The sequence below is a fragment of the Perca flavescens genome, chromosome 15, assembly GCF_004354835.1.
Source record: "Perca flavescens isolate YP-PL-M2 chromosome 15, PFLA_1.0, whole genome shotgun sequence".
NCBI classification, from domain to species: Eukaryota; Metazoa; Chordata; class Actinopteri; order Perciformes; family Percidae; genus Perca; species Perca flavescens.
In genome coordinates, this window is record NC_041345.1 from 33,204,714 (window position 1) to 33,276,802 (window position 72,089).

The window sequence follows — 72,089 nt, forward strand, 5'->3', positions numbered from 1 at the left end:
AATCTAGACAACCCTCTGGACTTCCTTCTGCTCACGAAGCCTGGCAACAACCCAATGACTTCTTCTCCCTCAACCAAACATCCCCCCCTGGCTACATCTACATCTGCAAACCCGCCCCTCCTGCCGTGGAGGTGGCCTGCGCTGTTATTTTCAATCAGAACTTCCGGATCACAGAACTCACCCACCTCCCCTCAGTATCATTGTTTGAATTTCTTGCCTTCAAATCTCTTTCCTCCATGACAGTCATCCTCATTTTACCGCCCACCTAAACCAAATCCCTCCTTCCCTCTCTGATTTAACTGAACTCCTCACACTAGCCTCATCTCTCTCTCCGTCTGCTGCTACTCGGTGACTTAAACATCCACATGGACTCCCCAACCTGCAAGCTCTCATCAGAATTCACCATTTTACTGGATAACTTCTCTCTCACCCAACATGTCACATTCCCCACCATGAAAAAAGGACACATCCTCACAAACTGATATGTTTCATCATCCTTTCTCCAACCCCACGCCCCGCCTCCTCAGAGAAATCACCTTCCGCAACCTTAAATCAATCGATCCACACCATCTCTCCGACCTCTCTTCACCACTCTCCCCCTGGACTCAACCCTCACCTCACCTGATGACCTCACAAACCACCTCAACTCCACCTTGTCTACCTCCCTCAACACTCTGGCCCCCCTCAAAACAAAACTGTCACTTTCAACACCTCTTCACCCTGGTACACACCACTCAAAATAAAACAAACTGGCCGCCAACGAACGTCTGACAAAGAAATCATCCCTCACAGTCCATCCACGAAGCCTATAAACTCCACCTCACTGCCTACAAAAGGCGCCCTCATTGCTGCCAAATCACCTACCTCTCCCCACCATCCTCACCGACCCCTGCCAAAACCCCAGAACCCTCTTCTCCACAATGAACAACCTCATCAAGCCTCGGGAACAAAACCCTCCTTACCTCTACTCCGGATCTCTGCAACTCCATTTCCTCCACTTTTTCACTGACAAAATCAACAACATTTACAAATCTCTCTATCCCTGTATCTGACCTCCCAGGATCTACTCCAGCACCACCATGGCTCCTCCTCTCCCCATCTCTCCTGACCTCCCGGCCCCTTCTCCTGACTGCCTCCTCTCCCAGTTTGACCCGGTCACTCCTCCTGAAATCTCAAACTCATCAGCTCCTCCAAACCCACCACCTGCTCCCTTGACCCCCTCCCTACTCCCTCCTGAAGTCCTGCCTCCCCATCCCATGCCCCTTGAGTTGAAGTGGTTGGTGATGTCACTAACCACTTCAACTCCTCACTGTCCTTGGAACTGTCCCCTCTGCCTTCAAAACTGCAGAGGGACAATCATATCCCAAGCAATCATAACCCAAGAGGTCAGCCCTGAAACCAGTCCCCTCTGTTAGTTGGTTCTGAAGTTAACTAATACACCAACCCATCATCCCATACACTGTTAATTTCCTGTTTTTCCTGTTTTTATTTTTAAATGTTTAAAATTGAGTTTACTCAATGAATTGTATGCATGTTTTCTTCTCACATTATTATCCTTGATGCTTTGGCAATATTGTTATTTCTGACATTCATGCCAATAATAAGCAATTTCAATTGAAATTCAATTGACAGAGAGATGGAGGGAGAGGAGATGGAGATGGGCGGTCTCCGGCTTCACAGGATAGAACAGTGAAAATCCCCGGACGAGCAGCATCCAAAATCTGCTGCCGGGGACCCAGCTCCTCCTCAGGCCCATAGCCCTCCCAGTTGATAAGGTACTGCAGGCCCGGCAGTGAACTCCACCATGGGCTGGAATGACCAGGAAGTGGGGTTGGATGTCAAACAGCGCCGAGGGTGGTCTCCAGTTTCTGGTTTGCTCTCTCAGCTTGACCATTAGCTTGGGGATGGGACCCTGAGGTCAGGCTTACAGTGGCGCCCGATGGCGCGGCAGAATGACTTCCAAATGGCGAGGTGGTGTTGGACCCCTGTCGGAGACTATGTCCAAGGGCAGGCCGTGGACCATGAATATCACAGAAATCAGGTTCAGCTGTTTCCTTGGCCGTGGACAGTTTAGGCAAAGGCAGGTAATGGGCAAACTTGCTAAAACGGTCCACCACAGTGAGCACAACAGTCATGCCTTTAGATGGTGGCAGTCAGAGACAAAATCCAGAAAAAGGTGGGACCAAGGCGACACGGTGTGGGCAGAGGCTACAGGAAACCAGGAGGATGTCGGTTTGAGCTCTTATTCTGAGCGCATACAGGGACAGGCGAAACGAAGGTCTGAACATCTTTCCTCATGTCTGGCCACCAGAACCGCCTGCGCAGAGGCGGGCTACTCCAGGATGACACGAGAGTCTGGAGGAGTGGCCCGCTGTAAGACAGATGGTCGGACAGAGAGGGTACAAACAGATGGCCTGGGTCATTACCTGGGTCAGGCTGGTGCTGCAAAGCCGTCCTCACCTCATTCTCAATCTCCCCAGGTGGCTGCCCGATAATACAGGTTCTGGGTACAATGGTGTCAGGCTCCGCAGTGGTCTCCTCTCTCCCGAACAGCCCGAGATAGGCGTCTGGCTTCACATTCCTTGATCCGGGCCTGTAGGTCAGAGCAAAATTGAAATAACCGAAGGACAGAGCCCACCTGGCTTGAAGAGGTTAAGGCGCTTCGCTGAAGGATGTATTCAGGTTCTTATGGTCGGTCCAAACCATGAATGGCTGATCTAAGCCCTCCAGCCAGTGTCTCCACTCCTCAAGAGCCAGTTTGACCGCCAGCATTTCCGCGGTTCCCGACATCATAATTCCTCTCTGTGGGGATAAACAATGGGACAAAAGGCACAGGGGTGAAGTTTATTGTCCTTGGGGGACCGCTGGGACAGCTCAACACCCGTCCAAGGCGTCGACTTCAACCACAAACTGTCGGGATGAGTCTGAACTGCTGAGGTGAACCTTTTCTTAAGCTCGAAAAAAGCTCCTTCCATCTCAGAGGATGCCAGACAACTGACATGACAGGCAGGGCTCAGTTACTTATTTTAGCTGTTGTCCAGTCAATGTTAGGATTATGTTTAGTTAGCCAAGAGTGCCCCAAAACCAGAGGTATGAATGGTGAGTTAATGACAAAAAGGATAAGCTCAAAATGGTTATCTGACAGCTGGAGCTGGACTGGGCAGGTGCAGGTGGAGACTCGAACCAGCAGTCTCCCGTCGAGTGTGTGCTAGCCTCCAGCGGCTCTTCCAGTAGCTCCGTGAGGCAACCCCAGCTGTTTCACTAACGTGGTGTCCAAAAAACTCTCATCGGCTCCCCAAATCAATGGCGCTAGGAGCTCCAGAGTCTGGTCCCTTCAGCAGATGGTGGCATGTAACTGGTTACGGGTCGGGAAGACAGGGGTACAGTTGCTCGGCTTGCTAGGATGCTCCCCCTGGCTAGCGAGCCCTCCGCTTTAACGGTCGGCTAGGGCAGGTGGCAAGGTAGTGACCAGGTTTTTCCACAGCAGAGGCACATGTTGTTAGTTCTCACGTCGTTTCTGTTCCTCTGTGCTGAGCTGGTTCCGTCCCAGCTGCATAGGTTCACCCACGGTTCATCCTCTCTGGGGTCTAACGGGGCCAGGTTATGCTCCTTCCGACGGGCGTACGTCCCAGCCAACATTAAAACGCTTCTCCTTCCGCGCTCACGGCATCGATTGTCTATCACGGATAGTCAGAAAATTAAATCATCAAGTCTTTAGGCACAGGATGTGATACCAGTTCATCCTTCAGTAATTAAGCAAGCTATTGACAAACACTGCCTGTAGGGACGCCTCGTTCCACCCACTATCTGCTGCCAATGTCCGGAACTCAATGGCGTATTCAGCCACATTCCGAAGCCCTTGGCAGAGAGAGAACAGCCGCATGGCGGAGTCTTTACCTTGGACCGGGTGGTCAAAAACCTTAGTCATCTCGGTGGTAAAGGCAGCATAGGTGGTGGTGGCCTGATCTTACTTCCCCAGTGAACCGAAGCCCACTCCAACGCCGCTCCCGCAGTAACCCAATCAGGTAAGCGATTTTGGCTTTTCTGTAGCGTATGTAGGGCTGGAGATCAAAGACAAGACCACACTGCATGAGGAATGTTTTACACTGACCTAGATCTCCATTGTACCTCTCTGGTGGGAAGACCCACTGTTCCCTGGCAGGGTTGGCTGCAACAGGTTTTGCAGTGCGCTCTGGAGATCCGCCATTCAGGTCGATAGGTTTTGGAGTCCTCCCATTATCTCCTGAAGCCGGTGCTGTGCTGGTCCAGGATTGCTCCATGAGTAGAGACGGCATGATGGACAGGCTAAAAGTCTGCTGGATCCATTCTGGCCGGATCGTTCTGTCAGGTTACAAAAAAACAGGAACCCAAAAGCAGAATGAACAAGGTGTGTTTTTTATTTGTATGTGACAAACAGGTGAGTCCAGATAGTGGGGCAGTGGGTGTAAGTGAGCTGGCTGGAGGTTAGTGAAGATCCAATTATGCTGGTGAAGCAAACAGCCAGGTGGAAGTGCAGGGAATATTCCAGGTGGCAAAAACTGCAGACAGGAGAACAGGAGGCAGATTAGCAAAATGGCACAAAAGCACTGAACAGCTGAGCAAACTTTCCAAACTGACTGACATACTGGTAAGGCTAACGATCCGACGGGGACGGGAAGGTTGGCCGGATTTATAAAGGGAAGTTTGTTTGTGTTTGTTTAGTTTTCCTGTTTTGTAGTATGTATTCCTGTTCTTTGATCATTATTTCTGTTTCCTGTTTTATTTTGATAGTCTGGTTTTCTGTCTTATCTAGTTTTACTTCCTGTGTTTTCCGCCTGTCTGATTGTCTTGCCCGCCCTGACATGTTTGACCTGTTGTATCACCTGTTCCTTGTTTGCTCATTACCTCATGTATTTAGCCTCTGTGTTCCCTTTGTCTCTTGTCAGATGGTTTTGTGTGTGTTTGTGTGCTTTCCCCGTGTCAGTTCTGGTCAATTTCTATCCTTCCTATATTTCCCTCGTTTTTTTTCTCCCTTGGTTTTTTGGATCCTTTTACTAATTTTGGAATTGGTTTTTGCCTGCTGTTTCTCCCAGGACTCCCTTGGTTCATTTTTGTGTTTTCATTATTAAATCCTCGAGCTCAACCCTTCTCCTGCCTGCCTGCCTGTCCCTGCATTTGGGTCCTCTAATCCCCGGAATTGTGACAGGAAAAAGCACTAAAATATTGTACTCAAGTAAAAGTACCAATACTTTGATGACTAATTACTCAAGTACAAATAATTAGTAGTTCATTTAAAATGTACTTTATGTAAAATGTACTTAGTTACATAAAAAAAACCTGTAAAACGGGGTGGGGGCGGGGATCAAGTAGTGAAAATAGGACAAGGGGTATAAATCCCAAACTATTTTGTTTTTAATTAAATAAAAATCTATACAAATGTATACATATGTAATAACAACATAATACATGTCACACATGACATTTCATGTTAAAATCTTCTCCAAAAAAACTGAGCTCTCCCTTTACCATTCACACTGCTGAAACATTTGATGTGACTGTAAATTCAAAGGCTCGTTTACATTCAAACCGGTGACAATTTCGGTGGGGCAAAGCCTATTTGTTCAACCAAGACTAATGTTCACAGCCCAGACTACCAGCTAGTCGAGCACAGCTTTGTGCTTCCTGTCCCGCACTATCTGCCGTGTGCTGAATTGCTGTGGAGCTCTCCAGCGACTGGCAAAAATAGAAGCTCTGCGTATCTGCTCCGGAGGGCTGCAGACCGCCGGACGAGATCGCTTAGTCGAACACAACAGTTCTGCAGTCAGTGGAAATACACACACTGGCCCTCATCGATCAACCTAACATAGAAACCAGCGCCAGATATGACAGGCTTCAAGTGGGATTCATGAAATGTTCATATCACACCAATCAGAGCGTAAGAATGGTCGTACATTGATAAATGCAGCAGCTGGAAACAATGGTAATTTAAATATCACGCCCCTATATATTCCGGGTTTGAGGCCTCACCCTACAATTTACAACATTTTTTAGAGGTGGAGATTGAAACCCTGATATCTCAGGTTCGTTTGCACCAACGTGTGTACTATTTTGCATCCTGAAAACTGGTATTAAAGGCTGGAGAAAGAATGTGGGATGAAAAGAGATCACTGATGCAGTCAAAGTGTTGCCGTAGTAAATCGGACTCCAGCTGAAGTTTATTTAATTTATACATCTTTGACATATGTGTGCTATAGTCCTTATAGTAATATACAGGCTTATATTGCAATATCTTAGGCCTACATGTAGGTGTACTTATAAACACACGGTAGTGGAGTTTATGCAGTGTCTTTATTTTACTTGTGCTTTCTCATGAGTCAGCCATGCTGTTTATAGTAGGCTCTCCCCGCTGATGCAAGACAGAGCCATCTGCCCTTAATCAATGTGATGGAGTGCCTCACCGTGGTGCGTGCGGCGTGCGTGTGCACTGTTGTACCCGGCGCATAGAGGGTCTTCTAAAAGAGCCAGATCTGCCATTGCTGATAAGTGGCCAACTGATGACTTCTCCTTCTCCTGTTAAACTGATTATATGCTGCACCGCAAGTCCACACTGACTCGAAAACTTGCGTATACAATTTCAGACCAGACGTGAGATTTTATCGCTGCCTACACTGGCGTTCAAATTGATAAATGCTGAGCTTTGCGTAGGAACCTGCGTACTCCCATCCTACGCCTGTTTTAGGTCGTGCGGACGTTTCATAAATGAGGGCCATTGACTTTAATGGCAACCTAATGACTCTGCCGCCGTTACGCAGCTGTTACGCAGACGTTAGGCAGCTGTTACACAGCTGGTGGAAATTGGAGGTTAGGCAGCAGAATTCAATGTTTCAGCATTTCTACTGAACCGTCATCGCTCGCCTGATCCACCTCCATCTCATTCTCAATCTCCTACAGAAAGACTTGGAGCCTGGTAGGCAGCCTAGATACTGATCATTCTCCTACAGGAAGACTTGGAGCCTGGTAGGCAGCCTAGATACTGATCATTCTCCTACAGGAAGACTTGGCCCTGGTAGGCAGCCTAGATGCTGATCAATCTCCCACAGAAAGACTTGGAGCCTGGTAGGCAGCCTAGATACTGATCATTCTCCTACAGGAAGACTTGGAGCCTGGTAGGCAGCCTAGATACTGATCATTCTCCTACAGGAAGACTTGGCCCTGGTAGGCAGCCTAGATGCTGATCATTCTCCTACAGGAAGACTTGGCCCTGGTAGGCAGCCTAGATGCTGATCAATCTCCTACAGAAAGACTTGGAGCCTGGTAGGCAGCCTAGATACTGATCATTCTCCTACAGGAAGACTTGGAGCCTGGTAGGCAGCCTAGATACTGATCATTCTCCTACAGGAAGACTTGGAGCCTGGTAGGCAGCCTAGATACTGATCATTCTCCTACAGAAAGACTTGGAACCTGGTAGGCAGCCTAGATACTGATCATTCTCCTACAGAAAGACTTGGAGCCTGGTAGGCAGCCTAGATACTGATCATTCTCCTACAGAAAGACTTGGAGCCTGGTAGGCAGCCTAGATACTGATCATTCTCCTACAGAAAGACTTGGAGCCTGGTAGGCAGCCTAGATACTGATCATTCTCCTACAGAAAGACTTGGAGCCTGGTGGGCAGCCTAGATACTGATCATTCTCCTACAGAAAGACTTGGAGCCTGGTAGGCAGCCTAGATACTGATCATTCTCCTACAGAAAGACTTGGAGCCTGGTAGGCAGCCTAGATACTGATCATTCTCCTACAGGAAGACTTGGAGCCTGGTAGGCAGCCTAGATACTGATCATTCTCCTACAGGAAGACTTGGAGCCTGGTAGGCAGCCTAGATGCTGATCATTCTCCTACAGAAAGACCTGGAGCCTGGTAGGCAGCCTAGATGCTGATCAATCTCCTACAGAAAGACTTGGAGCCTGGTAAGCAGCCTAGATACTGATCATTCTCCTACAGGAAGACTTGGAGCCTGGTAGGCAGCCTAGATACTGATCATTCTCCCTACAGGAAGACTTGGAGCCTGGTAGGCAGCCTAGATACTGATCATTCTCCTACAGAAAGACTTGGAACCTGGTAGGCAGCCTAGATACTGATCATTCTCCACTACAGAAAGACTTGGAGCCTGGTAGGCAGCCTAGATACTGATCATTCTCCTACACAAAAGACTTGGAGCCTGGTAGGCAGCCTAGATACTGATCATTCTCCCACAGAAAGACTTGGAGCCTGGTAGGCAGCCTAGATACTGATCATTCTCCCACAGAAAGACTTGGAGCCTGGTAGGCAGCCTAGATACTGATCATTCTCCTACAGAAAGACTTGGAGCCTGGTAGGCAGCCTAGATACTGATCATTCTCCTACAGGAAGACTTGGAGCCTGGTAGGCAGCCTAGATACTGATCATTCTCCTACAGAAAGACTTGGAGCCTGGTAGGCAGCCTAGATACTGATCATTCTCCTACAGAAAGACTTGGAGCCTGGTAGGCAGCCTAGATACTGATCATTCTCCTACAGAAAGACTTGGAGCCTGGTAGGCAGCCTAGATACTGATCATTCTCCTACAGAAAGACTTGGAGCCTGGTAGGCAGCCTAGATACTGATCATTCTCCTACAGAAAGACTTGGAGCCTGGTAGGCAGCCTAGATACTGATCATTCTCCTACAGGAAGACTTGGAGCCTGGTAGGCAGCCTAGATACTGATCATTCTCCTACAGGAAGACTTGGAGCCTGGTAGGCAGCCTAGATACTGATCATTCCTCACTGTAGTGGTTCTCCTACTTAGTCAAAGTTTGTTTTTGTTTTTTACACAGTAACTGATTGGATTTGTAATATTATTGTTATTATATTGTATATTATATATTATTATATTGATAAAACTGAGTGGTGGACAAACTGTTGACGATAACACTACAACAATAAAAAAGTAGCCATGCTTTACTGTATGATTGCATTAGTAGCCTATATAAACGTTGCACATCATGCAAACTTTAACAAGAATTGATGCTTTTGTATCTGCATTGACAGACAAAAACTCATGATAGACCTCTTGAAATTATAGCATAGGGCCTCTTGAAATTATGTATATATATTAGGGCTGTCAATCGATTAAAAAAAAATTAACTAATTAATTGCACAATTTGCTGTAATTAATCGCGATTAATCGCTTTTTTAAATTGAGACTGAAGCTTATAATGATGGATATTTAAATGCTAAATCACTTAACTTTGCAAATATGAAGAAAAAAACAAACAAGGAAAGGTCCTGCTAAGTTCAGAATTTTTAATATCTTTCAGAACAACAGCAGCAACAATTTGGCTTATTTAGGCCTGCTGAAGGCTGCTGAAACGGCTAGAAACTGTCACCGTCCCCTCTGCTGTCGCCTGCTCTCGCCTACTTTACAGGCGAGGGAGCAGTTCATCTCCAACGAGCCGAGAGTTCGGTTCATCTCCAACGAGCCGAGAGTTCGGTTCATCTCCAACGAGCCGAGAGTTCGGTTCATCTCCAACGAGCCGAGAGTTCGGTTCATCTCCAACGAGCCGAGAGTTCAGTCGGCGGCAGGGCAGTCGGGACTTTCCGGAGAAAACAAACCCATGTGGCGCGTTCGTCCAATCAGCTGCCGGTTTTCATTACTTAATTTTTTTTACGAGTTAAATATTAAAAAATAACGCGTTAATTTTGACAGCCCTAATATATATAATAAAATCAGTAAGAAAAAAAAAGGTGTGGTGTGGCACTTTTGTCAGTTCATTTTGAATTGTTCTCCTTGGTTTCCTGTGTTCTTATGTCCCTTCATGCTTTCCATAGTGTCAAAAATGGTGAATGTGTCTACTTTTATTAGTATTAATACATTAATACATATTAATACATATATATATATATATATATATATATATATATATATATATATATATATAGCGTTAGTAGTTTTAGGAGTTGGTATACATATTCAGGGGAGCGCAAGGACGGGTATAGTTATATCAGTACTAGTTAAATAGTTGTACAGTTTTATTCCCAACTTGTATATATTTTAAATTATTTGTTCTTATATTCTATCCTATTATTATTTCATGTATATTGTATCCTATTATTTCATTTATATTCTGTGTGTGCCATTTTGCGGAGGGGGTGGGCTAATTGGGCTTAAGCCCCGAATGTTTTGTCAAAAGCCAGAATCTTTTAGATTTTTTAAAATAACTTCAACTTTGTTTCATTTCCCCCAAACTGGGCTCTGTGTCTGTCAGACGGTTCTGAACTACCCTATCAGCAGAGCAATCATGTAATGCACAGCAGATTATGGTGCAGGTAGATTATTTTCTGAAATATATTGACTATTATAACTTTATTTTTCTTAAAATATCACAACTCCTCCATAACTCAGATAACAGATATATTTTGAATGTGCACAAAGTTTTGGACATGAGCAGAAATCTTGCTCAAAGAAATCTGAAATATTACAGTCCAGGGGTTTATTAATTCATTCAAATTAATTCATTTATCATTGACGTGAATAATTGTCATATGCACATTTAAGGAGGTTACTTCCTCAACAAAAGATGCAAAAGAAAAGGGAAGAGTAAATGATGCCTCTAGGCTACATGTGTGCTGAGTCAGATATAATTAGAAAAGCTGATCTACAGGAGAATAAATAGATGAAAGCAATACAGAATGCCTGAGAGCATTACTTCCATATATTCCGTGATGTTTTTATATTTGGATTATAATCTATGTTTACCTTTTACATAAAGATTTCCAGCATCAATTTATTCAGAAAAAGGTATAAATAGGTGCATACAAATTCACCAGAATGCAGGAAATGAAGAGTTTAATGCTCAAAATTTTCTGGGGGAGGACCCCCATATCCCCCCACATCATAAGTCACCATGTGGAAATTGAATAAATACTTTGTATTTGGTTGAATTGTCAGTGCCATGTGTCAAATCTTTTGTTGTGTAAATCTGAGCAATTATTAATAATAACAAAAACACTAATAATAATATTAATGAAACACTCCTTTGCATCCTTATGCATTCTATTATCTCAAACAGCCTTAAAAATAGTGCATTTAGCTGACGTAATTGGGGAAAAAATCTCCACCGGGGGAGCATGCCCCCGGACCCCCCTAGGTTTGGGCTAAGCCCCGAATGTTTATATCATCTGGCTCCGCCCCTGGTGTGTGCTGTGTGTCTGATATTGTGCTCCTGCAACACTGGTATTTCCCATCTTTTTGGGATCAAGAAAAATCTATCTATCTATCTATCTATCTATCTATCTATCTATCTATCTATCTATCTATCTATCTATCTATCTATCTATCTATCTATTTATTTATTTGTGATGTTATGTGGTGGGCCGGTCTGGGCCAAAATGCCAGGGCTGATTTTTGGTCCCAGTCCGTCCCTGTCAGTCACTGTTGCTCCAGCAGAGAGGAGCTTCTCCAAACTAAAGTTGATCAAGTCATACCTGAGGTCACCATGTCCCAGGAACAGATCACTGGCCTCGCCGTCATCAATATCAATCACTCAATATGGCAGCAGATTTCATATGATGACATCATTGATGAGTTTGCATCAAGGAAGGCCAGAAAGGTCAGGTTTTAGTTGTAGTTTGGGTTTTCTGTTGTTACTGCTATAGTGTAATAATTACCTTCTCTTTAGTGTGTTTTCACATTTGTGTGATGAAGAATTTGTGCTATTTCGAATATTTATTCTATATTGTGTCTTTTGGCAATGTTGGAGGTAGAGATTGTGCACCTTAAAAAAAATCTCGCCCGGGGCGTCATTCAATGTAGAACCACCCCTGCCATTGGGGGTTAGTCCTCCTGCAGGGCCAGCAGGGCCATCATGCAGCATTACGCAAGGGGGTCACCACACTATTTATTTTACAACCTATTGTAATTGTTAACACCTTGCCAAAATCACAGCATCAACTAGTATCCCCCACTCCGAGATACAATCTGAAGATGAAAGTGTAATAGGCTAACACACTTTTCTTCATGCAGGTTTTGTTACAAACAGTATGCAGTCGGGCCATCTCCTCCTCCTGCGCTCTGTGGTGGACAATGTGACGGCAAGAGAGCACCAATTAAATATTAATACATTTTTTTTATTAAAGATTTGAGTTGGATTTTACTAGGTGGTAATGGAACAATTATCACTCAGTACAAGCACAAATAACACTGCTGGATTTAATCTTCATGGTAATGTGGATGATATGGAGTGAAGAAATGTGCGTGAGGCATCAATACTTGAAAATATTACGAGTAATCGTTATTCCCACATGTACTTTCTGAAGTCTGACTTCAGTTCACCACCTCACCATCTGCGTCACCGATTCCTATTTTGTCTCCATAATATGCGTACGCATGGGTCAGAGTTTGCGTGGAGGACCACACATTCTCCCGTCAAGATTGTTTTTTATAAATCACAACCTTTGTGTGGGAAGTGGTGTACACATTTTTCAGCACCGTTTTGTTTTTTATAAACGCCATCGTTTATAAATGAGACCCCAGATGTGGTGTCTAACCAACTACACACTGTTGGGCATAATGAGAAGCACTATCATCTTTATTATGCTTTGCCATAATACTAAAATAGTTCAAATTGTTGAAAATTCTTCAGATTTTTCAAATGCACAGAAATATTTGCAGATATACACACACACACAGAACCATGTTCAGTGCATTTAAGAAGTGCCATTTTGAATTCCAAAATGTGTGTAAAGCAGAAAATGTGTTTAGACTTTTGGAGACTTGAGAAGAGGTTTGCTCTCTGTGTGTCAGTTTGAATAATTTTATTTTCATTTTAGTGTGTTAGCAATTGAAAAAAAGCTGTAACCCAGTATGCCAGCATTAAGTTGACCAAAGGCATCTCTTCCATTTCCACTTGCATCGCTGAAACTGGAGTTTTAAAATACCCACTATATCCTCAGGGCCCGAGCTTGTAAGACATCAAGCTTCTTGAGATGAGATTCTGCTGCTGACATGAAAGCTATACAACCATAATTTAAAACAGGTCTCATGATATGTTTTGTAGAGATTATCTACTTGCTCCCCACTCCTGTCCTGCCAAACAACGAAATACATTAATAACCTTTTTTACATTTTTTTCTGATAGGGTCCAGTACGTTAACCCAGTACATCCCAAAAGCCTGCACCTCCTTTGGCCGCCACTCCTTCCATTTCTCAGCTATATATGATGGAACGTACTACAAAACCCCCGAAACTCAAAACTCTCATCCTACTAACTGCCTTCAAATCACATTCTGTGCTCGGGTCTGATCACTGTCACATCACACGTGCTAACTGTTATTATTTCATCCATCTTTCACCTACTGTTTTGCACACCCTTACCCCGTTATCGTTGTCATGTCCTATTGAATATTTGCACAGATGCACATCTTCATTGCTATCATATTCTGCTTTCACTCTTTTGCACCTTCATCTGCCCCGATATGCTCAACTGTTTTTCTTTTCTTCCCACCTTAGTATCACACAATTTTAGTACACTCTACCGATCTACATCTCTGTCTAGACCACAATTCTGCACTAACTGTATATTGACTCTTTACCACATTTCACCATTTTATATAGCATGTCATTTCATATTTACATAGACTTTTTCAACGTTCATTCATGCATATTGTGTTATTTCTGAACCACATTAGCACCTAGACCACTTTTTGCTCTAACTGTATATTGACTCTTCACTACATTCAGCATTTTATATAGACTGTATATTCATGTTTACTGTGTTATCACTGACCTACATCACTAATTAGAACACCACTTGCAATAACTGACTCCTCACTACATCTCAGCAGTGTTATAGACTGTCTATTCATGTATATTGTGTTGTTATTACCTTATTTACTCTCGCATATCCTCTGACTTACTTACCCCTCCCTTCGCGACAGCTTTGTATGGCCTACCTAATATTCACTTTATGTAGCCTATAGTATTCTGTTTTCTTGTATTTTATTATATGTGAAACTGTATGTTGCCTTGCACGCTTATGCTTTATTCTTGGCCAGGTCGTTGTTTTTTTAAAAGAAAACTAATTGTTTTTAATTCTTCAAGAGTGTGTTTTAACATCATGGGTGCCATTTTATGCCATCTTGAACAACAGATCAACAGCGTTTTAGCCACAGACAGTTTGAATCCCTCCACCTGAGCTACTGCAGCCTGCACTTTTCTAACGCCACATCGCGGCCTCTTATCCACAAAGCCCCTTCATCCGCATACAAAGACCTTTCCACACCTCGATCAACATGACAAAATATATTGTTTATCATAATGTTGAAAAGCAATGTGACTATATTTTGCATATCTGACTAGATATGTTTATGATCATCTTGCAACACCAGGGCCTGGAACTCAGAACCTTTGAGGCCATCGGCAGGGAACTATAGCCCAATACAACAATTAAATATGTGCATTGAACAGATTAATGATTGGATGTGCCAGAACTTTCTTAAATTAAATGAAGAAAAAACGGAGGTGGTTGTTTTTGGAGCAAAAGAGGAACGATTGAAAGTCAGCGCTCAGCTTCAAACGACAATGTTAAAAACAACAGACAAAGCAAGAAATCTTGGTGTAGTCATGGACTCAGACCTAAATTTTAAAAGCCACATTAACATAATTAAAAAATCAGCCTATTATCACCTTAAAAATATATCAAGGGTTAAAGGCCTTATGTCTCAGCAGGATCTGGAAAAACTTGTCCATGCTTTTATCTTCAGTAGACTTGACTACTGTAACGGTGTCTTTACAGGTCTCCCTAAAAAATCAATCAGACAGCTGCAGCTGATTCAAAACGCTGCTGCTCGAGTCCTCACTAAAACCAAGAAAGTGGATCACATCACTCCAGTACTGAAGTCTCTACACTGGCTTCCAGTGCCTCAAAGAATTGATTTCAAAATACTTTTACTGGTTTATAAATCACTAAACGGTTTAGGGCCAAAATACATTTCTGATCTGTTACTACATTATGACCCACCCAGACCTCTCAGGTGGTCTGGGACAGGTCTACTTGTTGTCCCCAGAGTCAGAACTAAACAGGGGGAAGCAGCGTTCAGTTTTTATGCTCCACATATCTGGAACAAACTCCCAGAAACCTGCAGGTCCGCTGCAACTCTCAGTTCTTTTAAATCTAAGCTAAAGACCTATCTTTTTGATGTTGCTTTTCTTTAAATAATCTATTTTATTAAGTTTAATTTCTTATACTGCACTGTAACTTTTATTCTTATACTGCACTATCAATTTTATTCTTGTCTTTTAATGTTTTTAATTTGTTTATTATTGTTTTTTAATTGTTTTCTAACTGCTCTTTAATGTTTTATGTAAAGCACTTTGAATTGCCCTGTTGCTGAAATGTGCTATATAAATAAAGCTGCCTTGCCTTGCCTTGCCTTACGTCCACTCTTATGTTCCGATAATAGGCAAAGGGATGTTTGGCATACAAATGCTACTAAATTGGGGCTAATTGGGGTTTTGTACCTCATGTGGTTCCTCATGACCACACAAACTCAACTGATAGATTATTGATAAAGAAAGTAAATTATTCCTAAACAGCAATATTGTTAATATTGAACAAAGTTAAGTATAATGTTTTTAATTTGTTTATTATTGTTTTTTAATTGTTTTCTAACTGCTCTTTAATGTTTTATGTAAAGCACTTTGAATTGCCCTGTTGCTGAAATGTGCTATATAAATAAAGCTGCCTTGCCTTGCCTTGCCTTCTGATCTCACGGAGAAGTTACCTGGGTGATGTCACAATTGGCATCACAACACCTAGCAGACAAGGAGCAGGACTGCATGAAAATGCAGAATTTAAAGCTGCTGTAAAAAAAATATTTATCATCTGAAAATTCTGATAATTTATGTACTTGGTTAAGACAACACAAAGAGGTCTGTAATTTATTTTCACAAATATCAATAAATGCCAAACTGATATTTAAAGATGCTATATTTTGCATTAACTGCAAGGCGTAGATGGGGACACAATTTAAATATGTTTTTAAATTCATTTTTTGAGATAAACTTCGGAAATGTTACACACCACTGTTACTCTACTGTATGAAGTAAAACGTTTAATGCACTGTGGGCTCAATATTTGATAAATAAATACATGTGAATGGTATATTTGTGGAGGGCAGTCTGAAGATGAAGTTCCCCAAATTTGGTGTCAATTGAAACAAAAATGTGGGAGGAGATTGTGATGGAAGTTTTCCTTGAAGCAGCAGTGTTTAGAAATATCAATGATCAAATGAAAACGAATAACGACTGTTTGAGAATTAAACCAAAGTTTGGTCTTTGAGTATTTATTTACATTTGCAAATGGAGAAAACACAGTTTCAAAGGTACACGCAGCACAACTGAAAATGTCTTTCCTAACTAGAAACCTAAAAATCAAAACATCTTATAGTGAAGAAACTCTCGTTAAGCCACCCCTCTTCAAATATCTTTAGCATGCTGCCACTTTTCTAAAAAATACCATAGACAGTCAGATGATTTTACAACCTTCCATTCTGCTCCTGTGTCTCCTACATTAGACTAAACACCTGCTTATCTCAGGAGACAGAAAGAGATACGGTTCACACAGTGTTATAGCCTTCTTCACTTTATCTGCGAGAAATAAACAAATGAGGAGCTGCAATTTCTTTAGCAAAAATAACTTCTGCTATTGCTCACAGTCTACAAGGCCAGCTCTCTCACTGGTGCCTTTAAGTCTACAGGAAGGAACAGGATTATGTGGAGGTTTAAAACAATCTTTAAACAAATGGTCAATATCATTAAACAAATGGTTAAAATAAAATTTGCCACCACAGTTCACCCTTTTGATTACAAAATAATCACAAAAATAAATTTTACTTTTAAAGATTCAACCCTATGGATATTCATGTCTATTTCTTACCTGTTAAATGGAAAGGTACCAAAAAAACCTCTTTTAAATAGTAGCAAGCATTCTCATCAAAGAATAAAACAAAATGAATCAATCTCCCACAGTATCAGAGACGGTGTCCAAACATTATTATCATATTCAGAAAGACGGAATACGTCAGAAGGCTCAATCATATTTACCAGAAGAATGAATTGAACTCTTTTTCTTGATTAGGGTAATAACATAGCAAACAAAACAAATCTGAAGACCAAACATAATCTGCTAAAAACCCTTGACATAAATGTCACTGGTTAATGTCACATCAGACTACTGCCTTCTAATTTGTGTAAAGAATGTGTTATGTCTTTAAACATTAAAATAACCTGGTGTGAAGTGTGAACATTTACTAATTTCATATCTACCCATACGGCGAAGTCAAATTTTCCATAAAGCTGATAATTAAATTATGCAATGCCATCAAATGCTTCCCCCCTTTGGTTATTTTAATATAAATCAATTGAAACACGCTCAGTGCAATTATCAAAGCTCTCACAGAGTGAAAGTTGAGAAGAATCAGAATAAGACTGACCCCTCCTTGTCTCTAACATCATTAAGTGCTGTCACAGCACAAATAAAATTCAGTTATTCTATGTGTGTGGTTTCACTGGAAACAGAAATCATAACCTACATCACGTGTACATTTCCTAACTAAACCCAAATCATTCCTTAGTAGAAAATGTATCTATTAGATAATCTTTCAAGAGTCTTAGTCAAATGTGGTGTTTATGTGTGTCATCAAAATGTGGAAGGTGAAATTACTTCAATGTAATAAAAGATCCACAAGGAACTTTTCCTAAGTTCTAAAGCACACAACAAAATGGCCTAGGTCTTTATACTTAACTTTGTTCAATATTAACAATATTGCTGTTTACGAATAATTTACTTTCTTTATCAATAATCTATCAGTTGAGTTTGTGTGGTCATGAGGAACCACATGACGTACAAAACCCCAATTAGCCCCAATTTAGTAGCATTTGTATGCCAAACATCCCTTTGCCTATTATCGGAACATAAGAGTGGACGTAAGGCAAGGCAAGGCAAGGCAGCTTTATTTATATAGCACATTTCAGCAACAGGGCAATTCAAAGTGCTTTACATAAAACATTAAAGAGCAGTTAGAAAACAATTAAAAAACAATAATAAACAAATTAAAAACATTAAAAGACAAGAATAAAATTGATAGTGCAGTATAAGAATAAAAGTTACAGTGCAGTATAAGAAATTAAACTTAATAAAATAGATTATTTAAAGAAAAGCAACATCAAAAAGATAGGTCTTTAGCTTAGATTTAAAAGAACTGAGAGTTGCAGCGGACCTACAGGTTTCTGGGAGTTTGTTCCAGATATGTGGAGCATAAAAACTGAACACTGCTTCCCCCTGTTTAGTTCTGACTCTGGGGACAACAAGCTGACCTGTCCCAGACCACCTGAGAGGTCTGGGTGGGTCATAGTGTAGTAGCAGATCAGAAAAGTATTTTGGCCCTAAACCGTTTAGTGATTTATAAACCAGTAAAAGTATTTTGAAATCAATTCTTTGAGGCACTGGAAGCCAGTGTAGAGACTTCAGTACTGGAGTGATGTGATCCACTTTCTTGGTTTTAGTGAGGACTCGAGCAGCAGCGTTCTGAATCAGCTGCAGCTGTCTGATTGATTTTTTAGGGAGACCTGTAAAGACACCGTTACAGTAGTCAAGTCTACTGAAGATAAAAGCATGGACAAGTTTTTCCAGATCCTGCTGAGACATAAGGCCTTTAACCCTTGATATATTTTTAAGGTGATAATAGGCTGATTTTTTAATTATGTTAATGTGGCTTTTAAAATTTAGGTCTGAGTCCATGACTACACCAAGATTTCTTGCTTTGTCTGTTGTTTTTAACATTGTCGTTTGAAGCTGAGCACTGACTTTCAATCGTTCCTCTTTTGCTCCAAAAACAACCACCTCTGTTTTTTCTTCATTTAATTTAAGAAAGTTCTGGCACATCCAATCATTACTCTGTTCAATGCACATATTTAATTGTTGTATTGGGCTATAGTTCCCTGGCGATAAGGTTATGTAAATTTGTGTGTCATCCGCATAACTATGGTAACTTATTTTGTTGTTTTCCATAATCTGAGCCAGTGGAAGCATGTAGATGTTGAACAGAAGAGGCCCCAGAACTGAGCCTTGGGGAACTCCGCACGTCATATTTGTATGCTCAGATGTATAATTACCTATAGACACAAAGTAGTCCCTATTCGTTAAATATGATTCAAACCACTTTAGTACTGAGCCTGAAAGACCAACCCAATTTTCCAATCGGTCAAGCAATATGTCATGGTCTACCGTATCAAATGCAGCACTGAGATCAAGTAATACTAAGACTGAAATTTTGCCACTATCTGTGTTTAAGTGGATGTCATTAAAGACTTTAACAAGAGCTGTCTCAGTGCTGTGGTGTGGTCGAAAACCTGACTGGAAGGCATCAAAACTGTTGTTTAGCGATAAGAAAAGGTTGAGTTGTTGAAAAACCACTTTTTCTATGATTTTACTTAAAAATGGAAGGTTTGATATTGGCCTGTAGTTGCTCATTAGTGTTGTGTCTAGATTATTCTTTTTTAGTAGTGGCTTGATGACTGCAGTTTTCAGGGCCTGTGGGAAGATACCTGAGAGCAGAGATGTATTTACAATATTTAGAAGATCAGAAGCCAAAAAATTCAAAACATTCTTGAAAACATCCGTTGGTAGAATATCAAGGCAACAGGAGGAGGTTTTCAGATGTTGTATAATGTCCTCCAGGTTTTTATGGTTGATCGTATGAAATTGTGTCATGTTGGAATTTGTTTTGCGTGCACACTGTGACAACACATATCCTGTACTTGATATGGAAGCACTGACTGTCTAATTTTCTGAATTTTGTCTTTGAAGAAGGAGGCAAAGTCATTGCAAGCCTTGGTAGACAACAGTTCAGATGCTATTGGTACTGGAGGGTTTGTTAATCTATCAACAGTAGCAAACAAAGCACGTGAATTATTATTGTTTCTGGCAATAATGTCAGAGAAAAGGACCGCCTTGCATTCCTTAGTTCCAGATTATAAATGCGAAGTCTCTCTTTATAAGTGTTATAGTGGACCTGGAGATTAGATTTTCGCCAACTGCGTTCAGCTTTTCGACACTCTCTTTTTTCTGTTCTCACAACTGTAAAATTTCTCCATGGAGATCTTTCCTTACCAGAGACAGCTTTGACCTTAGTGGGAGCAATAGCATCAATAACATTCGTAATTTTACAGTTGAAATTTTCTACAAGCTCAGTGACTGAGGCACCAGTGAGGGTGGGTGTAGAGGAGAAAAGCTGAATGAATGATTCACTGGTGTTTTCAGTGATATACCGTTTTCTGATTAACTTTGTTTGAACACTTTTGGGCAGAGAGATAGTGCCGTTAAAGAAAACACAGGAATGATCAGAGAGAGCAACATCAGTCACCACAACCTAAGACGTAAGTTAATCATTACAGTAATATTAGCTCTGTACTCGTACTTATTGTATTCCAATACATGTTTTTGTATGCAAATGTTGGGAGGAATGGTTACACCTGATTTATCATACTTTTCTCTCATCAAAAATAAAATGCAAAAACCATAAATGCAATAGAAAATCATAATAATCACACTACAAATGTGGAAACCCCCCCATGTTCTTCTTGAAGGGTACCTGTTGCAGTCCTTTCTGTCCATCTGCTCCATGTGTGTGTGTGTGTGTGTGTGTGTGTGTGTGTGTGTGTGTGTGTGTGTGTGTCAGAGCACACTGCTCTGAGTCACAGAGGAATGTCAGATGCTCCTCAAAAGAATGAGCAGTGAGTGTGTGTGTGTTCAGAGAGAGAGAGGTGGTGTGTCCTCTACAATCGTGAAGTGTATTCTGCTGTCACTGTCAGAGAATGTGCTGTGGTTGTCAGAGAAGAGATCAGTATCACTGCTGTCTTCTGAAAGGATTTTAAACAGCAGGCTACAATACTAATATGTAGCTTCTGGTTTTTCCTCCTTGGAAAAACTTCTTGTTTTTCTCCTCTCTCAATGTGTTGCAAACAGTGAGAAAACACTCCAGTTTTCCCCGATTGATTTCAGAGATAGCACAGAAACGCCGTCTGTCAGGCTGATCTCTGAATCGATTTCCCTCGTAGGTGACTCAGCAGAAGATCTGCTCGTCACTTGTTGCAGGTTGTAGAAAAACCTGTCCTCCTCTTCTCCTCCGGAACCTTTTGTAGTGATGCGTGTATCCAGGTGACTCTCCCTGGAACCTTTCACTGCCCTGTGTCACTGGAACCATCTCGATGGTCTCTTTCACCGTCTATCTGCCAATCCTTCCTCCTGAAGTTGTTATCACCATGGAATCCCCAGGCTTGACACCTGGATTCTCATGGCCAAAAGAGCAGAAAAAAATTCTCACGCAATAACCTAACCTGTCATTTCCCTTATACTGCCGTGGAAGAAATAGGTGTTTTTGTTTATGGGCCTCTCCCTACGTATGTGTAAATAAAGAAAATCTTTAGAGCAAAATTCTTTGGAGCAAATCGGAACCAATAAAACAAAAACAATTACTATTGCATCCCCTTACACTACTGTGTCAATCAGGGGGTAGATTATCCTTTTGTTTACAGTTGAACTATCAATTTTGTCAATTTTGTTCTCACTTTGGTTATTCAAGATCTTTTAAACTGGAGCTACAGTGATGTCACAACAAGTGTTTCAAACGTCTTTAGAAAAATTATTTAACACTATTTATTTCCCTTGCTACTTTTTTAAACCCCTTATTTATCATTGCTACTATATCCCTCCTTTTTGAAACATTACAAAGCTCATGACTCAAAAGCAATATAAATAATCTGTTTAATATTCTAATCCTTAACATTGTTCTAAGTTTTACAGCAAATCCTGTTTATCAGTAACCAAAGTTCAATGAATAATTTCTTAAGGAGAATTTTCACCTCAGTAAATTTTTCAACGTCAACATCAACTAATTTAGTTAAAACAATTTTTGATATAGCAACTCAAAAACTCATTAGAGTACGACATGAAACGTACTGCTTTTAGGATTAAATCTCATTTAAACCTTCATTTATTCAATATCACCATTAAACTAAGACGAATTACCCAAAATACATTGTTTTTCATTTTTTTATCTATAGTTTACAAACCAAAGTAACACTAATTACTATCTGCTAGTTCCAAGAATCATTACAAATTAAAGTTTTTAGCCTTCTAAAGCACACCTAATCACGTGTACTTTGAACCTCTATTTATCTAAATCGTTACCTGTTACGGGAAACATATCACATAAAATTTCACTTGTACTACTGTACTACTCATGTTTGGTTTTAGCTTGTGCCTTATCTGTGTGGTGTGTGTGTGTGTCTCCTCCTCTGGCTGTCCTCTGTCAAAGAAAGAAGGATCTCTCCAGGGTACATATAAACACACTGTTATTCTTTCTGTAATTTATGGCATCATTAATTAACAACTCAATGTATTCCTGAAAGGTGTGTCAAGGTGTACAGCTTACCATCACCCAGAACTACAAAACGATATTTACTGTCTTTTCTACTGGAACACTGAGGAAAGAAAAACGTTAGACGAAACAACAGAGATTCAAAACCTTTAACATTCCCTGCAGAATGTTATGTTTAGCTGTGGGAGACATTAGGTGCCCGAGCATAGACCCACTGAATTTACTGCTCGACGGTCCTGAATGAAACTAAACTTTAACATTCGTAATAAAAATGATTCTTCTTATTTATGTTACTTGAGAGAATAAGTGTACGTGCTAGAGAATCTAAACACGGAAATATAAACCCCATCCATCAATAAAGAGTTAAAAACACAGTTGGATTTTCTGTCGATTAGGTTACTTCCTGTTTTAGCGTGTACTGATGTTTCTGGGGCCTGTAGTCTGAACGCAGCTTGATGACTACAGGTTGACAATTTGTCTATCAATCCACATCACAGTTGTGTGTTTATCCCAGAGATAACGCTGTACCTGAGACAAAAAGTGGTGAAACATCAGTAGATAAAAATGTTGTTTTTACCGTGTGAATATGCATCTATTGTAGTCACAGGTTCACTGAATATGTAAAACACTGTGAATACACGGCCTACGCTGTCGTATAGGTTTTCTATAGTCTCCTGTCGATGGAGACAAATAAACACATTATCAATAGTGTCAGTCAAGTCAGTCAATTTTACAAATAGTCACAAGGTGTCATAGGTCTGTCTCCTCTTCTGTTGGAGACAAAGAAACATGAATGTGAGCTTTTGAGTTAGAATTTCTGAAAAACTTGTAGTTTATCAGTCAACGTAACAGCCACTGGACATGCGTATATGCCAGTAGACAAAGAAAACTCATTCTCGTCCTTTGATTTGTTAAAAAAAAAACTTTTCAACGTAGTCTTCATCAGGGTCAAAAGGTGACAAAAGGAATGCATGTAATATTTGTGATTCCTTAAACTTAACTACAGGTGTCCCAATTTGTTACCGTAATCAGGAGATTAACAGACTGACATGGTACGTGTTACATTAAAATTTGTAAACAAATACGTACTTTTAGGCAACAAAAATATGTCAGCCAAAGAGTGATTTTTATCGCACAGCACAATTTTAAAGCCAATGGCTTCAATTTCAAATAGACATTTTCAAATGTCTGCCTGCCAAATTTTCAGGACACTCAGATGAAAGGGAGAAAGAAACAATGAACATTTTCCTTTCTTATCTAGTTCAGGTTCCTAAGGATCTGAATACACTCAAATGATAAGAATGGTGAACTTTTCTGAGATAACCATTCTTCTAACCATTTCTCTAAGGGAAAAAAAAACCTAGTTTACCAGAGAGCTTCTGATTTGAAGAACAAAACTTCACTAAACCCAAATTGTTGCTCCCGAATCAACTAAAAATCCAATTTTCTTCCCTTGTATAATTAACACCATGGTAGGCAATTTGTATACACACCAGACAAACACATTGAATACTTGGACATATTTTACAAAAGTTATTTCTGTTTGTCGTGCTGTTTTTGCGTCTAATTTGATCTGTCTATCATGTGGGGAGTGTTTGTAGCGTGCAAAAAGCCTGTCTTCATTGCAAGCATGTGTATGTACGTGTATGTCTGTATGAAGTGTTTTTAGGGATCTGGCAGTCCCAGCATCGGGGGAGACTGCAGAGCTAGTTTCATATTCACGAACGCTTCAATAGCTTTGGCAGCAAAAGTCTTACAGTGACATCAGGAACGTGTACAGACTTTCTAGGTGACCGGCTCAAGTAAAAATCTAATCGTTAACACTAAACTGAACAAGCTGCTATTCTGTTCATTTTACATGAAAACAGCACTGCACCAAAAACTTTTCATGAGGGATAAAAAGCAGATGCAGCCTTGAGTGATGTATTGGTTGTCAGGTTTCATGCAGTCAGAGGCAGGGCTGATTACAGACGCCGCCTCAGTGAGGTCACTTTAGCCACACTGTAATCAACATGTGGTTATGTCAGTTGTATCATTACGATAAATTCTCAATCTGTCAGGTGTGGAGGTTAAACCAATGTTAAAAGTGCACATTAAATCACTACCTAAACCAAATAAGTGGAACCTTCATACACCAAGAATTGTTTTTCCCATGTACAGGAGAGAGGAACAGAGAATTGTTCTCTTACTGTTTGATCTGTAACCCCAATTGACCAAATAGAATGACCAAATAATCTTCAGTGTCAAATCTATAGCTCTAATAATCAAATTATGTGAGTGGAACCCCTTTAACTTTACACTCAGTAGTAGGCATCTTCTTCTAGGTTTCAGAAGATAAGTAAGGGTTAATGGTTTAACTGAATAGATTATTTTCAGAACTTTCTAACCTATCAATTGTCCCTAATAGAAAAAACAAAAACAGTGTATCAGTGCAAAGCATTTCTTCACTGTGTGAAGCGAGTGTGTGTGTGTTAACAGTACCTTCCTTATCAGCTTTTGGACTCAGTCAAACAGAGGGACAAGTGTTGTTCTCTGTCGGAGGTGTTTTTTGCTTTTTCTTCGGGCATTTACATACCCAATGTCCAAAGTCCTTGCAGTACAAACACTGGTCTCGGTTGTAGGGCTCACCATTTTGCCCACGGTACCCGCCTCGGCCTCTCTCTGGCTCGACCACGTCATTTGTGGGAGCAGCCTTTTTTTTCTTCGGGTCCGCGCTCCATATGTTGCCCACCAGCCTGTTGTAACATGCAGACAAACGCTTCAAACATGGTTTTCTCACGTACTCGTTGGTCTTTCCACCCGATGCAGGTGTGACTGATGCTGTTGGTCCTGTCCGATTGTTGAGTCCGTGTCCTCTTCGTCCCTCCGTTTCTCCAGCTTGTCTTCCTGATTTTTAGAGAAAGCTCAGAAATAGGCTTTGGTTAGAACTGATAAGGTTATTGGTGCATGTGTGTTTGCATTCTTTCCCTAGATCACTATTTCATCTATATTTTAAAACATTCTTTGTTTTTCTTATACCCAGTAGCTTTAAATCCTGTGTCTTAATTTTGTTTTGTTTTTTTTTCCCCATTAATTTTCTTTCTACTTCTTCTAAAATCTTGCTTTAACATTCTCAGTCTCTTTGTACACAAAGATCCGTTTCTCGGAAAGCCAAAACTTTATGACCAGTTATGACAGACATTGCAAACATTCCGGTCCATATTTATGAGTCATTTCACCCACTATGGGTCCAGTTGCATCACTGGAACGGGAAATTTCGTTTCCCATAATTGATTCTTGGACTTTATAGTATACTATGTCTTGGTCGATGTGATCGTCACCACACCGCGAGGTTATTTGTTCGGGAAACTTACATGAAAACCCGTGTACAGCCCTGCGGACAAAATCAACTTAATAGTCAAATAACTCAACCTATTTAGTATGTTTTGCCTTGTTGCAGTCTGTCTCTAAATAATCAAGAGGCTCTCTTAGAGTAACATTACAACCGAGACCGTCCTGCAGGTTGTCCTTAAAGGGTCCAGAACTTGTTTAGAGTGTCATTACAACCCAGACCGTCAGCAGGTTGTCCTTAAAGGGTCCAGAACTCGTTTAGAGTTTAGACTATTTGTTTTTTGCTCGGGAAACTTGTATGAAAAACCCGGTGCGACCCGGCAGTCAAAAATCTCTTAAATAGTTAACTATTTTTTGTTTTTTTTTACTCTGCAGTCCGCCTCTTTAATCAAGAAACGTGCTATCAGTTTCTTAGATTAATTCTTTAGGCCTTGCCTACTGTTCTGCCAGTTCTCTTACTGGTCTTGTCCGTCAATCAATTGTCTTATCACCATATGAAAATTCAATCATAAATATGTCCGTGTCTGCCAAAAGATGTCATTCATAACCTCAGTTATATCTTTGTTACCCAAAATGACCCCAAAAGAAATACCCAATACTCACTTCCCAAAAGTCAGAATTAGTTTCATTTATTCTCTTTAGTTAAGAGAATGATTTTGCCAATTATTCATTACTTAATTCGTTTAGCAACGGTTGCTTGTTTAGAAGGTTTGTTCAAAACCTTGAATTCACAATCCAATTGTAATTAATCAATTTGATCTTACCGTGCTGCTTGAAATCTCTTCCTGTTCGTTTTTGACGGAGTGGAAAACAGTCAAGAGCTCTCCATGGTCCTAACCCTCTTCTCTCTGAAAAACCTTTTTTAAGGTTAGAAGTATGAGGCAGGTGATTTTTGATCCCTGGATAGCCAGTCATCAGCGACCCAACGGAGCTCTTTTCTCTGTTAACTCAACCGTCCTGCTAGACAACGCCAAATTGTGATGGAAGTTTTCCTTGAAGCAGCAGCGTTTAGAAATATCAATGATCAAATGAAAACGAATAACGACTGTTTGAGAATTAAACCAAAGTTTGGTCTTTTAGTATTTATTTATATTTGCAAATGGAGAAAACACAGTTTCAAAGGTACACGCAGCACAACTGAAAATGTCTTTCCTAACTCGAAACCTAAAAATCAAAACATCTTATAGTGAAGAAACTCTCGTTAAGCCACCCCTCTTCAAATATCTTTAGCATGCTGCCACTTTTCTAAAAAATACCATAGACAGTCAGATGATTTTACAACCTTCCATTCTGCTCCTGTGTCTCCTACATTAGACTAAACACCTGCTTATCTCAGGAGACAGAAAGAGATACGGTTCACACAGTGTTATAGCCTTCTTCACTTTATCTGCGAGAAATAAACAAATGAGGAGCTGCAATTTCTTTAGCGAAAATAACTTCTGCTATTGCTCACAGTCTACAAGGCCAGCTTTCTCACTGGTGCCTTTAAGTCTACAGGAAGGAACAGGATTATGTGGAGGTTTAAAACAATCTTTATACAAATGGTCAATATCATTAAACAAATGGTTAAAATAAAATTTGCCACCACAAGATCCACATTGCCACTAGGTAACAGCAGAGCAGAGTTTCTGCTCTATTGGGGCTACAGTTTGGCGTAAGCTGCGACATTTTAGCATGAAGGGATGATTAGTTATGAATTTTTAAAGTGGCTGTTGTAGCGCCACCATCAGAACTTGTTGTTCATCCAGGTAAAAAGTGAATTAGAATTTTTTTCATTTTTTTTCAGCATTTGTGGCTCTTTTTTAAGCTTTTGTCACTTTTTTCAATGTTTTATTTTTAAATTCATGGACAGTAAACCTAATTTATATGACATTATACATAATCTTTTAGTTAAAAAAGCAGAAATTATGAATTATTTTGATCAATAGTTAAGATCAAAGGATGTTGAGTGAATCACAGATGTTTATGTCAAACGTTAGTCAGGATACTGTTTTAAAACTGTTTAAACATTAATAAAATTGAATAAAACACCCAAAATTAAATAAAAGTAATCATTAATTTTACATGCAAAGATTGTTGCCTGGGTTCCATACAACATACATCCATGCATAAATATCATAGTGGGGGGTCTGGGTGTCCCCCCCCCCCAGGGAAGTTTTAAGTATCAATGACAAACACTTCAATTCAAAATATATCAAAAATCGAATGGAAACTATGTCATTGGGCATTTTTAAGTGGGTATATGGAAATCCTGGAGCTTTCTTAGTGGGTATGCTGCGTATAAGTGCGTATTACCTAGACTACACCACTGATTCACACATTTAGTTACAAAAAACAAGGAGAGAGTCTTTAGTTAGTAATTCTTTTATTTGTTTCTTGTCATATTATCTGGTGGTCAGATCAAAAACAACAGAGTTACACTGAGTTGGAACAGACTGCAGCAACTTAACAGTTATAATGTTATTTTAATAACTTTAATTATTCATATTTAATTATTTTCAGGACCTTCAAGCTTTTAATGAATCAAAATAAACAGCTTAGTTGATGGTTTCAAACGGAAATAAACTTTGTAGTCAGAATAAAATGGGGCTTTAATATTCAGATTATTATATTTAAACCTGGTGTATTTCCTATATAGTGAATAGTATATAGTATATAGTACAGAGTATATGGTATAGTATAGTGACTGTTTGGGTCGTGCTAACAGTGCTGCAGCTGGAGAAATGAGGACAGAACAACAGATCAACACATCATCCTCCAGCTTTCTAAAGAAACAACTCATCTCTGGTCAAGACCACCTTTGTTGAGTCCAAGACAAGTCCAAGACCAGGACTAGTCAAGACTGAGTCCAAATTTGGCAGAATTGGTGGACAGCTTCGTTTGTTACAGTGTGTGTAGATCAATGAAAATCAATGGCAATTAGGCAGATGCAGGGCGTGCAAAGATAATCTAATGTGTGATTGGTTATATTGGCAAGACCAGTGGCAGAGACCGAGACAAGTCCAAGTCTGAATACCAACGAGTCCGAGACCATAGAAAAACCATCTTGAGTCCGGACTCGAGTACTACAGCCCTGTCTCTGACCCCGACATGCTTCACCGTTGGGATGTGCAGGTGGGAGCGGTGCCTGGTTCTCACACTGAGAGCTGAGGCCAAACAGTTCAATCTGGGTTTCATCAGACCGGAGAATGTTGATTCTCAGTCTGAGAGTCCTGTAGATGTTCTAAATGTGTCTTTAACTACGGAGACGTCTGGACACTCTGCCATGAAGCCCAGATCGGTGGACTGTTGCAGTGATGTTGTCCTTTTAGAAGTTTCTCCAAACAGGATCTCTGGAGCTCGGGGACTGCACATTGCGCCGACAGATCATAATTCAGAAGTCCCAATAGTGGTTTTATCCCTCCTGTTGTCCTCGGGTCAAATTTCACCCATTATCAAAAAGTTTCTATATCAGAAATGTTGGGTTTCTTTCAACCAAATTGTCAAAAAAAAATTAACGTGGATCATTCCATACAACGCTCCTCACAAGTTAACACACACACAATACTTTCATTGAATTTGCGTGTTTTATTCAATTTTATAGCATTCGAAAATAAATTCATAAAATAATGTTGAAAAAGATGACAAAAGTCGGAAAAAGCTTCAAAAATGTGGGGAAAAAACAACAAAAACATTTTAAAAAATGCAGAAAAAAATCGTCAAAAACATCGGGAAAGTCACAAAAACATTGGGAAAATAAGTTTTTAATTTTGATCCAGACAAAAAAAACATTGCATCGTCAACGGGAAGACAATACAAAGCTTAAATAAAACTACTAACTTCCCAATAGTCCGACAGCCAAGTATTCTGAAAGAAATGTGAATTGCTTTGAGGAGCAGTCTCTCCGAAAATATGCAAAGTACTCTCCCAAATATTAATGTCTTATTATTACACAGATTAAAGCCATCAGACCTTCCTACTTTGTCAAAGGCATGACCTGTCCTACTCTCCGTCTGATTGGCTAGCACTCATTGCCTTCGTTGGTTAGGTTGGTTAGGTTTAGGCATCAGGAGTGAGACTGTTTAGGGTTAGGTGAAGAATATCAGGGTGAGCCAATCAGAAGCAGAGTAGGAAGACACAGAGTAGTGTCAAGCCTTCGCCATAGTAGGATGGCCTGTTGTTGTCATTCTGCTTAATAATTAGCCATGTGCTTCTGTTTAGGAGAATGTGTAGCATATTTTTGGAGAAATTTCTTCTTTTTAATATATCAGAAAACATTTCTAAATTTCTGTTTTCTTTGTTATTATAGGGTATTATATGTAGATTAATGAGGGAGAAATTTATCGATTTTACAATAAACAAACAAAAATGTCACTGAAGTTCAATGAGCACTCAAACACAACAAACCAACAATTACCAAAAAACACACACAAAAACAGACTTTGCACGGGCACTGCACTAGTGGAAACAAATATTAGGCTGGTTTTAGCCTGTGAACCAAACAACTCTGCAGCTGGTGTTTTATAGTCACTGCCAGATACATCTGTATCTCCTTGAAATTCAGACCACGACGCATGTTGTCTAGTGTAAGTTGAATCTTCTCCAGTTTGTCCTCCATCAGTTTTAGTTTGTCTTCCATCAGTTGTTTCAGTTTGTCCTCCATCAGTTGTTTCAGTTTGTCCTCCATCAGTTTCAGTTTGTCCTCCATCAGTTTCAGTTTGTCCTCCATCAGTTGTTTCAGTTTGTCCTCCATCAGTTTCAGTTTGTCCTCCATCAGTTTCAGTTTGTCCTCCATCAGTTTCAGTTTGTCCTCCATCAGTTGTTTCAGTTTGTCCTCCATCAGTTTCAGTTTGTCCTCCATCAGTTTCAGTTTGTCCTCTATCAGTTTCAGTTTGTCCTCCATCAGTTTCAGTTTGTCCTCCATCAGTTTCAGTTTGTCCTCCATCAGTTTCAGTTTGTCCTCCATCAGTTTCAGTTTGTCCTCTATCAGTTTCAGTTTGGCGTTGATGGTTATGTCAGGCACATTGCGGCCTTTGTCAATAGCTTGGACGTTTTTGCTCTCAATCTTCTTTTCACATTTGTTTCCATGATAACGAGGAGGACACACACACAAATATTCGTTGGTGTCCCACAGAGGCTTGCACTCACCTCTGTTCTCACATGGGCTTTGGTGGCAGGCAGGCTTGTTTCGGGAGTAATAGATGGAAATATCGTAGTCAGATAAACCAACAGAACAAAACAATTCCGACAGGGCTTCTGGGACTTGAACCCAAGTTTTTTTGTCATCCCAAAATTCTCTATAACTGTAACTGCCGTGCATCACTTTAACAAACTTTCCAAGACTGCACTGCAATATTTGTGTTGCAATTTGATTACAAGGTGTATCTTCCATCCCCGAACAGCCAAAAGGTCTTTGTGTAGCACCGATCCAGTTTTTTTTTTACTTTGTCATAATCTATTTCCTCTGCTTTCTGAGTGTAGCCCACAGCGACAGTGATCTTACCCACAGGGATCTTTGTTATATTATATAACTCATGACTCTTATCTTGATCTGTGTTGTACACCAGCATCACCCAGTTGTACCAGAAGTACTTGTTATCCAGAAACTCTTTTAGCTGAACACAGTGGCTCTTTTGCCTTTAGCAATGAGTCCTTTGCTGATCTCCACCACGTCATCCTTCACATAGTCCATGTGGTTGGTCAAGCAGTAGTCCAGAGCTGATATCTGAGCCTCATAGACGTTCTTGAATATCTGAGTGTGTTCAGCTTCTATACCTGATGAATCCAAACTGATCAGTTTCCTGTAGAACTGGTTCAGCACCATCCCCTTCCACAGCAAACTGCTGAAATAGACGTTATATTTGCCGATCTTTTCAACATCACATTTAAACTTCTCCCTCAGCAGTTTGTTGAGGTTTCCACTGAGAGACGTGTCTTTGACCGTCAGGTAATGGTAGACGTTAGCCACACTGGATTCAGTTCCTGTGTTCTCATAGTAGTTGGTGAATATCTCTGCCAGTCGGAGTTTGTCCTCTTCACTTTGTGCCATCTGACTGTTCTGAAGAAGCTCATTGAACTTCTTCCAGGAGTTGAGGATGCGGAGCTCAACTTGAGAGTACACACTGGCGTAGTTAAACCATTCCACATTCGTTGCCAGGTTGGAGATTTGGATGGCGATAGAGTCCAACTTTCTGTTCACTTCAGCAAACCCTTTCTTCACCTCGTTCAGCACCGGGTCAGTCTGAGGGATGAAGATCAAGGCCACGTTGACAAAAGCCGCAACCAGACCTCCGACAAGGGAAACACAGCCGACAAAGTTGGCATAACACTTCGGCACAGCTGACAACTTTTTGGTATGAATGTTTTCAATCTCTTCTTTGATAACAGTGAGGATGTTGTTTGCCACCGCCAAAGATGCATCCACTCTCTCTCTGGTTTCGGAATCCAGGTCTCTCTTCACCCTGTAGGGGGTTGAGAGGATGGAGGATGTGGGGTCATGTGAGCGAGCTGAGGATGTCGTCCAGTAGAGAAGAAGGATCAATGAAGCCAACAGCATGGAGGCAGACAGCTGAGGGAACGCCATGACTGCAACGAAAACAAACAAAACATGGAAAAAATATTTCATCCTGGAATACAGGATACAGTTTAAAACTGGGACTTTGGGACTAAGAGCAGAAAGCCAGTCTTCAAACAAATCACCAACACAGATATCATCGTCCTACAAAAACAGGACCTTTTACATCTGGCTAGAAATACATAAGAACTTACCTCCACAGAAAAAAATTATCCTTGTGTGTGCTACCTATGTCCGCCCCAATTGACTCCCCATATTATAAAGAAGAAATGTTTTCCATGCTGGAAGATGAGATTACCTCTCTATTCCATTACCATTTCTAATCTCATGGCCACATTATAGTCTGTGGAGACTTTAATACTAGGACAGGACAAGAACCTGACCCCCTCAGCACACAGGGGGATAAACATTTACCAGGAGGAAAAACATCCCCTCCACATATGCCCCCCAAGCCCAAATTATGACAAACAAGCACGGGTCACAGCTGTTGCAGCCCTGTCGCTCACTGGGTCTGTACATTGTCAACGGTCAGCTTCGAGGCGACTCCTATAGAAAGTACACCTACAGCTCATCTCTAGGTAACAGCACAGTGGACTATTTCCTCACTGACCTAAGCCTAGAGTCTCTCAGGGCTTTCAATGGCAGTCCTCTAACCCCCTATCTGACCACAGCGAAACCACAATCTACCTAAACACATCCACACAGAATCAGCTCATATCAACACAAATCAAATTATATAATATTAATACAAGATACAAATGGAAGGAAGATAGTTTGGAACCCTACCAAAATGCTATTAAGCCAAACTTTAACCAAATCCAATCAAAAATATACAATTTTCTAGAAAAAAACTTTCCAATGCCATATTGAAGATGTAAACCTAAAGGCATCAAACGGAAATATTGTCAAATAATGACAAATGGTTTGATAATGAATGTAAAAACATCAGAAAACAATTAATAAACCTATCAAACCAGAAACACAGAGACCCAGATAACCAAGATTTACATCATCACTATGGAGAAACATTAAAACAATATAAAAACGCAATGAAGACAAAGAGAAACAGATAGATAGAAAGCAGCTACATGCTATAAAAGAATCTATAAAAGCAATTACATTCTGGGAAAATTGGAAGACTCTAAACAAAAAAAAGAGTATGAAGATCCAATTACCAAGGACTGATAACGCCACTCCAAGCAAGTCGTGATTCTCGCGAGATTTAGCGGGGCGCCACCTCTCAAACCTGCATTGTTGGTTTTCTCAGTGGCGTCCATCCCCTGCTTTGCTATCGGGATGATTCACCCTACTACAAGTTTGTTTACCATCAAAATGATTATGAAGCTGTTATATTACGGTACAAATCTTGCAGAGTGTGCCTTTGCGTTGTTAGATTGTACTAATTTAGTGGCCAGTCTGTGTAATGTTGACATACTGTAGGTCAACTAGAAGAAAAAAGCGTTGTTTGTTGGCAGAGCGCCACCTACTGTACTGGAGGTGGAGTTACTCCTGTCATTGTCCCCATTCTTCCCCGCTCATGTATACGGGGAGAACTGGCTTACCCCCGTTATACACATACCCTGGTTACTGCTGTGCATTTAAATGTACGGAGTGAGCATGACCTGGCTGTGGAGAGACGAGAGACTGAGCACACACTGACACCTGCAGGAGGTGGAGACCACGGGGCACTTTCTAACCTCTCTACCAACTCTACCAGGACATCAGGGACACTTTTTACCCTTTAGACTTTGACAGCCTGGATGGCAGGGGGAAATCCCAAAATTGCTGGAAGAGACATACACACACACACACACACACACACACACACAGAGACACACGCGCACACACACACACACACACAGACAGACACACACACACACAGACACACGCGGACACACACACACACAAACACACACACACACACACAGAGACACACGCACACACACACACACACAGACAGACACACACACACACACACACACACACACGGACACACACACACACAAACACACACACACACACACACACACACACATAGAACATACACACACACAGACACACGGACACACACACACACACAAACACACACACACACACAGAGAGACACACGCACACACACACACACACACACACACACACACACACAGAGACACACGCAGACACACACACACACACAGACAGACACACACACACACACAGAGACACACGCGGACACACACACACACTAACACACACACACACACACACACAGAACATACACACATACGACAGACACACACAAACACACACACAGACAGACAGACACACACACACACACACACACATACACACACAAATAGACACACACACACATACACACAAACACACAGACACACAGACACACACACACAAAACACAGATACAGATACACACAGAGAAAGAGAGAGGGAGAGAGGAGAAAAGACAAAGATGAACAATGTGGCTCAGTGTTCCCCAAAGCCCAAGATAACGTCCTCAAATGTTTCGTTTTGTCAGTTAACAGCTGACATCACACAAGGTGACCTGTTTTATTATAAAAAATGACTCAAGCTGATTATCCCAATAGATGGAGATTAATTTACAGTTTTTCTCAATTGCTAAAACACAATTTCTGAAACCTTGCTCCATTTTCTGAAAACATTAAACACAAAACCTCATCTTCAAGCACGAATTACAAAACCTCCGACTCCTCTCGCAAAATCAAACTTTCACCTCAAAACAGTTTGACCTGTGTTCAAAATCAAACACTGGTCTCATATCATAGACAAATTGAATAATATACATCAGGGGTGTCAAACTCAGTTTCCCAAAGGGCCACACTGGAAAATGAGAATTGCATTGAGGGCCAGACATTAGAGTTTATGGACATGCTTTTACAGTTTTTCACGATCGCTATGACAATTTTTTCAATACTTTTAACAACTTTCCTAAATTCTCAAAATCACACATTGTAAACTAAACTCCAACACTGATTTTCAAAATACAATAATTCACTAACACAATACACTATGTCTACCAAAACAATGCAAATATGTCTCAAAAACACATGTTCTCTCCCAACAGGAACATTTAGTCAATCATAGCCCAATGTCATACAAAACACTAACATCCCATGGAATTATAGAAACTGCATTATTTTATATGTGTCAGTCAGGTCTGCCCTTATATAACAGACAATAGTATATTGTATTGATCAGAGATTGTGTTTTGCACTGCAGTTTCTCTTCAAGCCTCTCTACATTTTTGTTTTGTTGGGTTTAGGAAATATTTTTTTGGTCTTTTCCGCCTGCCCTTCCGACAGGACAGCTAGATGAGAAAGGGGAGAGAGAGAGAGGGGCGGGGGGGAAGACATGCAGGAAATCATCACAAGTCGGATCTGAACCTTGGACCTCTGCGTTGAGGCATAAACCTAGAAGTATATGTGCGCCTGCTCTACCCAGTGATCCAACCCAGCCACCATTTTGTTCCTTTTGCTGCAGAGATTCAATACAAAAAACGATTGACCCATCTCAGAGTAGCTTTATAGAATGTATTGTTTATGAAAAAAAGGAGACAGAGACAGAATTGTCCTGGTTCTCCTCTTCCTCTCCCTCGTGAAGGCATTTTTCTTATTTTCTGTGTTCATCTACATTATATTGTTCAAATAGGTCCTCTTTTACTGTACTACCATATGATCATGGGATTGGAAGAACCTCAACACCTGAGTGTGTTTCCTAGAAGGGAATCAGCTGGGATCGATCTATTTGCATAACTTCAATCAGCTGTTTCTGTATATGTATAAAATGCAGGGGATATATTTGTGTTTCCATTTACAATATGATCAGCTGTTCACTTTGACTTTAGCCTATAAGTTAGGTTCAGAACATGATGTTATCTGTTCTGACATCAGTGTGAAAGCATTTGTAAATTTGGCAGTAAAGATCCATTGTTTTGGTTTTGATGGAGCTTGTGCCTCTCCGTGAACCATCACCTTATCGTGGTGGAGAGGTTTGTGTGTCTCTGTGAACCTGAGGGCTGTGTTGTCTGGAGCTTTGTGCTCCTGGTAGGGTCTCCCAAGGCAAAGTGGTCTCAGGTGAGGGGCCAGACAAAGAATGGTTCAAAAACCCCAATGAAAAAGCTAATCAGAGATGGAGTGACCCTGCCCGGAGGAAGCCCGGGGCCCCCGTCTGGAGCCAGGCCCAGATGGCGGGCTCGTCGGCGAGCGCCTGGTGGCCGGGTTTGCCACGGAGCCCGGCCGGGCACAGCCCGAACAAGCTATGTGGCAACTCCCTCTCCATCCCATGGGCCCACCACCTGTGGGAGGAACCGTTGGGGTCGGGTGCGATGCCACATGGGTGGCAGTGAAGGTCAGGGGCTCTCGGACCAGACCCGGGCGGCAGGCGCTGGCTCTGGGGACGTGGAATGTCACCTCTCTGTGGGGGAAGGAGCCGGAACTGGTGCGGGAGGTGGAGCGCTACCGGTTAGATCTGGTGGGGCTTACCTCTACGCACAGTCTTGGTTCTGGAACCATACTCCTGGATAGGGGTTGGACTCTTTTCTTCTCCGGAGTTGCCCAGGGTGTGAGGCGCCGGGCGGGTGTGGGGATACTCACAAGCCCCGGCTGAGCGCCGCTGTGTTGGAGTTTACCCCGTGGGCCCAGAGGGTCGTCTCCCTACGCCTGCGGGTTGTGGGGGGGAAAACTCTGACTGTTGTTTGTGCATATGCACCAAACAGGAGTTCGGAGTATTTGGCCTTCTTGGAGACCTTGACTGGAGTCCTGCATGGGGATCCAGTGGGGGACTCCATTGTTATGCTGGGGGACTTCAACGCACACGTGGGCAATGATGGAGACACCTGGAGAGGCGTGATTGGGAGGAACGGCCTCCCTGATCTAAACCAGAGTGGTTGTTTGTTGTTGGACTTCTGTGCTAGTCATGGATTGTCTATAACAAACACCATGTTCAAACATAGGGATGCTCATAAGTGTACCTGGTACCAGAGCACCCTAGGCCGAAGGTCAATGATCGATTTCATAATCGTTTCATCTGATCTGAGGCCATATGTTTTGGACACTCGGGTGAAGAGAGGGGCAGAGCTGTCAACCGATCACCATCTGGTGGTGAGTTGGGTCAGAGGGTGGGGGAAGACTCTGGACAGACCTGGTAAGCCCAAACGTGTAGTGGGGGTAAATTGGGAACGTCTGGAGGAGGCCCCGGTCCAACAGACTTTCAACTCACACCTCCGGCGGAGCTTTTCGTGCATCCCTGTGGAGGCAGGGGGCATTAAACGCGAGTGGACAATGTTCAAAGTTTCCATTGCTGAAGCTGCGGCGAGGAGCTGTGGTCTTAGGGTCTTAGGTGCCTCAAGGGGCGGTAACCCACGAACACCGTGGTGGACACCAGTGGTCAGGGAAGCCGTCCGACTGAAGAAGGAGTCTTTCAAGGATATGTTATCCCGGAGGACTGCGGAGGCAGTTGCAGGGTACCGAAGGGCCCGAAGGGCTGCAGCCTCTGCCGTGAAAGAGGCAAAGCAGCGGGTGTGGGAGAAGTTTGGAGAAGACATGGAGAAAGACTTTCGGTCAGCACCAAAGTGCTTCTGGAAAACTGTTCGCCACCTCAGGAGGGGGAAGCGGGGAACCATCCAAGCTGTGTACAGTAAGGATGGGACACTGTTGACCTCAACTGAGGAGGTAATAGGGCGGTGGAAGGAGCACTTTGAGGAACTCCTGAATCCGACTAATACGCCCTCTATGTTAGAGGCAGATCTGGAGGATAATGGGGGATTGTCGTCGATTTCCCAGGCGGAAGACACTGATGTAGTCAAACAACTACACAGTGGCAAAGCCCCGGGGATTGATGAGATCCGTCCAGAAATGCTCAAGGCTCTGGGTGTGGAGGGGCTGTCCTGGTTGACACGCCTTTTCAACATTGCGTGGAAGTCTGGGACGGTGCCAAAGGAGTGGCAGACTGGGGTGGTGGTTCCCCTTTTTAAAAAGGGGGACCAGAGGGTATGTGCCAATTATAGGGGTATCACACTTCTCAGCCTCCCTGGTAAAGTCTACTCCAAGGTGCTGGAAAGGAGGGTTCGGCCGATAGTCGAACCTCGGGTTGAGGAGGAACAATGCGGATTCCGTCCTGGTCGTGGAACAACGGACCAGCTCTTCACTCTCGCAAGGATCCTGGAGGGAGCCTGGGAGTATGCCCAACCGGTCTACATGTGTTTTGTGGATTTGGAGAAGGCGTATGACCGGGTCCCCGGGAGATACTGTGGGAGGTGCTGCGGGAGTATGGGGTGAGGGGGTCTCTACTCAGAGCCATCCAATCTCTGTATGACCAAAGTGAGAGCTGTGTCCGGGTTCTCGGTAGTAAGTCGGACTCGTTTCAGGTGAGGGTTGGCCTCCGCCAGGGCTGCGCTTTGTCACCAATCCTGTTTGTAATATTTATGGACAGGATATCGAGGCGTAGTCGGGGTGGGGAGGGGTTGCAGTTTGGTAGGCTGGGGATCTCATCGCTGCTCTTTGCAGATGATGTGTCCTGATGGCATCATCGGCCTGCGACCTTCAGCACTCACTGGATCGGTTCGCAACCGAGTGTGAAGCGGTTGGGATGAGGATCAGCACCTCTAAATCTGAGGCCATGGTTCTCAGCAGGAAACCGATGGAACGCCTTCTCCAGGTAGGGAATGAGTCCTTACCCCAAGTGAAGGAGTTCAAGTACCTTGGGGTTGTGTTCGCGAGTGAGGGGACAATGGAGCGGGAGATTGGTCGGAGAATCGGCGCAGCGGGTGCGGTATTGCATTCAATCTATCACACCGTTGTGACGAAAAGAGAGCTTAGCCAGAAGGCAAAGCTCTCGATCTACCGGTCAGTTTTCGTTCCTACCTCACCTATGGTCATGAAGGCTGGGTCATGACCGAAAGAACGAGATCCAGGGTACAAGCGGCTGAAATGGGTTTCCTCAGGAGGGTGGCTGGCGTCTCCCTTAGAGATAGGGTGAGAAGCTCAGTCATCCGTGAGGAGCTCGGAGTAGAGCCGCTGCTCGCTGCGTCGAAAGGAGCCAGTTGAGGTGGTTCGGGCATCTGGTAAGGATGCCCCTGGGCGCCTCCTAGGGAGGTGTTCCAGGCACGTCCAGCTGGGAGGAGGCCTCGGGAAGACCCAGGACTAGGTGGAGGGATTATATCTCCAACCTGGCCTGGGAACGCCTCGGGATCCCCCAGTCGGAGCTGGTTAATGTTGCTCGGGAAAGGGAAGTTTGGGGTCCCCTGCTGGAGCTGCTCCCCCCGCGACCCGACACCGGATAAGCGGACGAAGATGGATGGATGGATGGATGGATGGAGCTTGTGTGTAAAAGAAGTTCAGGCATTTTAAATTTGTGTTAACTGTATGCATTTTGTGTGAAAGCAACAAGAAATGTGTTAATTGTATAGCCTACACAGACAGATGTTGTGCTAACTGTGTTAAGAGTTTAGGAAAGTTGTTAAAGAGTAAAAAAAAGTCATATTTTGACTGTATTATAGCATTTCTCACTTCTCACTTACGTTGTGGGCCTCATAAAGCCCCCAAAAGGTTTGGCAAAAAAGTTCCTCAGCCAGCGACAAATTTAAAAAAAAAGCGTTGAAAAAAGCACTAAAAAAGTTGGAAAAAGGCTGAAATAAAAGCGTCAAAATTGTCTGAAAAAGTGAAAAAAACATCAGAAAGTGGCAAAAACATCATGAAAAGTGACAAAAACTTCCAAAAAAGTGGCAAAACATTGAGTAAAGTGTCAAAAACGTTCAAACAAAGTGCCTAAAGCATTGAAAAAAGCTCCTAAACCACCGAAAAAAGCATCAAAAATGTCAAAAAAAGCAAGAAAAAATGTAGAAAAAAATAAAATAAAAAAGTACGAAAAAGTTTGGAAAAACAGACATAAACTAGGTGGGCCTAAATTTATTGTGAACCTAAATTGAAATGCGGGCCAGATCAAAACCTGCGAGGGGCCGGATTTGGCCCCCGGGCCTTGAGTTTGACACGTACTTTAGATGAACGAGAACATGTTCTATCATAGTAGCTCAAAATTGATCAGAAATGACTACTCTGCTTTGCTCTTTGCATTTGTTTTGTTCTTCCTCCTCCTTGTTCCCTTATTTTTAATAGTACTACAGTGTCTATCCATTCTCAGACTTTCTCCTTCCCACCTTCAACAACCTGTTTGCTCTCTGAACTGGCTTACATTGGTTGTGTCACATCATTTGAAACAAATGAAATCAATTTGGAGTGGTTGTGTTCAACCAATGACATGTGTTCTCTATGTGTATTTGATTGTTGCCACTTGTGTTTACCAGTGTGGATGACATATGCATTAAAGTATGCAAATTGTGTTGTACCATGTGAAATGGTTTAAGGTATTGACTACAGACTGCACAATTAGCTCAATGAGTTCAGGCAACTGAGAACTTTGTTCAGCCAATGGCTTTTAGTGTTTTAGCAATAGAGAAAAACTGTAATAATTGATAACTAATCGTCAGTGTTAGGAGTTTTAACGCAACATTTAGTGGTGTTTTGTTATTTTAAGAATTCCCCAACACCGTGAAACATTTCTTCACAGGGAAAAAAAAAGTCTGCAAGTGTAATTTCCTGTTGCTGTATTTGATGGTTGAGGTGACTGTAGAGACAGATACATTTGTGAGATGGACATTATTTTCAGAGTTATTACGCTGCGTTGAAGCAAACTGTCATGTCACTGTTCCCGTGGTCCGACGCCAGAACCATCTGTGTCCCAACAGGTGACGGTACGTCAGCTCGGACAGCAGTGTGTCTGAGGTGCTGACAGATAGAAACATGTTGGGAATTAATGTTGAGGCTTGCTACACATAATATCATTGCTTATAATCAGCCATGGAAAGTAACTCTGCCTGTAGTGGAATGGCTTCAAATGACGACCAAAAACGCTTGTCTTTTACTGTGACCATTTAAGAAAGTGAACAACTTAATCTTGACGGACATGTTTTGCATCTAGCGTCTCACGTTCATCTCTACACAAGCTAGCAAGAGTACACCACAGACACCTTCCGTGTAGGCTACTTCAAAATAAAAGCACTTCCTGTGATGGTTACTCATCTATTTTATAGCTTTAGTTACTTTGCATATTTATATTAATTATACAAAATATGATGAATAATCTATGTTGTATTAAAGTGGATAAAGAGGAGACTTTATTGATCTGGTGATGAAATTCACAAGCTAGCTGCCAAGTCAAACATCCGCTGTTATTTTGGTGAAAGTAACTCAAAGTAATGCAAAAGTAGTGTAACGCATTACAATTCAGAGGACAGTAATATTGTAACATAACTAATTACTCTCAATTGACAGTATAGTTATCTGTAATGTATTACATTTTGGAAGTAACTTGCCCAACACTGGTAATCATTTTAACTTTGCAGGTCTAAAAACATCATCAAAAATGATTTGATCAAATTTATAAAATGCTAACTAACTGTTATTCCACTTAGAGTCCTTTTTCATGATCCACGTCCTGTCCCTCGGACAAATGTGCCGTACAGTATAGATTTGATGTTTATGATATATAAACTCCTCTGTGTCCAACACTGTCTGCCTGTTGTTAGATAAAGTTGTCTAGTTGGGACATCATGGCCAACCCAAAATACAATTTCTACCGCTGAAGCACACCCTTTCCTGTAATATTGCTTATTACAATTTTTTCCAACTGCTTACACACAAACTCTTTTCATGTCACACAATTTTATAAACCTCTCACTTAATGTGCAAAACTACACAGCAAAAAAACTCTTTCTCAGCCTTTCACTCAGTTTTCTAATACATAAAACACTTTTTTCAAAACACTACACACAATTCTCCACCTCAGACACACACATCTAACAGGAAGTGACTTGCTTTCCATCAAAATACTTCACTTATTTACCAGGGCACAAAAAAACGTTTTTCCGAGTGAAAACGTCACCATTCACGTAACGTCCTGTGGGAATCAGAGGTGAAAACTGGGGCTGGATTTAGATAACCGAGTTCCCCAGTTGGTGACGCATTGTTGACAACTGATGTTTGATGGAGGCGACTTTGGTTTACTGAACATATTTCAATGATAATAAACTGTTTATTATGGACAAATGTCTCTGCCAAGAAACATGCACAGACATAACATGTTTGAAATTATTCATAAATAGGCCCATGTATAAAAACACAACACATTATCCGTGTCTTTTCCCGTTGGTTGTCCTGCAGATAACACCTGGCGATGTGCTGTTTGGATGCTCGTATAAGAAAACAGCAGAGAATCTTCTGTTATTGTGGCCTCCATGTTTTCACCACCTGATGCTCTCGGCTACGGCCAACCGTTGGTGGCAGTCATGCAAAAAATTGTTATGCCAAACGGAAATATAACAGAAGAAGAAGAACACGCATCCCGACCATGTGAACGCTGGCAGTCGGAAAAACAACGTAACCACGGGGGCGGTGCCTGTTATTCCCAGGTAGCATGAACGCAGCAACACACACACACACACACAGTCCTCACATGTGCAAACACATTATGCTTAACTGAACACTAACCAATCACTGCTTTAGTATAGGCCTATACAGAGGTCAGGAGGAGGAGTTGGAGGACGGACAGACAGAAGACAACAACAACGAGGAGGAGGAGGAGGAGGAGGAGGAGGAGGAGGAGGAAAGAAGATAAAGGAGAGCCATCTCTGATGAGATCAGGGCCACACTTATTCATCATGTGATCAACCACGGATTGACCAATGAGAGAAGCCCATCTTGAGTAGCGTTACAGTGGCGTCCATACTTCAAACCTTTAGAAATGACAACAGGCAACTATCGAATGACTAGTTCAGCATTATAAATCAATCAGAAACACACAACACACACACACACACACACACACACACACGCATACAATACCCCCCCCCCGACACACAAGCACAAACAAACACACACAGACACACACACACACACACACACACACAAACTCACAGAGACACACACACTCATACAGACACACACACATACACACACATACAATACCCCCCCGCCACAACACACACACACACACACACACATACACACACACTCACAGACACACACACACACACACACACACACACACACACACACACACACACACATACACACACACTCACAGAGACACACACACACACATGCATACACACACACTCACAGAGACACACACACACACACGCATACACACACACTCACAGAGACACACACACACACACAAAACACACACACACTCACAGAGACACACACACACACAATTCAATTCAATTAAATTCATAACAAGAGTTATCTCAGGACACTTTACAGATAGAGTAGGTCTAGACCACACTCTATAATTTACAAAGACTCAACAATTACAGTAATTCCCTCAAGAGCAAACATTTGGTGTGACAGTGGTGAGGAAAAACTCCCTTTTAGGAAGAAACCTGGGACAGACCCAGGCTCTTGGTAGGAGGTGTCTGACGGTCCCGGTTGGGGGTGTGATGAACAGTGTTAATAATAGTCACATTAAAGATAATGGAACAGTGACTAGAAATAGTAGATGTAGTAGTTCATGTCATAGCAGGGCACTGAAGGGTGTCACAGGGCGTAGCAGAGAACTGCAGGTCATAGACACACACACATACACACTCACAGAGACACACACACACAGACACACACACACACACACACACACATACACGCACTTATTCTAAAAAGTATACCTTTGGTTTCCATATGTTTGTACTTTTGTTTTCTTGTTCATACCACTGTATACAACACTGTGCTACTCTTACACACATAATGTTTTGCCCATTAAATATAAATATGTATAATAATATATAAATATTTTAATATCTTAATCGTTGTTTACACTTCTCAACACCTCTCAGCAGATTACTGTCACTCTAAACCAGGGGTTTTCAAATTGGGTGAATGTAAGCCTCCCCTTAGAGTAGGTAAGGACAGCCGAGCCCCCCCCTTCCCTAAAATCCTGTCCACCTGCCCTAAACCACACACACCTCTGCAGTAAATGCCATCTTTTATGTGTTCCAGGCAATGATGACTTTCAATAACGGATACAATTTGAAGCCATTTTATTTCCACAACTTTTTTAAAAGTGCATTCATAAATGATTCTTTGCAACAGCAAATCATTTCCAACTTCATGCAGGCCTAATTGAGGCTACTTTTAAAATCATTCATCATAAAATCATGTTTATCATGTGTTATGGGGGGGGGGGACAGCTCAGTGTTATGATGGTCTCTCAGAAAATTTTGAGCATTAAACACTTGGTTGTATTCTGGTTAAATATTTCAGATGTTTGAGCTAGATTTCTGCTAATGTCCTCAACTTTGTGCACATTCAAAATATAACTCATCCCATCTGTGTTCTCTGTGATTTGGGGGAGTCGTGATATTTTGAGAAAAATAAAGTGATAATAGGCTATTACAAGAATACAGTCACTATATTTCAGGAAATAATCTACCTGCACCATAGCCTGCTGTGCAGTATGTGATTGGTCTGCTAATACGGTAGATCTCAGACCGTCTGATAGATTCACAGCCCTGTTTGGGTCTCTGGTCCCCGAATGAGACAAAGTTTAGGGAAGTGGCTGTACGCTGCTCTACATCGGAGGTGGAAATCCGAAACTAACGCATCACATCTGCCGCAGGCTATGGTGCAGGTAGATTATTTTCTGAAATATAGTGACTGTATTCTTGTAATAGCCTATTATCTGGGCCGGATTAACCATTAGGGCAACTGGTCACTTGCCCAGGGGCACAGGACATCTAATGGGCCCTGGGCTCCGTCAAATATTATGTAAGATCACATTATAAACGCAATCCTCACTTTCCTAATTATATGCATATTTTTGCAACCTGTTCAATCAAAATATTATGTTAAATCACGTCAAAAACAGAGTCTGTAGCTTCCTGCGCAGCAAGCGAGGATGAGCTGTCACAGACCGTGGTAAAGTTGGTTTTATATTTGAAGGTCAAGCTGAATAATAGATTTTTCGAATGTGTCGAATATCCAACATCCAATATAAAACCAATTTTACCACGGTCTGTCACAGGGAGCCTGCTGGTGGCCCTGCACCCCGGCAAAGACTGGAGCGACTGAGCTGCCCCCCCGAGCCTCTGAAAGTGAAGTCATTTTCCCCAGGTGAAGTTTAAACACGTTTAATTTAAAGTTAAATTTGTAATAAATGCAATGTATGGTTAAGGCGAGTCAGCATCAACAACAGCGCGTCTATTACGTTAGCCAAAAGTCAAATCGCTCCCTCGTAATTTGTAAGAGCATTCTGCCCTTTGATTCATTTTGATTTTAGTAAAGACAAGAAGAGCATAATACAAAATATTACAAACTGGCATGTTTGAATTCATAACATTTACAGAGGGTCGCCGTTTCGGTGGTGTTACGTTACAACACACCACACTGTGCTTGCTGAGACCGATTATTTGTATTCAAATTCTGAGATGTGCACAGGAGGAAGAGGAGGAGGGAAATGAAGAATGAGAAGGCAGGAAACTGGAGAGACCAGGCGGGTCAGAGCAGGAGAAGACCACAGAAGGAGATGCAGAAATGAGTGAAAGACAAGAGGGAAAGGAAGAATTGACTGAGAGGGATGAAGAGGAGGCTGCAGATTCAGAGAGGCAGAGTGATCAGGAGGCAGATATAGATGACAGGGAGGAAGAGGCCAGTTGTAAGGCCCATTTGTTAAAATAAAATAAGAATATATAGTAGAGCATCAACATAAAATGTTGATATAGCTGATTGTGAAACAATAAACCTGATCTTGACTTTGAACTAGAAGCAACAGTGTAGGTTTTATTACTCCATAAACACTACTACTGAATGCTTCATGGATGCTGAGTCTTGCCTTGAGTCTTGTTGCCCAGGGCACATGAAATAACTTTATTTTTTTCAAAATATCAGGACTCCAAATCTCAGAGAACACAGATGGGATGAGATTTTTTTGAATGTGCACAAAGTTTTGGACATGAGCAGAAATCTTGCTCAAACACATCTGAAATATTACAGTGCATGAGTTTATTAATTCATTAAAATGAATTAATGTATCATTGAGGTGAATAATAGTCATATGCATATTTAAGGAGGTTACTTCTCCAACAAAAAACCCATAAGAGGAGGGTAGAGTAAGAGTAAATGATGCCTAGGCTACATGTGTGCTGACTCAAATATAATTAGAAAAGCTGATTTAAAGGAGAATAAATAGATGAAAACAATACAGAAAGCCTGAGAGCCATAATGCAATATATTCCATTATGTTTTGCTATTTGGATTGTAATCTTTCCCTTTACATAAAGATATTTCAGGCATAATGATTCAGAAAAAGGTAGAAATAAATGCATGCAAATTCACCATAATGCAGGAAATTAAGTGTTTAATGCTCAAAAGTTTTTGAGCCCATCATCCATCCATCCATCCATCTTCGTCCGCTTATCCGGTGTCGGGTCGCGGGGGGAGCAGCTCCAGCAGGGGACCCCAAACTTCCCTTTCCAGAGCAACATTAACCAGCTCCGACTGGGGGATCCCGAGGCGTTCCCAGGCCAGGTTGGAGATATAATCCCTCCACCTAGTCCTGGGTCTTCCCCGAGGCCTCCTCCCAGCTGGACGTGCCTGGAACACCTCCCTAGGGAGGCGCCCAGGGGGCATCCTTACCAGATGCCCGAACCACCTCAACTGGCTCCTTTCGACGCAAAGGAGCAGCGGCTCTACTCCGAGCTCCTCACGGATGACTGAGCTTCTCACCTTATCTCTAAGGGAGACGCCAGCCACCCTCCTGAGGAAACCCATTTCAGCCGCTTGTACCCTGGATCTCGTTCTTTCGGTCATGACCCAGCCTTCATGACCATAGGTGAGGGTAGGAACAAAAACTGACCGGTAGATCGAGAGCTTTGCCTTCTGGCTCAGCTCTCTTTTCGTCACAACGGTGCGATAGATTGAACGTAATACCGCACCCGCTGCGCCGATTCTCCGACCAATCTCCCGCTCCATTGTCCCTTCACTCGCGAACAAAACCCCAAGGTACTTGAACTCCTTCACTTGGGGTAAGGACTCATTCCCTACCTGGAGAAGGCATTCCATCGGTTTCCTGCTGAGAACCATGGCCTCAGATTTTGAGGTGCTGATCCTCATCCCAACCGCTTCACACTCGGCTGCGAACCGATCCAGTGAGTGCTGAAGGTCGCAGGCCGATGATGCCATCAGGACCACATCATCATTGTGAGCGTCACTTCCGTTTCCGCCTGACTTCCTGTTTCTTGTTGCAGACGACAACGGCAGACGCTTAACGTCTTGCGATTTAAAGTCCTCCACAACGAAATACAGTCACTAATTACACCGTTTCGCTGTATTTTAACCGGACCTGTCTGGCCGCAGTTTCTCCGTTGTTTGCAAAACTTTCCTCCGCTCCGTTAGCTAACGTCTAGGTATTTGTTGTGCTAACGGCTAGTTAGCCTGCCCGCTAGCGGGAGTTAAAACGAACCACTCAGGATTTTGCCTCCTGGGAAATCTATTGTATATTTTGGTAGCAGTAACGGGCTATCCACAGCTTGCTAAACACAAGCAGGAGCACTTGCATTGTATTTCGACTTGTGAAGGTTTTTAGGTTTTAGGAGAAGGCCTCCATCAACGTTGCTACTAGCTAAACTAGCAAGCTACACGATGCCCCCCCTCAGCTGTTCACCTGGCTTTGACTCGTGCCTCCTGTTCAGCCAGAAGATAGTGGAACTTGAAGCCAGAATATCGACTCTCCTCCAGATCAAGGCAAGTGAAGAGTTCCTCGACTCCATTATCATTGGAAGTTCCCCCCACACACAGACTGATGGATGTTTTGATTCCACTGTGCCCTGCAATACTCTCACCCCACCACACACTAATACAACCTCTGTCCTGATGTCTCTCCTCGGCTTCTGCCGAGGACCCAGCCAGCTCTGCTGACCAGCTCCACTCCACACCAGCCTGAGCCATGGCGTGTAAGCAAGCACCAGAGCAGGCGGTCAGGACAACGCTCAGCCCCAGCCTAACCCCTACGACTAGAAAACCGCTACAGCATTCTGATGAACGACGAGGAGTTCCCTTCTCTGCCACGTCCCCACGCAGCTCATCCTGGTCCATCCACACAGTCGACGCGCCCATTGAGGGCGGACTCTCCCCCCTCGGACTCATCAATCTCCACGCTGGTCATCGGAAGCTCCATGGTAAGGGACCTCCACATTCCCCCTTTACCCAGCGGTCCCTCCAAGGTCTACTGCTTCCCCGGTGCCAAGGTCCGTGACATCCAGCACAAACTTCCCGGCATCCTCGCCCGCCACGCCAAGGTCGACAACATCATCGTGCATGTGGGCACAAACGACATCAGAGAGAGACGGTCGATAGCACTCCAGGAAGACTTCACCACTCTCATCACCATCCTGATGGGCACAGGTAAGCGGATTGTCATCTCTGGACCTCTACCTACCTACAGGAAGGGTGCGGAGAGATGGTCCAGACTGTTCTGGCTCCACACCTGGCTGGAACCACTCTGCACTTCCCTGAGCATTCCCTATGTCGACAACTTCAACTTGTTCTGGGAGATGCCCAACCTGCTGAAGCGTGATGGTCTCCACCCAAACCGACACGGAGCCAGGCTGCTATCTGACAACATAACGACCACACTGACAGAAGGCAAGTATTGACATTATGTTGAAAATATCACAGATTCATGTCCCCCAGGTATTGATCCTGATAGCACTATACAAGTGGATGGATCTGAAAATGTTTTCTGTAGGATAACATGTAGTACTAGTATTACTCCAGTAACATGTGGTACTAGTGCTATTCCAGTAATTATCAACAACAGACCACACAAAGTGGTGAATAGAGGGGCAACACTTAACAACCTAATTGGAATTAAAACTACCACAGCAATGATAGAAAAGGATAGGAAAATTAGATGTGGATTACTAAATATCAGATCTTTGTCTTCTAAAGCAGTACTCGTAAATGAATTGATATCTGATAATCAAATTGATCTATTCTGTCTTACTGAAACCTGGCTGGGCCATGAAGAATATGTTAGTCTAAATGAAGCCACCCCTCCCAGTCATATTAATACTCAAATTCCTAGAGGCTCAGGCCGAGGAGGGGGAGTTGCAGCCATATTTGATTCAAGCCTGTTAATTAACCCTAAACCCAAACTAAATTATAACTCTTTTGAAAGCCTTGCTCTTAATCTTCAACATCCAACACGGAAATCAGTACAGCCAATTATATTTGTTGTTGTCTACCGAGCTCCAGGTCCATACTCTGAATTTGTATCTGAATTCTCAGAGTTTTTATCATGTGTAGTCCTTAAATCAGACAAAGTACTTATTGTTGGTGATTTTAATATCCATGTGGACGTTGACAGCAATAGCCTTACTACTGCTTTCAACTCATTACTGGATTCTATCGGTTTCAGTCAGAGTGTGCACAAGGCGACGCACTGTTTTAACCACACCCTCGACCTTGTGCTGGCATATGGTATTGAAATTGAGGATTTAATAATATTTCCGCAGAATCTGGTATTATCAGATCATTTTTAATTACTTTTGAATTCTTGCTACCTGACCATACTAAACCAGATAGCAGCTTCTACACTAGATGCCTATCTGACAGTGCTATAGCTAAATTTAAGGAAAATATTCCTACAGCATTCCAGTCTATGTCGTGCCTTAACATAACAGAGGACCTCTATGTTAACCTCAGTCCCTCTCAAATTGATACATTTGTAGACGGTGCTACGACTTGCCCTACGGACGACCTTAGACTCTGTCGCTCCTCTCACAAAGAAGACGATAAAGCAAAGGAAATTAGCTCCTTGGTATAACTCCCAAACTCGCAAATTAAAACAAATCTCACGAAACATCGAAAGTAAGTGGCGCTCCACCAAAGTGGAGGAATCCCGTTTGGAATGGCAAGACAGTCTGAAAACCTATAGGAAGGCCCTAAGAAAGGCCAGATCAGACTATTACTCATCATTAATAGAAGAAAACAAGAACAACCCAAGGTTTCTTTTTCAGCACTGTAGCCAGGCTGACAGATAGTCACAGCTCTACTGAGCCATCTATTCCTCTAGCTCTGAGTAGTGATGACTTCATGAGCTTCTTTAATGATAAAATTATAACAATTAGAGATAAAATTCATCACCTTTTGCCCTTAACTTCTAACAGTTCATCTTTAAATGCAGGACCGCTAGAAAGAACGACGAGTCCCGACATATACTTGGACTGCTTTTATCCTATAGACCTTCAACAATTAATGTTAAAGATATCCTCAGCTAAGCCGTCTACCTGTCTCTTAGACCCCATCCCAACGAGGCTACTCAAAGAAGCGTTACCCGTGGTAAACACTTCATTATTAGATATGATCAACATGTCCTTACTAACAGGTTATGTACCGCAGTCATTTAAAATTGCTGTGATAAGACCTCTTCTGAAAAAACCCACCCTAGATCCTGAGGTCTTAGCAAACTATAGACCTATATCTAACCTTCCCTTTCTATCCAAGATCCTTGAGAAGGTGGTTGCTAATCAGTTATGTGATTTTCTACATAGCAACAGTCTATTTGATGATTTTCAATCAGGATTTAGAAAGAATCATAGCACAGAGACAGCACTGGTGAAAATTACTAACGACCTTCTAACTGCTGCAGACAAAGGACTTGTCTCCATTCTTGTTCTACTAGATCTTAGTGCTGCATTTGACACTATTGACCATACTATCCTGTTACAGAGACTGGAACACTTAGTTGGCATTAAAGGAATCGCACTAAGCTGGTTTAAGTCCTATTTCTCTGAACGATCCCAGTTTGTTAATGTTAATGATAAACCCTCCAAGCACGCTAAAGTTAGCCATGGCGTTCCTCAAGGCTCAGTGCTTGGACCAATTCTATTTTCCTTATATATGCTTCCTCTAGGTAATATTATTAGGAAACACTCGATTAACTATCACTGTTACGCAGACGATACCCAATTATATCTGTCAATTAAGCCAGATGAAAGTGGTCAGTTAGCAAGACTTCAAACGTGTATTGAGGATATAAAATCCTGGATGACCCACAATTTCCTGATGTTAAACTCAGACAAAACTGAAGTTATTGTGATAGGACCAACGCACCGCCGAACTTCGTTTTCGAAAGATATAGTTACTCTGGATGGTATTACCCTGGCCTCCAGCACTGCTGTCAGAAATCTAGGAGTTATTTTTGATCAGGATATATCCTTCAACGCCCACTTAAAACAAACCTCAAGAATAGCCTTTTTCCATCTTCGTAACATTGCCAAAATTAGGAATATCCTGTCTCAAAACGATGCTGAAAAACTAGTCCATGCATTCGTTACTTCTAGACTAGATTACTGCAATTCCTTATTATCAGGTTGCCCAAATAAGTCCATTAAGACTCTCCAACTGATCCAGAATGCTGCAGCACGTGTTCTGACGAGAACTAAGAGAAGAGATCATATTTCTCCTGTATTAGCTTCTCTGCATTGGCTTCCAGTGAAATATAGGATTGAATTTAAAATCCTCCTCCTGACTTACAAAGCTCTAAATGGTCAAGCACCATCATACTTAGAAGAGCTCATAGTACCTTATTGTCCCACTAGAGCACTGCGCTCCCAGAATGCGGGGCTACTTATGGTTCCTAGAGTCTCTGGAAGTAGACTGGGGGCCAGGGCCTTCAGCTATCAGGCTCCAGTATTATGGAACCAGCTCCCAGTCGGGGTTCGAGAGGCAGACACCGTCACCACATTTAAGAGTAAACTGAAAACCCTCCTCTTTGATAAAGCTTATAGTTAGGGACGAGGAGTTGAAGCGTCCACCTAACCCGGCCCACTGCTTCTCCTCGTAGTCATCAGTTTTATATACTGTATAATTAATAATCTAGCGAGAGTAGAGGGAGGCAGGCCAGTACAGCCCGATCCGGTTGGGGGGAGTTCTAGCCCGACCAGGCACCTCTCTTTAACCTGCCTCTCTTAAGTTATGCTATTACAATTCTAGACTGCCGGGGAGGCTGTTCCTCCCTAAGACACACTGAGCTGCTCTCTCATCTCTACTTGTTACTTTTGTATGCATCCTGTCCCAGAAATGCTTGTTACTAATCTAGCTCTGGGGAGTTTACTGTGTGTGCTGTGGTCTTAGCGTCTTCGGTGCCTCAAGTGGCGGTAACCCACGAACACCATGGTGGACACCGGTGGTCAGGGAAGCCGTCCGACTGAAGAAGGAGTCTTTCCGGGATATGTTATCCCGGAGGACTCCGGAGGCAGTTGCAGGGTACCGAAGGGCCCGAAGGGCTGCAGCCTCTACCGTGAAAGAGGCAAAGCAGCGGGTGTGGGAGAAGTTTGGAGAAGACATGGAGAAGGACTTTCGGTCGGCACCAAAGTGCTTCTGGAAAACTGTTCGCCACCTCAGGAGGGGGAACCATCCAAGCTGTGTACAGTAAGGATGGGACACTGTTGACCTCAACTGAGGAGGTAATAGGGGCGGTGGAAGGAGCACTTTGAGGAACTCCTGAATCCGACTAATACCCTCTATGTTAGAGGCAGAGCTGGAGGATAACGGGGATTGTCGTCGATTTCCCAGGCGGAAGTCACTGATGTAGTCAAACAACTCCACAGTGGCAAAGCCCGGGGATTGATGAGATCCGTCCAGAAATGCTCAAGGCTCTGGGTGTGGAGGGGCTGTCCTGGTTGACACGCCTCTTCAACATTGCGTGGAAGTCTGGGACGGTGCCAAAGGAGTGGCAGACTGGGGTGGTGGTTCCCCTTTTTAAAAGGTGGACCAGAGGGTGTGTGCCAATTACAGGGTATCACACTTCTCAGCCTCCCTGGTAAAGTCTACTCCAAGGTGCTGGAAAGGAGGGTTCGGCCAATAGTCGAACCTCGGATTGAGGAGGAACAATGCGGATTCCGTCCTGGTCGTGGAACAACGGACCAGCTCTTCACTCTCGCAAGGATCCTGGAGGGAGCCTGGGAGTATGCCCAACCGGTCTACATGTGTTTTGTGGATTTGGAGAAGGCGTATGACCGGGTCCCCCGGGAGATACTGTGGGAGGTGCTGCGGGAGTATGGGGTGAGGGGGTCTCTACTCAGGGCCATCCAATCTCTGTACGACCAAAGTGAGATCTGTGTCCGGGTTCTCGGCAGTAAGTCGGACTCGTTTCAGGTGAGGGTTGGCCTCCGCCAGGGCTGCGCTTTGTCACCAATCCTGTTTGTAATATTTATGGACAGGATATCGAGGCGTAGTCGAGGTGGGGAGGGGTTGCAGTTCGGTGGGCTGGGGATCTCATCACTGCTCTTTGCAGATTCAATTCAATTCAATTTTATTTATAGTATCAAATCATAACAAAAGTTATCTCGAGACACTTTACAGATAGAGTAGGTCTAGACCACACTCTATAAATTCCAAAACCCCAACAATTACAGTAATTCCCTCAAGAGCAAGCATTAGCAGTGGCTATTGCGACAGTGGCAAGAAAAAACTCCCTTTTAGGAAGAAACCTCAGCAGACCCAGACTCTTGGTAGGCGGTGTCTGACGGGCCGGTTGGGGGCGTGATGAACAGTGGTGATAACAGTCACATTAGAAGTCACATTGACTTCGAAGGTTATCGTGGAAGTTCATGTCATAGCAGGGCACATCGTGTCATACTGAGTAGTGCAGTCTCCTATACCGGATCCTGACTACTCTGTGCGTATGAACATCACAGCAGGGCGTAGCGGGATGTAACGTGGCGCTGCAGAGCACGGGTGGAGGCAGGACGCAGCAGGATGCGGCCGGGAAATGCAGAGAATCGCAGAGCATAGCTCTGCGAAGAAGAAACATAAGGACTCCGGGGAGTAAACTCCCCAGAGCTAGATTAGTAACAAGCATTTCTGGGACAGGATGCATACAAAAGTAACAAGTAGAGATGAGAGACCAGCTCAGTGTGTCTTAGGGAGGAACAGCCTTCCCGGCAGTCTAGAATTGTAATAGCATAACTTAAGAGAGGCAGGTTAAAGAGAGGTGCCTGGTCGGGCTAGAACTCCCCCCAACCGGATCGGGCTGTACTGGCCTGCCTCCCTCTACTCTCGCTCGATTATTAATTATACAGTATAACAAAAAAACTGATGACTACGAGGAGAAGCAGTGGGCCGGGTTAGGTGGACGCTTCAACTCCTCGTCCCTAACTATAAGCTTTATCAAAGAGGAGGGTTTTCAGTTTACTCTTAAATGTGGTGACGGTGTCTGCCTCTCGAACCCCGGCTGGGAGCTGTTTTCCATAATACTGGAGCCTGATAGCTGAAGGCCCTGGCCCCCAGTCTACTTCCAGAGACTCTAGGAACCATAAGTAGCCCCGCATTCTGGGAGCGCAGTGCTCTAGTGGGACAATAAGGTACTATGAGCTCTTCTAAGTATGATGGTGCTTGACCATTTAGAGCTTTGTAAGTCAGGAGGAGGATTTTAAATTCAATCCTATATTTCACTGGAAGCCAATGCAGAGAAGCTAATACAGGAGAAATATGATCTCTTCTCTTAGTTCTCGTCAGAACACGTGCTGCAGCATTCTGGATCAGTTGGAGAGTCTTAATGGACTTATTTGGGCAACCTGATAATAAGGAATTGCAGTAATCTAGTCTAGAAGTAACGAATGCATGGACTAGTTTTTCAGCATCGTTTTGAGACAGGATATTCCTAATTTTGGCAATGTTACGAAGATGGAAAAAGGCTATTCTTGAGGTTTGTTTTAAGTGGGCGTTGAAGGATATATCCTGATCAAAAATAACTCCTAGATTTCTGACAGCAGTGCTGGAGGCCAGGGTAATACCATCCAGAGTAACTATATCTTTCGAAAACGAAGTTCGGCGGTGCGTTGGTCCTATCACAATAACTTCAGTTTTGTCTGAGTTTAACATCAGGAAATTGTGGGTCATCCAGGATTTTATATCCTCAATACACGTTTGAAGTCTTGCTAACTGACCACTTTCATCTGGCTTAATTGACAGATATAATTGGGTATCGCTCTGCGTAACAGTGATAGTTAATCGAGTGTTTCCTAATAATATTACCTAGAGGAAGCATATAAGGAAAATAGATTTGGTCCAAGCACTGAGCCTTGAAAATAGATTTGGAGGGTTTATCATTAACATTAACAAACTGGGATCGTTCAGAGAAATAGGACTTAAACCAGCTTAATGCGATTCCTTTAATGCCAACTAAATGTTCCAGTCTCTGTAACAGGATAGTATGGTCAATAGTGTCAAATGCAGCACTAAGATCTAGTAGAACAAGAATGGAGACAAGTCCTTTGTCTGCAGCAGTTAGAAGGTCGTTAGTAATTTTCACCAGTGCCGTCTCTGTGCTATGATTCTTTCTAAATCCTGATTGAAAATCATCAAATAGACTGTTGCTATGTAGGAAATCACATAACTGATTAGCAACCACCTTCTCAAGGATCTTGGATAGAAAGGGAAGGTTAGATATAGGTCTATAGTTTGCTAAGACCTCAGGATCTAGGGTGGGTTTTTTCAGAAGAGGTTTTATCACAGCAATTTTAAATGACTGCGGTACATAACCTGTTAGTAAGGACATATTGATCATATCTAATAATGAAGTGTTTACCACGGGTAACGCTTCTTTGAGTAGCCTCGTTGGGATGGGGTCTAAGAGACAGGTAGACGGCTTAGCTGAGGATATCTTTAACATTAATTGTTGAAGGTCTATAGGATAAAAGCAGTCCAAGTATATGTCGGGAGTCGCCGTTCTTTCTAGCGGTCCTGCATTTAAAGATGAACTGTTAGAAGTTAAGGGCAAAAGGTGATGAATTTTATCTCTAATTGTTATAATTTTATCATTAAAGAAGCTCATGAAGTCATCACTACTCAGAGCTAGAGGAATAGATGGCTCAGTAGAGCTGTGACTATCTGTCAGCCTGGCTACAGTGCTGAAAAGAAACCTTGGGTTGTTCTTGTTTTCTTCTATTAATGATGAGTAATAGTCTGATCTGGCCTTTCTTAGGGCCTTCCTATAGGTTTTCAGACTGTCTTGCCATTCCAAACGGGATTCCTCCACTTTGGTGGAGCGCCACTTACCTTCGATGTTTCGTGAGATTTGTTTTAATTTGCGAGTTTGGGAGTTATACCAAGGAGCTAATTTCCTTTGCTTTATCGTCTTCTTTTTGAGAGGAGCGACAGAGTCTAAGGTCGTCCGTAGGCAAGTCGTAGCACCGTCTACAAATGTATCAATTTGAGAAGGACTGAGGTTAACATAGAGGTCCTCTGTTATGTTAAGGCACGACATAGACTGGAATGCTGTAGGAATATTTTCCTTAAATTTAGCTATAGCACTGTCAGATAGGCATCTAGTGTAGAAGCTGCTATCTGGTTTAGTATGGTCAGGTAGCAAGAATTCAAAAATTTAAAAAAAATGATCTGATAATACCAGATTCTGCGGAAATATTATTAAATCCTCAATTTCAATACCATATGCCAGCACAAGGTCGAGGGTGTGGTTAAAACAGTGCGTCGCCTTGTGCACACTCTGACTGAAACCGATTGAATCCAGTAATGAGTTGAAAGCAGTAGTAAGGCTATTGCTGTCAACGTCCACATGGATATTAAAATCACCAACAATAAGTACTTTGTCTGATTTAAGGACTACACATGATAAAAACTCTGAGAATTCAGATAAAAATTCAGAGTATGGACCTGGAGCTCGGTAGACAACAACAAATATAATTGGCTGTACTGATTTCCGTGTTGGATGTTGAAGATTAAGAACAAGGCTTTCAAAAGAGTTATAATTTAGTTTGGGTTTAGGGTTAATTAACAGGCTAAAAATCAAATATGGCTGCAACTCCCCCTCCTCGGCCTGAGCCTCTAGGAATTTGAGTATTAATATGACTGGGAGGGGTGGCTTCATTTAGACTAACATATTCTTCATGGCCCAGCCAGGTTTCAGTAAGACAGAATAGATCAATTTGATTATCAGATATCAATTAATTTACGAGTACTGCTTTAGAAGACAAAGATCTGATATTTAGTAATCCACATCTAATTTTCCTATCCTTTTCTATCATTGCTGTGGTAGTTTTAATTCCAATTAGGTTGTTAAGTGTTGCCCCTCTATTCACCACTTTGTGTGGTCTGTTGTTGATAATTACTGGAATAGTACTAGTACTACATGTTACTGGAATAATACTAGTACTACATGTTATCCAACAGAAAACATTTTCAGATTCATCCACTTGTATAGTGCTATCAGGATCAATACCTGGGGGACATGAATCTGTGATATTTTCAACATAATGTCAATACTTGCCTTCTGTCAGTGTGGTCGTTATGTTGTCAGATAGCAGCCTGGCTCCGTGTCGGTTTGGGTGGAGACCATCACGCTTCAGCAGGTTGGGCATCTCCCAGAACAAGTTGAAGTTGTCGACATAGGGAATGCTCAGGGAAGTGCAGAGTGGTTCCAGCCAGGTGTGGAGCCAGAACAGTCTGGACCATCTCTTTGCACCCTTCCTGTAGGTAGGTAGAGGCCCAGAGATGACAATCTGCTTACCTGTGCCCATCAGGATGGTGATGAGAGTGGTGAAGTCTTCCTGGAGTGCTATCGACCGTCTCTCTCTGATGTTGTTTGTGCCCACATGCACGATGATGTCAACCTTGGAGTGGGGGGCGAGGATGCCGGGAAGTTTGTGCTGGATGTCACGGACCTTGGCACCGGGGAAGCAGTAGACCTTGGAGGGACCGCTGGGTAAAGGGGGAATGTGGAGGTCCCTTACCATGGAGCTTCCGATGACCAGCGTGGAGATTGATGAGTCCGAGGGGGGAGAGTCCGCCCTCAATGGGCGCGTCGACTGTGTGGATGGACCAGGATGAACTGCGTGGGGACGTGGCAGAGAAGGGAACTCCTCGTCGTTCGTCAGAATGCTGTAGCGGTTATCTAGTTGTAGGGGTTGGGCTGGGGCTGAGCGCTGTCCTGACCGCCTGCTCTGGTGCTTGCTTACACGCCATGGCTCAGGCTGGTGTGGAGTGGAGCTGGTCAGCAGAGCTGGCTGGGTCCTCGGCAGAAGCCGAGGAGAGACATCAGGACAGAGGTTGTATTAGTGTGTGGTGGGGTGAGAGTATTGCAGGGCACAGTGGAATCAAAACATCCATCAGTGTGTGTGTGTGGGGGGAACTTCCAATGATAATGGAGTCGAGGAACTCTTCACTTGCCTTGATCTGGTGGAGAGACAATATTCTGGCTTCAAGTTCCACTATCTTCTGGCTGAACAGGAGGCACGAGTCACAGCCAGGTGAACAGCTGAGGGGGGGGCATCGTGTAGGTTGCTAGTTTAGCTAGTAGCAACGTTGATGGAGGCCTTCTCCTAAAACCTAAAAACCTTCACAAGTCGAAATACAATGCAAGTGCTCCTGCTTGTGTTTAGCAAGCTGTGGATAGCCCGTTACTGCTACCAAAATATACAATAGATTTCCCAGGAGGCAAAATCCTGAGTGGTTCGTTTTAACTCCCGCTAGCAGGTAGGCTAACTAGCCGTTAGCACAACAAATACCTAGACGTTAGCTAACGGAGCGGAGGAAAGTTTTGCAAACAACGGAGAAACTGCGGCCAGACAGGTCCGGTTAAAATACAGCGAAACGGTGTAATTAGTCGCAATTAGCATTGTGTACCAGAGTGATAAGCAGAAACAGGAAAGGTAGTTCAAGTTTCAGAACAGATGAGGAAGTTTTCGCCACAGGTTCACGACCTGTGTTCGCGTGTGTTTGTGAAGATAACAGCAGTTTCTGTCTAGAAACTAGAGGTCACCCCCCCTGAGATGTTAGGATAAAAGTTTGAGGGAGAGAAGAGAGGGTGGTGCCATATAGGATATTAAAGTTAAGGTTTACCATAATGATTGTATGTTTCTGTGTAAGAGGTTTTCTGCAACACTAATGGCAGGAAATAGGATAAGGGGTTTCTGTCTAACCCCCCTCTGGTTTTACCAGACATTCTGTCAGACTGGTGAGCATGAAGACAGCTTCCCCCACATGCTGACGACAAGAGGAAGGACAGCCCAGAGAGAATAAAGGAGTTGGACTTCTGTGAAACAGTGCACATAACTGGGAGGGACAAGGAGGTGTCAGTTGTGGTCAGCATGTAGTCCTGCATGTGTTTGTAAATACTTAAAATACTGTTCAGGAAAACTGTTAACGTTATTATATCATTTCAGTAAATTATTTCAGTCCCCCGGTTAAGTGATCATCAGAACGAATATGCTAAAGAGGGATAGTTAAGAGTGTAGGCAATTGGAATCTGAATCTGAGGCCTGAGGTTTTCAGATCTTAATTTGTCCTTCTTCAATTGTCAGGTGAAAATGTCTTGTTGATATATAACAGTAAAAGACTATAGAGGCAAACAAATGTCACCATAAGGGGCAGAGACTCAGTCATTCATTCAAGGTCCAATCAACTGTCACTAAGCTGTCACTCAGGTAACAAAGATTTCTTTTTGTTTCTCCTACAAGGATTATTCAACCTACATTAATATAGCATACCTGGTGATCAATTACAATTTATTGGGAACATCTGGATGTGTGTTGAGCTGTGGTACAACTATTATTGGTGAAACAATGTCAAGTTTAGGATTATTGTTGCATGCACATGATCTACATGCAGCAGAAGTGAAAGGGGGCGTGGACTGAGTAAGTGGGCGTGGCCATATTATAGGGGGCGGCTCAGTATCACACGTAGACCACACATTCTGAGTTTCATGCAAATCAGATGATGTTTGTCATATAAGGCACATTTCCTGTTGCCAGCGGGGGGCGCTATGACCAAAAGTCAATTTTGGCCTGTACGTGTCCTCAGGCCTGGACCCTTGTCAATCATGAGAAATTTTGGGCAGATACGACAATGTACACTCAAGTTACAACAACTTCTTTGTTCATCGCTAAACACTCAAAATGGCCCCCACACCACGCCCACACCGTCTGACGAAAAGTTTTTCTTTTAATAACTTTTCATCGTTAAGGTGTTGGGATGGTACAGACCAAGTTTGAAGTCCATCGGATGAAATCTCTAGGAGGAGTTTGTTAAAGTACGACATGTGGAAATGGCCAAAATCACACTAATGAACATTTAATTCAAAATGGTGGACTTCCTGTTGGGTTTAGGGTATGGCTCTAATGAAGTTTTTTGTACATCATGTTACATATGTGTACCAAGTTTCGTGAGTCTACGTTAAACGCACTGCAGGGGCTCAATTTTCTTAACTTTCTAGGGGGCGCTAGCAAGCCATTTTTGTGCGCCTATTCCCGAAACCCTTAAAGTACGTACATTTTCACCAGACTTGATGCGACCGCCAAATTTGGTGAGTTTTTTAATATATTAAGCCCCTCAAAAAGCCAATTCATTTGACGGGAAAATAATAATAGAAGAAAGAAACAATAATTCCTTCAGTTTCAATAGGGCCTTCGCCGCTGTCGGCGCTCGGGCCCTAAATACTGGTTTAAAGTACTTCTTCCTGCCTCTATGTATTAATGCTCATGGGTAGCCTAAATGGGTTCCATTCAGACCTTAACATTAAGTATTTTACTGTTATATGTCAACAAGACATTTTCACCTGGCTATACCCAATGTTTAGATCGGTTGTGGTATTTATGCAAATTAGCACATACGTAATTAGATTATGCACCGTTTTTCCATGTTAGCAAACAATTTCAAAACACTTGTAATATATTTTTTGTTTGTCTTGATGTAAATAATCAACTCAGTAATTTTCATGGTGATATCGAAAGGTTTAAATTTTACCCTATTTGCGTGAGAAAAAGAATAACTAGGTGTATGAATAGGCTATATTTGGGTCTTTTTCAAAACTTTCCCCCAATGGGATTCTTCTGGGCTTTTTTTCCTTACTCAGGACATATTGAGGATACAAAATCAAATGAGTTTGCTTCTGTTGCAATTTGTTCAAAATTTTTTTTAGTAGGTCTTCTCTGGGTGTTGTAGTCCTTGTAATGTATTAGAATGTGTTAAACAGTTTCTGGCTGGTGACAGTATGAATGTTTTCCGGTAGAATGTTTGCCTATAATTAAGATCTGTATGACCAACTCTAAGACGAGTAATGATATTTTCCTCCCTCCATTTAAAACCCACCTTCTTCCCATCACCAACACGTCTTTCTATATTGTTAAGATGCCTTCCTGTTTCACTAATGTTCCAATACTCCTGCCATGCTGTTTTTCATATGTCCTGATGAAGGATTTAACTTCTGGGACCTGTAGGTCTACAGATATAATCTTAAGTGCTCGTTAGGCCAGAATATCCACTTTCTCATTTCCCTCCACACCAGCATGGGCAGGAACCCAAATGAAACTTGTAAACATACCCTTAATCTGCATTCTGTACAATATAATACATATTCCATTGATTATATCTGTTCTAGGTGATGATCTGCCTGTTCTAATGCTAGAAAGTGCTGAAAAACAGATGCAATGCAGTTTCAATCCCTCCACCTGAGCTACTGCAGCCTGCACTTTTCTAACGCCACATTGCGGCCTCTTATCCATATAGCCCCTTCATCCGCACACAAAGACCTTCCCACACCTCGGTCAACATGACAAAATATATCGTTTATCATAATGTTGAAACCAAAATAATGATTTTTATATTAACTTTTGTTTTGATAAATTGGGCATAAATGCAGCGATATTTACAGTGAACCAGACTCATTGTAAACTGACAACTTGTGTTAATTGATCTTGATGCGTAGCATATCGTCACAATCATTTGACAATCAGCTGATTGAGGCAGTAATTGCATCAGCTGGTTTATAAAAGCCTAGCTGTCATTCAGTTTGGAGCCTTTGGTTTGTAGCCGGATGGTTTTTTGACCACTGCTTCAAGAACAGTTACATGATTGTGAGTTGAAGTTGTTTTTTGTTATTATCTTTTATTTTTGCTCTGCTGTCAATGCTTGTACACCATCTGGTAAGGACAGTTCATTATTTTGTGTAAAAGACGAAAACATATCAAATTGAAGTTTGAGTGATAAAGAAAAATAAACGTGAAAACAAAAGGAGAACAGTGGAGTGATTCTGAGTCTTGTTTAAGCGCGTCGACCAAGGTGCATTCCAAAAGACTAAAGGGATCAAAAATGTAGTCAGAAAGTTGCTCCCATTTTGCATTGAAGACAACATAGAGATGACTGTCATTTATTTTCACAAAGATCAATAAATGTCAAACTGATGTTTAAAGATGCTATATTTTGCACTGACTGCAAGGCGTAGATGGGGACACAATTTAAATATGTTTTTTAATAAAAAAATGTAGATAAAATTATGAAATTTTACACACACCAAATCCGCAATGATCTTCAAATGTTGTGAATTTTTTTGAAATTGCAGTATTTATTTACACTACCGTATGCAGTAAAATCAAAAAATTGAATGGTACATTTGTGGAGGACAGTCTGAAGATAAAGTCCCCCATATTTGGTGTCAACTGAAACCATCCAAATTACACTAGGTAACAGCCAGTGATGCCAGTAATCTGACCACTTTTTTCAGTAACGACTAATCTAACGCGTTACTATTTCCAAACCACTAATCATATTAAAGACACAAACGTAAACAACAACGGAGGGAGGAGAGAGATGGAAATCCAGTCACCATTTAGAGTTTGTGTCAGCTAAAGACGACAATATTAAGGTTGGTTGTACACTCTGTGCTGGTGGTGACTAAGTGCTATCTAGCTAGAAAAACACTACGTCAAATTTGAAGAACCATTTGGAGTTGCAGCGCTGCAGTCAAACTTACAGAGCAAGTCCCAGCAGGTGGAGTGAAGCAGAGAGGAGGAGGTCCCCCCACCACCCAAACAACTAAAGCTGGACTTCGGTGCAAAACCAGTAAGTGGAGGAGAGTTGAAGAAGTTGGTCGGGCTGTAGGCCTATGTTGTAGAAGAAATGCTGCCCTTAAACACGGCTGACTGGCTCTCTTTCGTGCCGTAATAAACCAGATCCTACTACTGGCCACGCTGAGCTACCTCACAGTAAACCGGTTGTCATGTTTATGTTGAGGCTGTGGGGGGGGTTGTCGGAAGCTGCTGCATGTAACTAATAAAGTAACTTGTAATCTAACTTCGTTACTTTTAAAATCAAGTAATCTGTAAAGTAACTAAATTACTTTTTCAAAGTAACTGTGGCAACACTGGTAACAGCAGAGCAGAGTTTCTGCTCTATTGGAGCTACAGTTTGGCGTAAGCTGAGATGTTGTAGCGTGTATGGCTGATTTGTTATGAATTTTTAAAGTTTAGAATTTTAAAAGGCTGTTGTAGGGCCACCATCAGAACAATTAGCACACAAATCACACTGATTAAGTTCAGCATAGGACTGGAAGTTTAGTGAGTTTTCATTTATGGGAACATGGATTTCTTTGGAAGAAGAATATTACCGGTCCCTCACTGCTTAGCCCCTGATAAAAATAATAAGTCACATGAGCTGTGATTGGTCCAGCTGCAGTGTGTCATAGTGATGAATATTAAACCCTCCTGTTGTCCTCGGGTCAAATTTGACGCATTTTCAAAACGTTTCTATATCAGAACATTTGGGTTTCTTTTAACCAAAATAGTCAAAAAAGATAAGATGGATGGTTCCATACAGCCAACACACTTCAGAAGTAAAATTAATTATCAGAATTTGGGTGTTTTATTAAATTTTATAGCATTTGAAAAAAATAAAAGAACATTGAAAAAAGCTTTACAAAAAGCGCAGAGAAAAGTGACAAAAACGTGGGGAAAAGTGACAAAAGCGTCTAAAAAAAAAAGTTTGACCCAGAAAAACTAAAAAGTTGCATGGTCAACGGGAAGACAACACACACACACACACACACACACACACACACACATATACACATATAACACCCCCCTAAATCCAATCAGATCATCATCTGAGGGCAAAGCCTCATTAAATATCCAGATAATAATAATAAGATATGATAAGTTAAGTGAGTTGTGATTGGTCCAGCTGCAGTGTGTCATAGTGATGAATATTAAAGTCTAAAACAAAAATTTGGAAGGTGGTTGTCAATTCCCACTGTAATTTGTGCTTTTTATTCAAACAAATCAGAATATTCACACGTTTGTTGACAATAAACAAGGAGCGTGTCTTTAGTTAGTAATTCTTTTATTAGTTTCTTGTCACATTATCTCCATCTGGTGGTCGGATCAAGAACAACAGAGTTACACTGAGCTGGAACAGACTCAGCAGTGGGTCATCAGCAGCAACTCAACAGTTATAATGTCACTTTAATAACTTTAATTATTCATATTGAATTATTTTCAGGACCTTCAAACTTTTAATGAATCAAAATAAACAACTCAGGTGATGGTTTAAAACGGAAATAAACTTTGTAGTCAGAATAAAATGGGGCTTTAATATTCAGATTATTATATCTAAACCTGGTGTATTTCCTGTATAGTGAATAGTATAGTATATAGTACATAGTATATAGTATAGTATAGTGACTGTTTGGGTTGTGCTGACATCAGCTGGAGAGATTCAGGGAAATGAGGACAGAACAACAGATCAACACATCATCCTCCATCTTTCTAAAGACAGAACACATCTCTGACCAGGGCTGTAGTCAAGACCACCTTTGTCGAGTCCAAGACAAGTCCAAGACCAGGACTAGTCAAGACTGAGTACAAAAAGGTTTGAGTCAGAGTCAAGACCAAGTCCAAAGACGTTTGAGTCCAAGACAAGTCAGAGTCCAAATTTTGATTAAGGCAGAATTGATGTTGTCATTCTGCCTAATAATTAGCCATGTGCTTCTGTTTAGGAGAATGTGTAGCTTATTTATGGAGAAACGGGCCTTTGGAGCAATGCCAGTTTGTGTTTGTGACACCTAGCTGTCGGAATATTGGACTTTCTGTCCAATGGGACCATTTTCGGACTATTGAGGCTTTGAAATTAAGAGCTGTTGGAGAGTCCTGGTTGTTCCAGACTTGTACCATCTATACTATATCTATAGTCATGGAGGCCCCTTTTCGCCGACACAATCCTGTCTCTGATCTCTGCAGGAAGGTCCTTCAGCCTCATGGTGTGGTTTCTGTCAGCTGGGAGACCATCTATAGACAGATGTGGGCCTTTCTAAGTTATGTCCAATCAGTTTAATTTACCACAGGTGGACTCCAATCACAGCACAGGGGGCTGAATACTCATGTCAATGTATTATTTAACTTTCCTCTTTTTAATATATCAGAAAACACCTCTAAAATTCCGTTTTCTTTGTCATTATGTGGTATTACATATAGATTAATGAGGGAGAAATGTATTGATTTTAGCATAAAGCTGCAAATAGAAAAGCTCTGAATACTCTATATACTGTATACTGTATGTGACAAAGATTGATCTGATTTGTAGTTGTTAGCGACCACGTCGCATGTTGTCTAGTGTAAATTGAATCTTTTTCAGTTTGCCGTTGATGGTGATGTCAGGCACAGTGAGGCCTTTTTCAATAGCTGAGATGTTTTTGTTCTCAATCTTGTTTTCACATGTGTCTCCATGGTAACTAGGAGGACACTCACACAAATATTTGTTGGTGTCCCACAGAGGCTTGCAGTCTCCTCCGTTCTGACATGAGTTATTGTTGCAGGGAGACATGTTTCGGGAGTAATAGATGTAGAGACCGTGAGTATATCCTAAAGAAAATCTGTAATCCAGAAAACAATAAGAAATCAACAGGGTTTCTGGGACTTGAACCCAATCCTTTGTATGAATAGAACTGGCATGCATCACTTTAACAAACTCTCTAAGGGGACCACCACCAACGTTATGACTGCACTGCGGAATTTCTGTTGCACTTTTATTACAAAGTGTTTCGTCCTTCTCGGGCATCTTCATCCCGGCATCCTCATACATTTTAACTACGTCCCATTGTCTACTGCTGGGGCCATATTTCTTCGTGTAGCACCGATCCAGGTTGTTTTTTACTTGTTCTTTACTTATCTCCTCTGCTTTCTGAGTGTAGCCCACATTGACAGTGATCTTACCCACAGGGATCTTTTTCATATTATATATCACATGATTGTTATGTTCATCTGTGTACACCATCACCACCCAGTTGTACCAGTTGTACTTATTGTCCAGAAACTCTCTCACCTTATCAGCAATGGCTTTTTTGTCACTGAGTCCATTGCTGATCCTCACCACGTCTTCCTTCACGAACGGCATGTTGGTCAGGCAGTATTCCAGAGCTGATATCTGATTTCTAGAGACGTTCTTGAACATCTTGGTGTGTTCAGCTTCTATACCTGATGAGTCCAACCCTATCAGTTTCCAGTAGAACTGGTTCAGCACCATCCCCTTCCACAGCAAACTGCTGAAATAGACGTTATATTTGCCAATCATTTCAACATCACATTTAAACTTCTTCCTCAGCAGTTTGTTGAGGTTTCCACTGAGAGACGTGTCTGAGACTGTCAGGTAATGGTAGACGTTGGCCACACTGGCTTCAGTTCCTGTGTTCTCATAGTAGTTGACGTATATCTCTGCCAGTCGGAGTTTGTCCTCTTCACTTTTTACCAACTGGCTGTTCTGAAGAAGATCATTGAACTTCTTCCAGGCATTGAGGATGAGGAGTTCGTCTTGAGAGTAGACGCTGGCGTAGTTAAACCATTCCACATTCGTTTCTAGGTTGGAGATCTGGATGGAGATAGAGTCCAACTTCCTGTTCACTTCTTCAAACCCTTTCTTCACCTCGTTCAGCACCGGGTCATCCTGAGGGATGAAGATCAAGGCCATGTTGATAAAAGGGGCGATCAGACCTCCGATGCCAGGTGCCAAGCTGGCAAAGTTGGCGAGACTCTTCATCACAGCTGGCAACTTTTTGGTATCGATCTTTTCAATCACTTTTTTGATTAAAGGGATGACGTCTTTTGCTGCTGCTAAAGCTGCTAAAGATTTTTCCCATTTCTCTCTGCTTTCGAAAGCCTGGTCTCTCTTCACCCTGTAGGATGTTGAGAGGATGGAGGAAGTGGGATCTTGTGAGCGAGCTGAGGATGTCGTCCAATAAAGAAGAAGGATCACTGAAGCCAACAGCATGGAGGCAGACAGCCATGACTGCAACACAGACAACATAACATGGAAAAAAATGTTAGGGTGGTTTTTATAATCTGTGAACCAAACAAATCTGCCGAGCTGGTGTTTTATTTTCTCTGGCAGATACGTCTGGCTCTCCTCACATTCAGACAGATTATAAGATGAAGACAACCTTGGCAGTTCAATCACAGAGGAGCGTCAATGCTCCAGATTTGAAAATTCAACATCCACCATACCCTGGTTACTGCTGTGCATTTAAATGTACTGAGTTAGCATGACCTGGCTGTGGAGAGAGGCCGCCACAGACACACCTAGAGAGAGAGGAGAGACTTTTCAGAGATAGATTTTGTGTTACCATTAGCTGTCAGACATACAGGCTAGGCCTATAGTTACATCTGTCGGGTGACATGGAAGCTGTACTTACAGGGTCACATCTCTCTCTCTCTCTCTCTCTCTCTCTCTATGTCTCTCTATTTAAAGGTCTCTGTGCTAAGTGGCTCTCCATATTTGTACTTTTTAAAATCCCAAAAAACAGCAGCACAACCTTACTGCAAAATAGTTGTCTTACCTAATGCCATCACTAGGCTGATTTAAGAATTGAATTTCGGCTGCTATATTTAACAGTTAGTTCATTTCATTCAGGTGTGAGGATGGTCAATCAGGAAAGACAGGGGAAGGCAACAGGTAGGTCTAACATTAGGTGGAAGTGTAGGGGGAGCCACTTGATACCAACAGATTCATTTCTTAATATTATGGAAAAACTAATATGGAAAATCTATTACTTAATGTTTGTTTGACAATATGTCTTAGTGGAGAAGAACACAGGCAAGGAGTGAATGAGACAGACATGAGGTCGGTGATGGCATCAGGTAGAGATGAGACCAGTGATGTCATCAGGTAGAGATGAGACCAGTGATGTCATCAGGTAGAGATGAGCCCAGTGATGTCATCAGGTAGGAGTTCTATTAGTTAGACCACACAAAACTAAATGTCCAGTAAGGTTTGAAGTTCTGTTGACCAACCTATTCACTGTGTCCTTTTTGGGGGAAAAAAATAGTGCAGACAGAGATGGAAAATATAACAATTAGCCTATGTGTGACAGCGGGGACGTAGTAAACATATCAGAACGGGGGGCACACTTATTTATTTATTTATGTTTTTTGTGGGGGGTGGGCGCCAAAATTGTTGCTGCATAGCCCTCTGACACTGGGTAGTTGCGACCTTGATTAAAAGCCTTTCTAAACAGATAAGTTTTGAGTTTAGACCTAAAAAGCGCTACATCTCTAGTCATCCGAATTTCATGGGGTAGCTTGTTCCAGAGTCTCGGGGCAGCAACTGCAAGAGCCTGATCACCCCACCGTTTATACTTTGACCTTGGGACTTCTAAAACCAGCTGATTTGAGACTCACGCAGGGTTAAGATCTCGGACAAATACTCCAGGGCCAGGCCGTTTGTACAAGTTGGAGTCGTGAGATGGTGGTCTGATTCAGACCAACATAAAGAGCATTACAGTAATCCAACCTTGAACTAATAAAGGCACGAATCCCCTTTTCTAGATCATGCATGTTAAGGAAGCGCTTAACATTAGCCAGGAGATGAAGCTGGAAAAAGCTCATTCTAACAACATTGCTGATTTGCTTATCAAATTTCATGTAGCAATCAAAAGTAACCCCCAAATTTTTGACAGCTGGCTTGAGGAATGAAGCCAGGGCTCCCAAACTCAAGCTGGACCGTTACCAGGACATCATGGACACTTTTTACCCACAGATCTCTGCCATCCACAGAGACTTGATATCTGCCAGTATATATTAGACTTTGACAGCCTGGATGGCAGGGGGGAAATCTCCAAATTGCTGGGAGAGATAACACCATGTACGAATACAGCAGCAAGATTTGTCAGCTGCTGTGACTGCAACAGGGCCTCCAATGGGATATCCCCATAAAACCCACCTGTGACACACACACACACAGACAGACACACACACACACACACACACACAGACAGACAGACAGATGAGGTGGAAAGTTTTTATTTGTCATACTGATGTGTGATTTGTCTTTCATAATTATCCATTACTGCATGTTTTTTTTATATTCTCGTAACTTTATATGTATTTACTTTTATATTATATGGTATTTACTCTGTTTTCTATATTATAATATATAAGTTATAGGGATCCATTATAAGTGCTCCATTATCTTAAAAGGAAACCATGGCTTTTTCTGCCTCTGTACTGACGCTACACGGCCTGGCAAAGGGCCAATACCCTGAAGCAGTACAAACTAAGCAGAAAATGAGCAGAATCAGCAAGACCGGGATTGCTGAGTCGACAACAAATACAGTCCCTCCCTCTGCATGCTCACCTATGAAACCCTGAGTTTTTCTTTGTTCGCTGACACACTTTCACATACTGCCTTGTCACTTGTTAGACTGTCTCCTTCTGCTCAATTGCACCTCACTGCAGTACGCAGATCGGAGTTGGGCTATATGTGGGCGGAGCTAAACGTTTGACTCCGTGCAGGCGCCGTCTGGTGGCGGAGTAGAATAACAATTATAAAATATATTATAATAAATAATGATATTTGAATTATAAAAAAGAAAAATAAGAACGGGGTTGGGTTTAGGAAAAGAAGAAAGCAAACGTGACTCGCGGGAAACAAGCCCCAGTCTCTGCGGCCCCCCGATCCATATCTTTGAGGACTACTCACCCGAGGTGGCCAAACAACGTTTTGAAACAGCTCTACAACCTGGGCCCCAGACCTATGCTGCGCTTCCCGGCTAATTTGTTTATTAGAACCGGCTGCCCAGGACTTAATTTCCTCTCAGCACCGACTTAGCTTGGGACCCACGGAGGACTGACTTTGCCAGGCAACCTTGCGGCTGTGCTAATACTGCCTGAATAGCTGGCTTTTGCTAGCTTCTCGCCCTCACGAGGGCCTATTGTAACTTCATAGCTTTCGGCAATGGTCCACGGTTAGCTCCCGTCATGCTAGCGCATGCTAACCCCCCTGCTTCATGATGTACTGTTCTGGTAAGACTGTTTCAAGACTCATAGCTAAGCTGCTAATTTTGCCTTAAGCCTCCATTTGCTAATGTTACCGCAAGTTTTTCTTTTGGCTGTTGGTTTATTTACGTTCCGTACTTTAAAGACTCCACTAGCCTTGGTTGGCGTGACTAGTGTGGCCAGGACTGGGATCTTATCTTCTGGCTTTTCCACAGTGTCTTTACTTTTGTTTTCAGGACTGCCTGCATAACAGTACAGTTTTTTTATTGTTGTTGTATTTTTTTCTTTCGAGTGCTGTGCCTTGACCAGGTGATGCTGCCAAGATGATGGACTGTTTGTCCCAATATTGTACTGATCTGTTAGTCTGGGAGTCGGGGACACTGGAAGTCAAGGTTCAAGGTTCAAGGAGTCTTTATTATCCCCGACGGGCAATTCGTTGTGCAGCAATAAAATGCAACATAAACAACATATAGGCTATACAAACAACAGACACCATCAATAAAGGACAAAAATAAATCTATACTACACAGAAGTCCACATCTCACATTGAATTATTAACAAAGCCTAATTAAGAACAAAAGAGTTTTTATGTCGGTTTGGCCTGCATTTAGGCAGACAGAATCTGCGGCCAGACGGCAACAACATGAAGTAGCTGTTCAGGGGGTGGCTTACGTCAGCTAGGACTGACTGGGCCTTCTTCAGGGCAAAAGAAATAATAGTTTCAATAAAACAACAATAAAACATCCTCATAAAGGTCTTATCGACATTAAAATTGCGAAGTTTACGATAAAAAAACATGCATTGGTGTGATTTACATTATTACAGACAGCGTCAACCTGAGGCTCGAATGTGAGTTTGTCGTCTATTATAATACCAAGGTATTTGTATTGCTTCACTACTTTGATAGCTTGATCATTAATAAGGGTCGGAGAGAGGGTGGGGGGAGTCTTTCTACAGTCGATCAGCATTTCTTTAGTTTTTTTCATGTTAATGTTCATAAAAGACGACTTGCACCACTCTGTAAAATCATTCAACATAGCACCATACTCAGGGTTGTTGTGCATCAGCAGCGACACTATTACCGAGTCGTCAGCAAATTAATGATAAATAGCAGCCGCACAAAGCTCTTTGCACCCTCAAGATGGGTATAGATCAAGTTAAAAAGAGTACATGCTGCATCTTCCACTCCCCAATTTGGTCTGTAGGCGAATTGAAGCGGGTGTAGTAGATCTTGTACAGAGTTCAAAAGTTCATCCTTCACGATCTTCTCTAACGTCTTCATACTGAGGGACGTGAGTGCCACAGGCCTAAAGTCGTTTAAAGACTCTGGAGTCTTATTTTTTGGCACTGGAACTAGAATTGAAGCTTTCCAAAGATTAGGAATGGTGTGGAGATGTAAGGACATTTTGAAAATAAAACAAAAAACGTCTGCCAGCTGTTCAGTACAGTTCTTTAATATACGGCCTCCAATGCCGTCGGGGCCAGGACTTTTTCTTTCCTTAATACCTCTGAAGAGTGTTTCAACCTGGACATTACTCTGCCCAGGGGCAACGTTATTAAAGACTGACAACTCCTCACTAAAGTCATAAATATTAAAATGATTATAGAAAGTGTTCAATTCATTTCAGAGGGCAAGGTCTGACATGCCATTGAGGGAA

At 42.2% G+C, this 72,089-nt stretch overlaps 1 protein-coding gene and 1 pseudogene across 1 annotated transcript in view; both read right to left on the reverse strand.

Annotated features, from left to right (window-relative positions):
• Positions 1–2,652: 2,652 nt before the first annotated feature.
• On the reverse strand, positions 2,653–32,322 carry LOC114570251 (uncharacterized; annotated as a pseudogene).
• A 33,430-nt stretch (positions 32,323–65,752) lies between these two features.
• The window catches only part of LOC114570252 (uncharacterized), a 7,098-nt gene continuing 761 nt past the window's right edge, over positions 65,753–72,089 (reverse strand). The window contains exons 2-3 of the mRNA XM_028600494.1: positions 66,171–67,447; positions 65,753–66,038 (exon numbers count right to left, since the gene is read on the reverse strand). Coding sequence (XP_028456295.1) covers positions 65,753–66,038; positions 66,171–67,447 — 1,563 coding nt within the window. The remainder of the gene's footprint in view (positions 66,039–66,170; positions 67,448–72,089) is intronic.